At 43.3% G+C, this 66,016-nt stretch overlaps 1 protein-coding gene and 1 pseudogene across 2 annotated transcripts; both read left to right on the top strand.

Moving 5' to 3' along the window:
- Positions 1-5,976: 5,976 nt before the first annotated feature.
- Positions 5,977-33,171, top strand: GCNT4 (glucosaminyl (N-acetyl) transferase 4). Of its 2 annotated transcripts, none has more exons than XM_030845880.3 (2): positions 5,977-6,444; positions 28,782-33,171. In XM_030845880.3, the coding sequence occupies exon 2, from the start codon at positions 28,783-28,785 to the stop codon at positions 30,148-30,150; it is 1,368 nt and encodes a 455-aa protein (XP_030701740.1). In that variant the 5' UTR covers positions 5,977-6,444; position 28,782; the 3' UTR covers positions 30,151-33,171. The 2 variants fall into 2 exon arrangements, with proteins under 2 accessions (XP_030701740.1, XP_060151414.1); XM_060295431.1 differs by lacking the exon at positions 5,977-6,444 and adding an exon at positions 7,298-7,391.
- A 14,976-nt stretch (positions 33,172-48,147) lies between these two features.
- LOC132596999 (large ribosomal subunit protein uL22-like) lies at positions 48,148-48,703 on the top strand (annotated as a pseudogene).
- Positions 48,704-66,016: the final 17,313 nt, after the last annotated feature.

Here is a 66,016-nt window from a genome sequence, read left to right as displayed (position 1 = left end):
AACCAGGGTGAAAAAAGGAGTAAACAGTGAAATTTGGAAGAGCTTAGCTCTGTGCCACGAATGATTATGTGTAGTAATGTAAACCAGAGAGCCCTAAGTCTCTGTAGCCGTGCATCTCCTTTTCCTTTAGAAGCCAAGTAGAATGACTTGAGTCCCTCAGTCAATGTACAGGGCAAAGCCCACCACCTCCCTGACTTTAGGTACCCCTGTTGTTCTACATTTTCCCAAGAATGGGCTCTCCCATTGTAGCTGCTTTCCTTTCTTTCTTTCTTTTTTTTTTTTTTTTTTTTTTAGATTTTTTTGATGTGGACCATTTTTAAAGTCTTTATTGAATTTGTTACAATATTGCTTCTATTTTATGTTTTCGTCTTTTGGCCCCGGAGGCATGTGGGATCTTAGCTCCCCAACCAGGTATCAAACCCTCACCCCGTGCATTGGAAGGGGAAGTCCCAACCACTGGACCGCCGGGGAAGTCCCTGTAGCTGCTTTTCTCTGAAATTCGATCAGCAAGCCGGTCAGCTTGGTACCTGGGCATTGCTCGCAGCCACTAGTGCTGTCCTCACCCCCAAATCTCTCTACCGCATGCTAATCTCACCCCCCTGGTCCTTCCCCCAAAGCCTCACCCACCCCCGCTCTTGTGGGGCAGGCTTCACTGAAGGCTTGGTGGTAAAGGGAAAGGAGTGATAGCACAGCACAGCAAACAACCTAAGGTTGACTGGACATGACCCCTACCACAGGGAATTTCTCCTCAAGGATGTTCTCTTTAGACCCTTCTCTGGCTGAAGCAGTATAGGACGGTGGGTATGAGCGCAGACTCACCTGACATCCTGGCTCCACCACTCACTGGTTATGGAACCTTGTGACCCTCCCTAGGTCTCATTCCATGTCTGAAATGGAGCTACCAAGGTGCCTCCCTCCTGAGATGTTCCTGAGAATTAAATGAGATAATCTGTGCAAAGCGGGCATCCCAGTGGCTGGCACATAGTAGCTTTTGTTTCTGTGAGGAGTAAGTTACCAGGCTCCCCCCTTTCTCTGTAAACCTCTGATTAACAACGCTGCTGCATCACACACACACACACACACACACACACACACACACACACACACACAAACACCCCTATATCCATAACAGCAGAATCTTTGAGAATGTCTGGGCATCAGTAATGACTTAAGCTCCCCAAGTGATTATAATACGCAGCCTGGCTGAGACCTACATCTATAGACTCTTTCTACCTCTTCCCCTTGGCTTTCTTTCCTGAGCCACCTATCACCTTTCTCCAGGCCCATGAGAGAAACTCAGTGTTCTCCTATGCTTTCCTCATTGTATTAGAAGCATAGCATTTGGGCTCTGTGACTCAATTCTGCCCATCTAGGCTCTGCTCAGGGCACCTTGGCTTTCTCACCATAAAAATATTCTTGTAGGTGTTTTCCACTCCAGCCATGAAGTATAAGAGATTACATTCAGTTGTTGCTTTAAATGACATTTTTTTAAAAACAAGAGCAAAAAGCTACTATAGTTCACCACAAATCGAGTTACACATGTCCCTTCCAGACTAGGAGATCAAGGGTTGCAGCTGAGCGATCCAAGAAGCTGGACACCACTGGAGCACAACCTAGCAATATGCTTGGAGTACTGATAAAATCTTTCCACAGACCTTAGGGGGTTTTCAGCCTTGGCTGATCATGAAAATTACCTGAGGAACTTTAAAACTGGCCCAAATCCAGGACCCACTGGCAGAGATTCTAATTTCATCGATCTGGAATCTGTGCATCTCCGCATCAGTACTTTTTAAATCTCCGCCAGATGATTCCAATGAGCAGCCACTGACCTCGGGCACCTGCTCTTATCACTTCAGTTTTCTCTTTCACCCACCATCAATCACTGCATTAACCTTGTGTTTCCAATGCTGCCCCATTAAAAGAGTCAACCTGGGATGCTTCTTTAAACTACAGATTCCTGGGCCCTACTCCAGGCTTACTGAATCAAAACCTTCAGGGAATTTTTCTGACAGCTGCTTAGGTGATTCTTATAAGGCAAATGTGGGAAACACTACATTAATCCAAGTTATCTTAGCCCGTTTTCAGTTGATTAATATGTATTTTATTCATTTATTTAACAAATATTTAATGAGCACCTAATGTGTGTTCAACATGGTTTTAGGTGCTAGGAATACAGCAAAGAACATGACAAATTCCATGTCCTCGTGGTTATTATGTCTTGAGTATGTCTAGAGTAAACAAGCAAACGTTTAATTTAATAATTAAATTCAAAAAAATGTAATTTCAGATAGTGATAAATGTCATAAAGCCATATCAGGATAAAGGGCTAGAAGGTGATATGGAGGTGGGGCAAGCCATTGTTTTTAAAAGGGGAGCCAGGAGGGCCTGGTTTTGAAAAGTTGCATCTGAACGGACAACTGAGTGATGAGAAACTGCTTACAAATCTCATTTGTAGTCTCACTTATACCATGTTTACTCTATATGTCTCATGTCTCCTAAATTAAATGGGATTTTCTTCAAGGTCAGGGACTGTCTTATATTTTTGTATTCTTCCATAGCAACCAGTGCGGCATTTTGCACAAGCAAGAATTCCGTGAATCACACTAGTCGCAAAAGAATTTCATCCTTAAATATACCTTTAAAGACTCAGCCAGAAGAGAATTTGGCAAGTTACCTGCTTGCTAAGTAAAGGAAAATCCAGGGAAACATATTAAGCATCAGACATTCAGCCCAAGGCTAGACTTCCTGCTTGCTTCCAGTTGGTAGCCATAGTTACAAATTCTGATTAGAAAGGCTCCAAAACACGCCAAGATCTGGTCATCTGTGTATGACTCCACGCTGGTGAGCCCAGACCCAGAGCTTCGATTATCAGTTTCTGCTGCCTTACCACCTTGTGATGTAATTTGTCTTTTGTACTCAGCTTCCCCTCAACTTCTTACCAATGTCTCTGCATGCCTTCAAGTTCCATTCAGCCCCTATTTCCTTAAGATAAACAGCTGAGTTCTGCAGAAGGCCACTGGATCATATAATGTTTCTGAAGGCCAAAGAAGACTTTTTACTACATTAGAAATTCCTCAGAAGGTTTCGTGAAACCAATTCAGATGGCTTGGGAGGGTTTTTCACAATTCCAATTTGGGATTTATATGGCTTTTAGGAGCCTTTCTATTTCTTGCAGGATTACTCTGTTCTTCAAATGCTTTCCTTGGGCCAAGAACAACACAATCAGTACTGGAAGGTTGACCCAGGAGGCAACATCATTTCGTGGGGAAATTCCTGAACGAGGACTAGTGAGACCCGTGTGTTTCCTACCAGTTCTACAACTGATTTGCTGATTGACCTGGACAAGTTACTTGACCTTTGAGCCCCAGGATCCTTGGTTATATGATAACACTCAGGATTGTCATTTTGAAGACCAAATAAAATTAATGAACGAGAGGCCACTTCACAACATGCTAATTGCTGCAGCATTACAGCATACTATTATTATAGCCAAAGTAACTCACCATGTTCTTCTACTCCATATGGTAGTTATTTGCATCCTTTCAGCCTCTCATTTCTACAGCAAAACTTCAAAAGTAAGATTCTGCCAGGCACACCTTCCCCCTTGGAGCGGTGCTTTTGATAAGCCCTCCTTACTTATCTTTGCTTTTCCTACTTTTCCTTCAAGGATCTCCTTGGAACTCACCACCACCCGCCCTGCCACTCTGAGTGAAATCTTTTAGTGGTGTCCTCAGTGACTGTGTCCCCTTGGCTGAATTCCTCTGGCATGGCTGCCATTTGGCCCCAGTCAGTTGACTCTAAGCATCCCCTATCTTGTTGGTGATTTATGTTCCGAGTGCAGGGACCACCTCTGTAACTACAGTGTCTTTCTTTGAGGGCAAGGTCTGTGATTTATGCCTCTTTGCATCCTTAGCTCAAGCAATACATTTTCACTGATGATGACTTTTGGGGATTGTACTGGGTTGACTAGTGTCTCCTCAAAGTTCATGTCTTTGCATATGTATTGTAATCAAGTTAAGATGAGGTCATACTGGACTTAAGTGACCCTAAATCCAATGTCTGGTGTCCATAAAGAAGAGAGAAATTTGGACACAGAGGAGACACAGGAAAAGAAGCTCATGTAATGACAGGGCAGAGATTGGAGTGATGCAGCTAAAAGCCAAGGAATGCCAAGGACTGCCAGCAACCACCAGAAGCTAGGAAGAGGCAGAGAAGGATTCTGTCCTAGATCCTTCAGAGGGATCACAGCCTTGCCAATGCCTTGATTTCAGGCTTTTAGCCTCCAAATTGTGAAAGAATAAATTTCTGCTGTTTTAAGTCACCCAGTTTGTGGTAATTTGTTAGGCAGCCCTGGGAAACTAATACCCTGGGGATGCTAAGTACACTGTAGAGTGTAGCAGAGGCCTTAGGGGGCCACCATCCAGCCTAGAGGCATCCTTTCTGAAGACCTAGGATGCTGATCAGGGCAAGGTTTTAAGGGAAGAGAGTAACTAACTGAAGGAGACAGGGAATGAGCTGAATATGGTCTGAGTAGGAAAAAAAAAATTTACAAACTTTATGGTAAAGGTATTTTTTTAAGGTCCCATCATAGAAACAATTTGCTTTATGACAAAAAGGTTGATCTGGGAGTTGGAAACAGGGGAGCAAGTAAGTGAATGGACAACTACTTTATGATATGATATATTCGAACTTTTCAATTGACCAACTTGGGAGGAATTGTGTGTGTATGGATTTCATAGCACTCCTTGCCTAGGTAACTGGAATCTATGGTGTGAGCCAGGCTGATGATGGCTGGTGGATTATTTGGATTCCAGCCCTGGAAGCCTCCATTTCCTCAGCTTTTAATGGCATGAACACTGAGAGAACAGACCCACCCGGGTCTGAGTTCTGGCTCTGTCCCTTACAGGTTCGTTATTACACCTCACTTACCTCTCTCTGGTCCTCCGTAAAATCAGAATAGAAATGGCCTCTCCCTCATAAAGTTGTGGGGATTGAAAGATGAATCTGCATAAACTGCTTAGAACAGTGCTCACAGTGGATAATAGAAGCCTTAGTTGTTTTTATCATCATCATCATCATGAGGGAGACCAGAAGGGTGAATAATGTGACCTCTAATGACCCTTCCAGAAAGAGGAGGTCGCACTAGAGAGAAGGAGATGAATGCAAAGCTGGTCATTTGCTTGAAAATAAGTCTGCAAGGTGGATATTAAAATACTTGCTTTCCCGAACACAAGGGATGTTTTTTAAAGGCAGGGTGGCCTCAGAGTGTCTAGTACTGTGGGCAGACTGCAGATCCTGGGAGTAAAGGATATGGGGTCCCATGCAGCGCTCCCTCTTTGGGATTCCCTGGGTCTCAAGGCCTAACACGTTTTACCTGGTCCTCTCTGGCTCCTCACCAACGCATCTGGCATACAGCAGGCTGTCAGCCAACATGAGTTGACTGAGGACGGAAGGAAGAAACCGGCTGGGATTGACTTCCCTGGCGCATCCCCTGACTGTGAAGTGGGGCCCAGGAGCCTCTGGCCCCCAAGGACTTGGAGCGCCACGGGAGACGTCTGGAAGGTCGGGAATTACAAGCACAGCACAGGGCATCTACTTCACAGAGTTAGTATAGTCCCAAGAGCCCGCTACCAAGGCTGAGGCGTAGATATTGCCCAGTTGGTTAAGGAGGCGTGTGCTTGCTTTCAGGCAATTATTGGGTGAGCAGAATTGGGACCGGATACCGTGCCGGCACGGCCCGCCACCTTCACCCCCGCTTGAGGGTAAAGAGGAAGCTTTAGAATGTCTATTTGAAATGTAGGCACAGACTGAAACACAACTTCGTACTATTGGACATACAGCTCCCCCTTCCCACGCTGCTCCTAGATGATATTTCTCCAGGCTGCGTGGGACACTATCCTGGTCTTACCAATGAGAGCAAGGCGATTCCTGCAGGACCGGAGCCTCGCAGAGGGAAAAGCAAGGAGTCGCAGATGTGTTTGGTTTGTCACCGCCCCCTGAGCATCTCTGGGCAAGTCACTTAGCTCTCCAGACCTCGACTTTCTTGCTGTTTAATGTGGGGAGGGAACCGAACCTGGCTGACGCTCAGGGCAGCGGCAGAGAGCGGAACGCGCCGCCTGGGAACTTTGTCTCGAGCGCGAAGCCTAGACCCCCGAGTGCAGGGGCGGGAGCTCCCTCTGCGGGAGCGCGGCGGAGGCGCTCCTCCTTCCCCTCCACGTCACGGGGGCCGCTCGGCGCTCTCCAGTCCCCGGCCGAGGGAGAGCAACTGTCTAGCAGGGCGAGCCGCCGAGGTGGCGGCGGAGGACCAGGAGGAGGAGGAGGCGGGAGCCAGTCGCCGCCGCCGCCGCCGCGGGACCCGGAGTCCGCAGCGCAGCTCGCGGCCCCGCCGCAGCGGCTCCTGCACCCGCGGGAACCCCGCGCTCGGGGCTCCCCCCGCTCCCTTTCGTAAGTCCACTTGGCCACGCAGTCCAGCAAGGAGCGCGCGGGGCCGGGGTGCGGGGCTCCTGGCCCAGCCGCGGATGGCCGGGACGCCCGGACCCCCTCCTCGCGACTTTCACTTTCCAGCGGGGGAAGACTTGGGCGCCGCGTCCCTTGCGAGGTGGGGGAGGGGGGAGGGAGGGAAGGACGGAGGGAGGCTGCCCGGGGCAGCCGCAGCGGGTTAGCGGGCTGAGCCTTGGCCTGGCTGCACGCCCTTTTTGACTTCGGGGCCCCGCCGGCGGCCGGACGCTGTAAAGTTGTCCGAGGTCCGCGGGCTGCCGGGCGACCAGCGCGTGTCAGCGTGAGGGTGTCCTGGGAGACGGAGTCACGGCGCCCGCATCCCGGGCTCTCGGGGCAGGGCCGGCGGGGAGGCCGGGAGCAGCGGGGCGAGGCCGGGAGCCCCGGGGCGCGTCCGCACCAGGGTTTTCCTGGGACTCTCCCCGAGCGGTGAGAACGCGGCTCCCGGACGCGCCCTTTCCGGGGTCAGGGGTCCCGCTGTCTCGGTCTCCTGGCCACTTGGAGCCGCCCAGGTGAGGGGCGCAGAGGGGCGGGTTCCGCGAGGAACGTGCCGAGCCGGAATCGCGACGCCTGCTTCTCCGCAGCCCTGCACCCGCGGGGCCGGGCCACGCTGCCTGTGGGCGGCGGAGGCGAGTGTGCGGGAGCCGGACGCGTGGCGCGGGAACGGGCTGCTGGCGTGGCTTCTCCTTTAGGGCCAGGTGGGAGTGGGGTGTCTCTTAATAGTTTGGGGATCAGAAGCTGCGGAGCAGTCCCCCCGGCCGCGCCTTCCGCTGGGACGAGCTTCTGCGCTTTTTAAGGTCAAGTTTTCTGCCGCAGAGCTGGCCCGGATCGTCCCCCTGTGAGGTGGCGGCACCTCTTCCATCGAGCTGGGAGCCTCCGAGGATCCGAGCCACGAGGTCTGGGCTCTCGAGTCAGTTTACCATCTTAACTTAGGCTAGAAGTGCTAGTGGGTGGGTATTGTTTTGTAAATTTCAGAGCTTTCCTGCCTGGGGGAGGTTTTCCTCGTTTCAGCCGGGAACCGTGTGTTTCCCTCTCTGGGTAAGGGAGAGTGGCCTTAGCCCTTAGGCACTTGTCTTTTCCTCTTCTCTTCCTTTAAACTGAAAAGCAGCAAACCAGAAGATTAAGGGAGTTGGGGATGATATTAAATTAAGTGTCCATGTGATTTGGTAGACAGGAGTCACCCCTTCTGATCTTCCAGAAGCATGCCCTTATTATTAAACCACCTATCAGTCTAAGACAATCTAGAACCTAGCTGTCCGTTTTGATAGCTTTTGTTGATGGTGTCTTGAGGAAGTAAAATCTTTAAAAGTAAGTGGGTTGTTGCAGAGAGCAGTTCCTCTGCTGCACTTTCTAAGAATCAATTGTCTATGAGAAATGACCGATTAAGATGCTATTGAATCATATCTTATATCTTGTATTTGCAGAGAATCTATAGCCATAGAATCAGGTTGTGTGGCACTGAGTGAAAGGAGCGTTTCTTTGGGGGAGGGGGGTTGGTGAGAAGTGTTCCTTTGAGAAGCAGATTTACTAAATACTGCAATGTCTGCCCAGAGGGTATAGGAGTGAATGGCGGAGTTGGGCAATAAGTCAAGTTGGCACTTGATGGCATCACATTAAGTACCCTTGGGATCGGCAGGCAGTAAATAGTTATCATCCTGACTTTGAATGAGCTCGGTCATGGGAGGGGGGGGCAGGTGGAGACTGTACGTGGCAGTGCCCAGTATCTGCTCCCTTCAGAATGACTGACAGCAGAGCCACCACTGTTGGGAGTATGACTTGGTGACCTGGGCCTTTGTAGGTTTGAATGCAGGAAGAAAGCAATAAGACAGATTGTATGATGTGAGGTTGAAAAGCCAATCCGTCCATCCAAATTTAGTGAGCACTTACTGTGTGCCAGGCCCATACTAGGGTGCAGTGGGAGCACAGAGGTAGCTCACTGGTCTGGGGGGGAGGCAGGAAGCCTTCTTGGGGAGATTTAAGGTGGACCCGAAGGATGAGTAGGAGCTGCATAAACTAAGCAGGCGGAGGCGAAAGGGCAAGTATTCTCACCCCAGGAAAGAGGGCACCCCAAGACCAGAGGAGGGCAGAGCAGGGAGAGTCCAAGGAAAGGAGAGGTCCAGTGTGACCTGAGGGGAGAATGGCGCCAGGCGAGGTCAGCAGGTGCCAGGGCTGCTTGATGCCAAGCCTTGGGGCCATTTTGTGGGCTTGATTCTCAAGACGGTTTCACACCTGAAAGTATCCTGATGAGTTTTAGATTCAAAACAAAACTGCAGGTGCTGTGTGGAGAATGGATTTGAGGAGCCCCTGAAGTAGGCACGGCTAGTTTGGGTGGGACGTATGAGGGGCCTGCAGGTCTCTCTGAGGCAGTGGCAGTGAGGATGACACAAGTGGGTAGATTCAGGATAGACTCTGGAGTGACTTGACTAGTTGACTGTAAGGTATGAGAGGGCAGGGGGACTCCCTCTAAGTTTGGACTTACAGCACTTGGGTAGGTGGGTGCTGCCATTCACAAAGGAATGTGGAGGAGGTGCAGCTTGGGGGAGGAAAGACACTTTTGCTTTTGTTGAGTCTGAGCTGCTTTTGAGGCTCCTGAGTGAACATACTTAATAAGTGGCTGGAGAAAGCAGACCCTCCAAAGAAGCTGGGGGTCATCTGTATTGGGGTGTTATTTTAAGGCTGGGGTAAATTGGGGGGGTGACCTGGAAAAGAGCCCCTATCTTTATGGGGAGAGGTGGGAGGAAAACCAGGGCAGCGGTGCTGAGTCTCAGCCCAAACCGTAGTGGGAGTGAGCACCTCGTGTGATGCCAGTGTGTGTGTGCTGGGGGGCTGAGGACTAACAGCGGCCACCGCACTTAACTCCCTGGAAGCAACTCCTCCAGTGAGAAGTGGGATGGAGGGATGGCTTTTTGAAGATGAGAGAGCCTCGTGCATATTTATATGTGAATGGGATGGAGCAAGTTAGGAGGAGAAGTGGAACACACAGGATATCTCTGGACCCACCCTTCCACTCGTGGAGTAGTAGGTAAAAAACGAGTATGATTGCGCTGCCATTCTGATATCAAACTCATGTAACATAAACCATCACCATCTACTGAAACCATATTTTGAAGCCCAAATGACGGTGAAATTTGAAGTTTTACTTTGTAGATCATGAAAATTTAATGATTAGGAGAAACATAGTTGGAAATCATGAAACAGAGCTGCAGTGTAGCTAAGAGTGGCCCCTGGAGTGTGACTGCCGAGGGCCCCTGGCTCTGGCCCTGCCACTCCCTAGCTTATGACCTTGTGCAAGTTTCCTGTCCTTTTTCTGCCTTGGTTTCCTAGTCTCTGAAATGGCACCACATCTAAGGGGTACATGTTCTATGGTACCTTCCTGTGGGTGGTTGTGAGGATTGCCTGTGTGCACGATGTATGCACAAGGTAGGCATGTGTGCATCGTGTGTGCACAACATGTGTGTGTGCATCATTATGTATAGTGTGTGCCTGTGTGCATTGTACCTGGCACATAATGATGCTCAGTAAGCCTTAGTGCTGGTGGTTTTATGATGATGATGTCATTTCCATCATTTCCAGATGCAGAATCTGAGACTCAGAATTTTGAAAACCTGTCCAAGGCCTTAGAGCCAAATAGTGGCAAAGTTAAGGCCAGGATCCCGTTTGCCTGACTCACAGACAGGGTCACCTCCCACTTAGCATGTCAACAAGTGTCAGGTGCTGGATGCTGCATAACATTAACTGTAGTAAAAGGATCCAGTCACTGCTTGTCAGAGTACAAGAAGCGAAACAGATAATATCAATGTCAAGGCTTACAGCGTTTTCCCAAGCAATTTAGAGATGTATGTTTTATATTAATTTGCATTGCTTTGCATGTCATTTTATATGCATTTCCATATGCTGGTAATTTTCCTAGTGGGATCTAAAGGCTGAAGCTTCACGTATATAAGATCAAATTAAATTAATCAGGAATTGAATGTAGCTGCTTCAAAATCTAATGGGCCCCTGGGCACAGTGTGCTCAGGTGGGCTTTGGGGGAAAGGATTGGGTCGATATTTACTATTTTAGAAGATGTGGGAAATCAGATACCATTTGATAAAAGCAGGTCACATCTTAATATGTAATGAAGCTTGGTTTGCTGAACACAATAGAAAAATACAGGAAAAGTGGAAGAAGACCAGAGGGAAACTACCTATTATATAAAATGCCAGAAACGGAAGCAGAAGCAGAAGTCTGCTTTATGAAGCTGAACTAATAAGAAACACTAAGGGTCAGAAAGTAAAGGTGGAACTTCTGCTAAACAATATGAAATTTTAAAAAGAGCATAATCTTAAATACGAATGTGTGGTGTTTTAGAACCAATAAATTCTCCCTAATTTGGACTTACTGGGAAATAAGCCATTGTATCTTAGTAAAATCTTAGAAATATATGTATATTACAAAACAAAAACAATGATTTTGTTACTTAGAACAGTGATTCTCAAAGTGTGGTCCCTGGACCAGCTGCATGTCACCTGGGAACTTGTTAGAAATGCAAATTCTGCGACCGTCAGACCTGCTGAAACAGAACCTCTGGGGATGGGGCCCAGCAGCCCACGATTTAATATTTGGAGCCAGCTTTCATTCCTGTTGAGTTTTCACTTCTTTCGTCTTAAACTTCCATTTCCATCCTGTGGTCACTCGCTTCTCACTGTGCTGCTTACCTTCTGTGAGACAGTATCCTAGTAGAGGGTTGTACCCAGACACAGACCCATCCGGTCCTCTGTCCCACAGTCTACGCTGATGGAAGATGCTCTCTAAGATCCCTTTAGGCTCTCACGTTCTGCAACTCTGTGGTTCTCACGCTGTCCGGGACCACACTGGTTTGGTTTCTGGTTTGGTTTTTCTGCCTTTTAAAAATCTTTTGGGGCTTCCCTGGTGGTGCAGTGGTTGAGAGTCCGCCTGCCGATTCAGGGAACACGGGTTCGTGCCCCGGTCCGGGAAGATCCCACATGCCGCGGAGTGGCTGGGCCCGTGAGCCATGGCCGCTGGGCCTGTGCGTCCGGAGCCTGTGCTCCGCAACGGGAGAGGCCACAACAGTGAGAGGCCCGCGTACCGCAAAAAAAAAAAAAATCTTTTGGCAGTCTCATACCAAACGAACTGGGACTCCTCCCAAGCAGGGTCAGCCAGAACACTGGACTGTTCTCTCCAGATGCTCCTGTTAAATCACATTTCTCCATCTGGTGTGACGCAGTTAATTTCTTGGACCTAAGTGTTAGCCTTTGTATTTATCTCTGTTAAATTTCGTCTTACTAGATCCACGTCTGTCCAGATCTATTTGAGTCCCATTTCTGTCCTTTTTCACGTAAACCTTTGAGTCCTCTGCCAATTTGTCTGCTGATGTCCTGGCCTGAGGAATTTAATAATATGAGCTTCTTTGTCCGAGGCCTTCGTCACAGTTAATGAGGCTTAAAAGCTTGGCATCTTTTGCAGACCTTGTGGGGCTAAAACCAGAAGAATAATTATCATCAGTCCCATCGTTGTTTGCATTTAAATTACTGCTGTTCTGATGTGCCCCTCGCATGGTTTCCCCGTGTGGCGCCGTGTTCTCTAACTCCATCCTCAGTGCCCCTCACAGAACAACCTCCGTAGCATGTCGGCAGGAGCAGTTGGACTGTGACGATTGCTTCTCTCTGTTAGGTTTAATACCATCAGCTTGGGGTTTTTTTCGTAGGTGACACAGAGGTAAGTTTCATCTTATTTATGGTCAGATTAAGGTGAATTCAGAAATTTCCAAATAATAGGAAGCAAAAATTGTGCCTTGTCGTTCCTCTCTGCCTCACAGCCCTTCCCACCCAGGCTCTAGAACTCAAGAATTTTGTGCTCAAGTCCATATTTCACCAAGAGATTCGGGTTATTTAATGTTTTTTTTAAATGTAAAATGGTGCTCATATGTGATTCTTAAAGGAGTACACTTAGATAATATAATCACACCAAAAAAAAGTTTAAAAAGTCAAAAAGCAAAACAATTTTATGGCAAGAATGCTTTTGAGCCATGATTGCTAGGGCATGAAAAAGTGCCTGGAATCCTGCACTTTTCCATCATTCATGATCCTTATCCAATCCTACCCAAGCCCTCTCCCTCCTCCCTCACCCTGGTTTGAAAGACCAGGGTTAAACCAAACTGCAGAAAATCCCAATAAAATCCAAGCCGGGCTTTCCTGGTGGCGCAGTGGTTGAGAGTCCGCCTGCCAATGCAGGGGGCACGGGTTCGTGCCCCGGTGCGGGAGGATCCCACGTGCCACGGAGCGGCTGGGCCCGTGAGCCATGGCTGCTGGGCCTGCACGTCCGGAGCCTGTGCTCCGCAATGGGAGAGGCCACAACAGTGAGAGGCCTGCGTACCACAAAAAAAAAAAAAAAAATGTCCAAGCCTACTTTTCTCCTCCAGCATGCTACCAAACCGCTTTTGATGTGACATTCTCCCTTACCATGACAAGCAAAAAAAAAAAAGTGCTGGGTGATAAGGGCACTTATTTTTGTAATTTATAAAATTTGTAATTTCTAGTAAATCTCCATGAACACCCTGTACTTCTGACTCTTTGATTGCTTTTCCTTCTCCCCCACCCCCTCTGTTTTTCTAATCTAGTTCAGGGGAGAATAGACGAGGTTGTCCCTTTGAAGGAGGGCTTCCTGGCTATGCTCAGACTCAGACAGTCGGCCTATCTGCTCTTGGATAGGTTGGACTTGTTTCCAAAGGCTCTGCAAAGCTTGGTATTTCTCCTGGTCATCTATCAGACGGCAGCAGAGGGCGAGCATGTGCCCCCAGGATCAGGAAGAACAAGGCCTAGCATAGCTCCTGTGCTTGCCAAGGTTGCTTTTCTCTTCCTTCTTCTCTGCATCACTGTGGCGTAGCTGGACTATTTGCACTGTGGCAGCCTTTCCCCACCTGCCCACATTCCGCCTGGGGGCAACAAGGGGGTCTCTGTCTGCCAGCCATCATCTTTTCCGGGTTCTCCCTTACTTCAGCCTTTATAGCCACCACCCTGCCCTACTCTCAGGCAGGTGGAGACAGAAAGATGTTGTATCAGATGGGTCGGGAGAGAGAAGCGGAGTGACACACAAGGTAGGCACCTTAATTAAGTTGCGAAGGCTAGATCGTGGGACAATACTACTAGGGGGAAATGGAGATTGTGGAGCTGGCGGAACGGATGTGGAGCCAGAGGAGAGATGCTCAGGAAGGAGGAACATGAAAAGAACACGACGGCAAGAGAATCCCTAAAGAATAGAAACTTTTCCAAATGCTAACTAGTGACTTACTGTTTTGGGGAAATTATCTCTAGATGATAAAATTCAAACTGAACTGTGCACTTAAAAATGGTTAAAATTTTAACCATGGATCCATCCATGTCCATCTACCTCTCCATCCATCCAACCACCCATCTTTCCATCTATCCAACCACTCACCCACCCATCATCTCTCTAACATTTGTGGAACGGCTTTTCGAGGATAGGCTAAGGAACAGAGACTTTTTAACACTACTGATTTTGTTTAAATGGTTAAAATGGTAAATTTCATATTATGTATATTTTACCACCATAAACTAATGGAATTATTTTTATGATCATCAACTAATTCCTAAGTATGGAACAACAAAAGAAAAGTTATTTTTATAACAAAGAAGTGAACGGGGTAACACTTTGAAAGTATAGATTATAGAGAGAAGACAGCAATGACATGAGACTTCAAAAGATGTTTAAAACCATGCTACTAAAAATGTGTCGCCTGAATCCTCATATAAGGCAGGGACTTTCAAAGGCTTTTAGTCCTGCCCACTCCCTGTTGCCCCTATGATTCTCTCTTTAAAAGACAACAACTTTATTTTGGAAAAATTTCAAACCTATGGAAAAGTTGTAAGAATATTACAGTGAGCACCTGTCTGATTCCCTCTTGCCCATGAGAATGTGGAAGGTTTTCATGTGGCCTCTGCATCATCCTGCCGGATGGAGACCCCCTGCTGCTGCCTCTGGAGGTGGTCTCTGGATGCAGGCGTGGGGCTGGCACGTGGCAGACAAAGCGCAGTCCATGTTTGCAGAGTAGCCCCTGGTCTGTGTTATCCTGTGCTCCTCCCTGGCTGTTGCCTGTTTAAATGCTCTTGACCCCTTACCATCAATGCACCCCAAGCGCCCGCTGGCTTTTCCTGCCGAAATATACCCAGAGCATGAGCTGAGTTAGTCGTCACCGCATCCATGTAAGTGAGCGCCCCTGGCCCTCTTTCACAGATGAGGCGGCAGAGGGCTAACTAGATTAGTGACAGCTTGTTAGTGTAGTCAGAACTTAATTCAGAAACCTTGGCCTTAAATTCCAAACCATTATGCTGTATACACAGGTAAAGCAGGAGGGTGAGATGGAGGGAGCCGAGGGCGTGGCAGGAAGGAGAGGAGGGAAGAACTACGCCACACAGTTCACCCTGCATGGTAGTGATATCTTTCTCTTGATGTATAACAAGTTTGTAACCAAGCAAGTTCTCAAGAAGGCAGCCAACCTGCAAGGTGACCTTCAGAGATTATATGGGGCTCCTGGCCAAAACCAAGAGGAGGTGTGCCGTAAGCTGAGTGGTGCTTACCTGAGGCCTGGTTAGCAGGCTGCTCTGTTCATGCCAATATCAGAGTTAAATTGGTAACTCTTGGAGTTTGCTTTTCTTCAGAGGTTTATCTAAAGCCACCATCTGCCTGTAAATCCAGACAGATGAGAATTTCAGCATCATGTGAGACACATTTGCACTTGACAATATACAGGATTATACTATTGTTCAAGTAGACACTTTAACCTGGTTTAAGCTTTATTTTGCGTGTATGTGTGTGTGTGTGTGAGAGAGAGAGAGAGAAGCATTGCCATCTTCATATTGTCATCTTTCAAAGTCCATGTTTACAAAATTGCTTACACATATAAAGGCTTCTTCTCACGTAATAAGAATGCAGAGTGGGCATTTGCTGCCGGTGGTTCAGTGCTTTGAGGATTTTGGGGCTGAGGTTGCTAATATTCTCCTGGTCTGTTCTTCATGGTCCCAAGGTGGCTGCTACAATGTGAGCCATCATGTTGGAGTTCCAGGCAGAAAAGTGGATGAAGGGAAGAAAAAATGGCACACTTTCCACCGTGAATCAGGTTTTTTGTTTTTTGTTTTTTTGCAGTACGCGGGCCTCTCACTATGGCGGCCTCTCCCGTTGCGGAGCACAGGCTCTGGACGCACAGGCTCAGCGGCCATGGCTCACAGGCCCAGCCGCTCCGCGGCATGTGGGATCTTCCCAGACCGGGGCACGAACCCGTGTCCCCTGCATCGCCAGGCGGACTCTCAACCACTGCGCCACCAGGGAAGCCCGAATCAGGTTCTTTTGAAGAACTTTCCTAGATACCCCACATTGTATTTCGTTGACTGCTCCTCTACAATGGAGGCTGGGGAGAAAGCCTTTTAGAGGGGTATGTTACTGCCGCCAGCAATATAGAGATTCTCTTAGTAAAGAAGATAGGGAGGATGGATGTTCGGAGGCATTTGCCATCTCTACTAGAGCCATACATACAATCCTTACCTACTAGATCTGTTTCTGAATTTCATCCCACTGAACTCTGTCTATTCTGGCCACACTGTTTCAATGATTGTAACATAATACATTTGGAGATCTGAAGAGTCTTTTACTTTTGTATTCTGTACAGTTGGCATATAAATTTGCTGAGATGTTTAGTTTTTAACTAAATAATTTTTAAAATTTTTTATTATATTAGCCGAAAATAAAACCTACATGTTGAAACCTGTTATCTTAATTAAAACCATTACTAGAGGGACTTCCCTGGTGGCATAGTGGTTGAGAATCCACCTGCCAATGCAGGGGACACAGGTTCGTGCCCTGGGCCGGGAAGATCCCACATGCTGCAGAGCAACTAAGCCCGTGTGCCACAACTACTGAGCCTGCACTCCAGAGCCCCCAAGCCACAACTTCTGAGCCCGTGTGCTGCAACTACTGAAGCCTGCACGCCTAGAGCCCGTGCTCCAAAGCCCGCACACGGGAACGAAGAGTAGCCCCCGCTCACAGCAACTAGAGAAGTGTGCAGCAATGAAGACCCAACACAGCCAAAAATAAAATAAATAAATTTATTTTTTAAAAAGAAAAAACATTACTAGAGAATATAACAAAAAAGAAACAGATTCACAGATATAAAGAACAGACTGTGGGTTACCAGTGGAGAGAGGGAAGGGGGAGAAGCAAGCTATGGGTAGAGGATTAAGAGGTACAAACTACTATGTATAAAATAAATAAGTTAACATGGATATATAGTACAATACAGAGAATATAGCCAATATTTTATAATAACTATAAATGGAGTATAACCTTTAAAAATTGTGAATCACTATGTTGTACACCTGAAACTTATGTTGGAAATCAACAATGCCTCAATAAAAATACGAATAATAATAAAAACCATTACTAGAACGTCTCCTTGTAGGAGATGCCAGCTGGTTTTACACGAAACCTCTGCTTTTGAAATCCCTATTTTGGCAGAACCTTTAACTTAAGTTCCTGGGTCTTAACTTTATTGTGTCTCTGTGCACACAAACTCTTGGGACAATACCTCCATTTTAAACCAAGCAATACAGATCTTGACTCAATGGTAACATCATGACAGGGATGCCAGTCTAGAATTTTTTAGTGGAAGGGCAGAAGCATATTGAAATCTCCGGCTCAGCTCCCCACCACAGTGGCAGAACACAGAAGGTAAACAAAGGAGCCTTTCTGATGATTTAAAACTGAGTGTATCTAATCCATTCATGGAGCGTGTGGCCTGGCTTTAAGCCATTTTTGCTGTTTGTACCCTTGATTCACCTCTGTGGGTCCCTGTGCTCCCTCTGATGTAGTTACAGCATTGGAAATTCTACTTTAAATGCAGGTGTAGAAATCAGTTACTGTGTCTCTTCAGTTGCTGCATAACCTTTGAGGAACTAATTTCAGCAGTGTAAAATAGAGAGTTAGCCATATAATACCAAAGAAGTGCTTCCAGAAATTTCTGGGGTGGGGTGAGATGGGGTGGAAATCGTATCATGTAGACCTTGGGCAGAGGAAGTTCTTTTTTCTTTATAGTGCACTAAACATGTGATTGTTTTTTTAAAGGAGTTAAATGTTTTTCAATGCATTTTTTCATCTTTATAGAAAAAGAAGCCAAAATAAAGCCACACTTTTAAGTTAGAACATAAAACAAACTATATATTGGTTCTGTATTGGGCTAGCTAAGTGTGGAAGGCAGAGAAGAGAACTGGAGAAAGGAATGTCACCTCTCTGTTTATAAAGCTTGGAAGATAACGATTGAATACATCAAGGAGCACCTTTTTTGTAACCTTTTATATCTACAAAGAAGGAAACTGATTTAAGCTGTCGCCATCAGAGCTGAAATTTGAGGGCATAGGTATTTTTGAACCAACCTCACCGCCCCCCCACCAGCATTTTTGTTTTTGTTTTTATGGAAAAACAATGTTTTGCAACATAATGAGGGTCATAAATTGTTACAAAATAAAAAACTTTTCATTCAGTAGGATCATTTCTGGTCCTTTTGACTTCCTACTAAAGACTTCTTAGCCATATAGTTTGCCCAGCATGATACACAAACAGCTTTTGAGGTTTGCCCTGTGGACCAGATGCAACAAAGCCCAGAATCGTTGGCTGTCTCCTAATTGGTGTGAGTATAAAAAGCTGGCTGAATTTGGCACTTTTTTTCTCTACTGCTGCAAGCCCAGATTTGCGATGACCTTGAGGGACCACCGTGGGTAAATACATCCTAATGTGGGTTGCTCGTTTTCCACGTGACTTTAAATGACCCTATAAATCTCCCCCAGACCAGAGAGGCTCCAGCCAAGTTACTATTTGGAAGAATTATAATCTAAAGAGGTGGTTGATACACTGATATTACCGTCCAGGATTTTTATTCAGACCTCTGTTCTCAAATCTTGCAGGTTAGATAGACCTTCGTTTAAGGAAAGCGGTGACCATAGTCTTTGTACTTGTAAACAGAAGCCTGCTGCCTGTAGAGGAAGCTATCAGTTGTGACATGGTCCACAGGGACCTCAACCAGAGCCCCTTTGGAAGAGGGGCATCTTATTTCTCTGAGTGAGACAGTTTTAACTGGACAAACGATCTGAGAAACTGAGCCGTTGGAGGCCCTGTTTGAGGGTATGTTTTGTGTACTCGCATCGCTGCAGATTCCTCACGACCACTTTCTTACATGGTCCCTGGGGATGGCTTTGCCTGACAGGGATGCTAGAACAAGTCATTGCAGTTTTGTACTTTCTAGAGAATTGCTCCCGAAGATAATGAACTCAGGGGAAAAGTTTACAGCTTCTGCAATGCATAAAGTTACAGAAACAGTTTAGCTGGTTGTAAGTGCACAGAACTAGTTCCATTTGCTCTTCTTGGATGTCTTTTTTTTTTTTTAATTTTATTTATTTATTTATTTATTTATGGCTGTGTTGGCTCTTCGTTTCTGTGCGAGGCTTTCTCCAGTTGCGGCAAGTGGGGGCCACTCCTCATCGCGGTGTGCGGGCCTCTCACTATCGCGACCTCTCTTGTTGCGGAGCACAGGCTCCAGATGCGCAGGCTCAGTAATTATGGCTCACGGGGCTAGTTGCTCCACGGTATGTGGGATCTTCCCAGACCAGGGCTCGAACCCGTGTCCCCTGCATTGGCAGGCAGATTCTCAACCACTGCGCCACCAGGGAAGCCCTTGGATGTCTTTTAAAGGAATTCTTTGGCTCTCGATCTTCCAAAAAATATTGAGCAGACTGGGGAAAAAATTCTAAAGTTTAACTAGAGTAACCATCTTCCTACCTTTCAAAATCAAAGATAGGTGTATGTACATCTTCAGGAACAATATACTTCAGGCTTTAACAAAAAAGAATGTTGTCAGGAAGTGAAAAACAATAATTAGAATGTCAGAATGAAGAGAATAATGAATGTACTATTTTAGAAATATAATGAATGCAATATTTAGAAAACTGGGAAAAAGTCAATATGTTGGTTTCCCAAAAAATCATTCATCTTGTAAAGGTCCTAGTACCTGACTTCTGCATACCACAGTTTTCCTTCCATAGCTATTTCACATGCATTGTATCATAAGACTTTCATAACAGCATTGTGGGATAGCAAAACTATTATCCCCTTCAACATTTGGGAAATAAAGACTTACCCAACATTAAATGACTTGCCAGGGACACTTGAGGCATTTTTGGTGGCGGAGCCCACATAGAACTTGGGTCTTCTGATTTTGTTCTGCTGAGCAACCACCCTGTGCCAGGTAGGTATGTACATGGGGCAGGGGGTAGAGCGTAAATGAGGCCCGTCCCAGAGATCGAAATAAACAAGTAAACAAAGTAACTGCTGCTGTGATGAGTGCTGAGAAGAAAACAAAGAGTGTGACAGTGAGGAAAGAGATTCGAGAAGGGTGATCAGAGACGATCAGAGGAAAGGATATTTCTCCTATGACTTGAGGGATATGGAAGGGCCAGTCAGGCCAGGATTCAGGGAAAAATGATCTCAACATGAGAAGAGCAAGTGCAAAGGTCCTGAGGCAGGAAAGAGACTGTGGTGTTCTAGGAACTTGTAGAAAGGCTGGTATTGCTTAGAGCTTAATGAGCAAGAAAAAAGCAGAATAACATGAAGTTGGAGAGATTTCAGTGCAAACTGTGGAAGCAGACCCTCACCCTCTCACCTCAAGCCCCCGGGCTCCAGCACTACTAGGACTGTTATTGCGTTTGAAGCAGAAAGTCGGGGGGGATCCAAAATAAGAGGATACGATAACCTACTTTATTTATGATGCTGGGTATTTTAATTTTTTTGTTTTTAAAGAAAAAAAGCACTTTTTTTTTTTCTCGGCCATGTATGAAGTGTTAGTGTTACTGTCAACCCCCTGAGAAACTAGCCAATAAACATTGTGCAGAACCTCCACGCAAGGATGTCAAAAAAAAAGAGATGAAGTTGGAGAGGAAGGCAGGGGCAGGAACAGGCTGGGCCTCTGTCCGTGGAAAGGATTTCTGATTTTACTGTAAGTGCAATGAAACCCAAGTGAAGGTGGTCTAAGTGTAAGGAGTGGGGTAGGGAGGGGGAGTGATGTGATTGATGGGTTTAAAAGATCCTTTTGGCTACAGTACAGAGAGTGGGTTAGAGCAGCGGTCCCCAACCGTTTTGGCACCAGGGACTGGTTTCGTGGAAGACAATTTTTTCATGGACCAGGGTGGCGGGGTGGGGGAAGGCTCAGGCAGTAATGCGAGCGACGGGGAGCGGCAGATGAAGCTTCAGTCCCTGTCCCGTCGCCCACCTCCTGCTGTGCGGCCCGTGGACTGGGGGGGGGGTTGAGGACCCCTGGGTTAGAGGGAAGCAAGGGAGGCTAGTGAGGAAGTTACTTCATATACAGGCAAGAGTTGATGCTGGCTTGGGTTACAGTGGAAAGGGATGGGTGGATTCCCCCTACATTTTGGATGCAGAACCAACAGGGTTTTTCTACTGCCAAGAGATTGGAATGGCAACCTCGCATTATGGTTAATAGCGTAGGCTCTGAAATCGGGCCACAGTTGAAAATCCTGGCTCCTCCACATACTAGCTACTAATCCTCTGTGACTCAGTTTCCTAATCTGAAAAATGGAGACAGTGATAGTACCTCCCTCACAGGTTTATTGAATGGAATTCATAAGATAATGTAAATGGTACTGGCGCTCAGCGTAGACCATTAGAGAGCAACAGGTCTGTGTCCTCTGACGCTGGCAGCCTGAAGATTTTTGTTGACTTTGGCCAGAACAGCCTCAGCTGAGGGGGCAGTGGAGCCAAGCTGGACTGAGTACCACCTGAGCGGGCCTGGGTAGGGGGAGTAGAGGTCCCCTTCTCTCCACTCCCTTAAGGGGGAGCAGCTGGATATACAAACATGTATGTAATGGGGGAACATGTTCCCGGCATCCCAAGAGTGAAACAGGGTCTAATGATGGGTAGGTCTCTGCTTCCTCATTTAGAGAAGGAGGAATTTGGACTCAATCACCATGGAAGTTCTTGTCAGCTTTAGGATTTTCCTTCTAAGCTTCTTCAAGAATTATGGGATAATTAATTCAGCTTTGGTGGGGAAGGCCCAGAAAAGTCAATTCTATTCTTTCAATTGTTTTTCTCCTATAGAAAATTATGTTGACCTCAGAAATCGTTTACTTTCTAACAGTTCACAGACCCAGTTTAGAAGAGGACTCATTCACAGTATATTGTGAAATGAAAGAAACAGCTAAGACAGTGCCTAAGGAGTGAGCCTTCTTGTTAAAAAGCAAGCCGGGGGTGGGGGAGATAAATTGGGAGACTGGGATTGACATATACACACTACTGTATAAAGTAGATAACTGATAAGAACCTACTGTATAGCACAGGGAACTCTACTCAATACTCAATACTCTATGGGAATAGAATCTAAAAAAGAGTGGATATGTGTATATGTATAACTGATTCACTTTGCCATACACCTGAAACTAACACAATATTGTTAATCAGCTATATTCCAATAAAAATTAATTTAAAAAAGAAACCTAAAAAGACTTTTTTTAATTTAAAAAAAATTTTTTGTTTTTACCGAAGAAAAAAAAAGGAAGGCAAAACAGGCCTGTTTATTTATAACAGTCTGGATGGACATACTGCCACCGAATGCTATGGCCAGGTGGCAGATTCCTGGTGAGCTTTGTTTTCTTTTTTAGACTATTTTGACTTCCTGATTTAAGAAAAGAAAGAAGAAAGTTTACTTTTACAAACAGAGAATGGAAAACCTTTTTTTTTCCTTTTTGAAACTATAACCTCTTATTATTTGAGGACGTTCGTCCTCAATTTATATTGTATGGTATTAATGACCCAGGGACACCATTCTTACTGTTTAGCTGCACACAGTCCGATAATTATTTGCCTTTTGCAATCTTCCCTCTAGAACAATGAAGATGTAAGGTCCTCAGAGCAAGAAACCTGCCTTTCTGCTCCTTTGCTGACTTCAGGTGCTATGGGGGCATTGAGGAAGTGCATCTCAGCTGAGTCATCCTCCCACGAATGGTCTTACTCCAAAACTTGCCTTGGGTTTGGTGATGAGCATGTCACCAAGGGGAGAATCAATGGCTTTATTGAAATCAGAGAGGTGCAGTAGGAGGACCTTGGCTTATTCAACTAGATGAGGATTTTTTTTTTTTTGAGTGAGTGAGCTCATCTCTATATTAGTGTTCTTAAGTGATTCCTCTTTGTAAGACTTCAGAAAGAAACAAAATTCTGACATTTCCAAATCAATAAACTCTTCAAAGCCTGTTTCTTACACTGACATACAATGATACAAACTTTAAGAATTTACAGGTGGCCCATAGAGGAAATATTCACCACGCAGAGAGAGGTTGCACCCAGGCAGTGTTCTAAAGCAATTAGTAATTCTCAGCCCGATCTGTGTCACTGGTCACAACAAGAACAAGTGAATCAGTGAATAGTCAGTGACAGGATACAAGCGTAACTGATGGCAGAATTTCTTAGGAGGAGCTCGCTTTCTTTTCCTTTAGTGGATTCCACTGGCTGGGAGATTGACTGATCTCCTTCACCGGCATGTGGATTGGCGCCAGCCTCTGATTGCAGGAACAGAACGTGTTCATCAGCCAGCATTCCTCCAGGCTGATTCTCTGTCTAGATAAGCCCTTAAACTGGGTGGAAGTTCTGAGGACTTCAAACGTGGTTTGATGTTCACTTCTGTTCCAACTTTAGGACAGCTAGATAAGACACAGTAATGAGAAATTTTAATCAAGGACTAAAACTTGTGGAAAATAAGGAGTATTTTTAGATTTATATTCCAAGAGACAGCATTGCCTAGAGGGTTCATCCTTGGAGAAAGACTCTCTGGGTTCAAGTTCCAACTAAAGCACTTTCTAGTTCTGTATAACCTTGGGCAATTTCTTTATCTCCATGTGCCTCAGTTTCCTGTCTTGTAAAAGAGGGAGGTAGTACCTACCTCATTGGTCTGTGGAGGGAACTGAGTTATTACATACGGAGTACCTAGAACAATGCCCCGAGTAACAACTCTTTATTGAGTGATTCTACATTAAGAATAATGATATTACTAAATTAATAACGAGCATTACATGGACGCATTCAAGCATTGGTTCTAAAGTATTAAAGTCATACCTGCATTAACCAGGCAGTCAGGATCTGGACTGTGGCAACGCACTTTGCATGCATTACCTCACTTAACTTCAAAGGTCCTTTGAGGTCGTTACTATTATTAACGTCTTTTTACTGATGGGGACACAGAGATGGGGAGAGGTTGAGGGGCTTGTCCAGCATCCAGTGCAGGGGCCTCCCGCAAGCTGAAGCCCGGCTGTGCCGCCAGGACCACGTGTGGCTGCCTCTTCTCCAGCTCAGCCCAGAGCAAGGTCTTATTTGCTCCCAGCCGCTTTATCCTTTCTTCTGCCCTTTCCACCTCCTCCTCTGGTCAGAAAAGTGAAGGTCATTTCCTTCACATTGCCTAAAATTGTTTAGTGGATTCTTTTCTTAAAAACAAACAAAACAAAACAAACACCAGCATGTCCTGTGTACTACACTGGAAAAACCCCAAGATTTGGAGTCAGGCAAGCTGGGTGCCGGGAAAGAAAAGACCTGTAATGTGCCCTGAAGACCCCTGCGGGCAACTCCTTTCACCCAGGCTCCAGAGCCCTCACAGCCCCAGTCGGGGCACTTCTAATCCCCAAGTTGAGACCAGAAAACCAGTCTTAGTTTGAAAGGTCTTAAAGCCACTGCTTCTCCAGGGATCCATGTCCGGGTCTGGGGCATCCTGAAGCCCTTACGCTACTTTCTCTTCTCCTCCCGGTGCCCCACCCCGCCACACACACCTGTGTGAGCACCTGGGAAGACGTGCAGGTGTGCAGGGAGGGAGCAGGACGGGCGCGGGGCGGAGGGCAGAGGCCACCTCGTCTGCAACATGCACGGTGAGCCCCGCAGTCTTGGTGCCTAAGCTAAACCACGTGCACAACCCTTCCTCCAGTTCGTCGGTGATTTACCATTCGCCCTCTTGCCCTGGGTTAGGAGTCACGTACCTCAGTGACAGCCGTGGGTTTTCAATCGCTGGCGAATTGCTGACGAACGAGAGTTCGTTGAAAAGCTGCTAATGGCTGTGGCCATTTAGCCCTGAACGCAATTATAGCCACTTAGCTGGGGTGTACCTTGGTGCGCCTGCTGTTTCCTTTAAGACTGTAAACAATGCCAGGGAGGGTAGAGGAAAAGAAGATGGTTTGGGGAAAATGCTGCCTTCCACATCCCTGCTGGGGTTTTATTGAATTATCCAAATAGACCTCGTCTGATGTAGCGATCAACCCTTGCTGCCATTTCCTTCTCGATTCTGCGTCGTCACTAGGCACTCGCGCCCATGTGGGGATAACTCCCTAAGCAGGTCAGCTTCCTCGTCTGCCTGGGTGGGTGGGAGGGAAATACCCCTTCTGCCAGGGGTGGGGCATCATTCGTAATGTAAGACTACCTCGTGGCAGCAAAACGCCTGTCTGCTCTCTGCCCATGAGCTTTTAAGGGGGAAAGAGTGGGTGGGGTGTTTGTAGAAGGTGACCTCACTGCCCTGGTTTCGGCTTTAGAAAAGACGTGGCCGCGTAATTGCCAGTCTTAGCCCAGCCAGCTCCAGTCAGACCTGGGTCACGCCTCTGGAAATCATCCCCATCCCTCCACCCCTGGCCCCTGGTAGAAGAGTACCCCAAGTAACAACTTTTTTTTTTTTTTTAAAGATTTTTTCGATGTGGACCTTTTTTAAAGTCTTTATTGAATTTGTTACAATATTGCTTCTGTTTTATGCTGTGGCTTTTTGGCCGTGAGGAATGTGGGGTCTTAACTTCCCGACCAGGGATCCTAGGGATTGAACCCGCACCCCCTGTATTGGAAGGCGAAGTGTTAACCACTGGACCACCAGGGGAGTTCCAACAACTCTTTATTGAGTGACTCTGCATTAATAATAATGATATTATTAAATTAACAAAGAACATTACATAGAAGCATGCAGGCATTCATTCTACAACATTGTATGTATGTCAACATCGTCTGTGCTGGGAGGGGCTGTGGGTATCATGCAGAGGTTGTGTCCTGAGAAAAGCTAAGGTTGAGAACTGTGATCTCTAACCTCCTGCACCCGCGCTTCCCTGCCCCTCCTGAGAAGGCTTGGAGCACACACTTCCCGACTCCAGCTAGTGCGTCGACAGCCTGAGTTGAGCCAGGAGGCCATGGCTGCCTGCCCAGAGAGGGAGGGTCGCAGGGCACCGGGGAAGGAGAGGCGGCAGGCACGCTGTGAGGAGTCCTGGGGGAGCTAGCTCTGGGCCCTGTGTCTGAGCTTCGCCAGCCAGGGACAAGAATTAATTCTAAAGGAAGAAAGAGGAGGGAATTGGGACAGCCCAGAGGCCTTGCTTTCTGACTTTCTTCCCACGCCAGACATCTTTAAGCTGGAGAGTTCGTCTGTCTCCGGGACAGCCTTTAACATCAGGGGAAACAAGCAGCCCTCCCTATTCTGCCCCGTCCTAAGTCCAAGTAAAGCCCCTTCACCTACTCACCATGCCAGAATTGCCTTTGACTGAAAGCATTCCTTTCCCCAAGTTAGAAGGAACAAGGGGTGGAGGTGCAAGCCTTTTGCTGAGAATGAGCTTTTATCAAATCCTGAAAGGGGCCCAGTCTGGGGAGATGTCATCAGGTTATCTGCAGGCACTGAAACCTTTGCCCTTTTATGTAAGTGTGATGCTGGTCAGCAAAGATGTTGTCTGGACCTGGTAATGGAGAAGGAGAAGAAGGGATGAATTTGAGGCGTATTTGTGAGATGATCCTGTGGGTGTACAGGAAATGGAAGAGTCGGGTGGCTTTCGAGTTTCGAGCTTGGGTCATTGAGTGGATAAACTGAGACAGAAAACACAGGAGAGGTGAAGGTGTCCTGTTTGGCCATGGACTCATTGATGTTGAGTGCCCGTGGGCTATCTAGTGGAGATGTCTATCAAGCAATTGGATGTTCACGTCAGAAGCTTGGGCAAGACGTAGGTCCTGAAGATAAAGGTGTTGGCAATGTATATACATGGAAGGTATACATGGAAATCCCGAAAGCAAGGAAGAGTGTTTGTGAGAAGAGCAGTAAGCTAAGAATAGGACCCCGGAGAAACCCATAGAGGAGAGACTGAGGTGTGGTGGGGAGGACCCAGATTCTACGGAACAGTTCAGCGTTGATAAATAAGGTATGGGTCTTTAAAGGAGGGTAATTCAAGTGAGGGTGAATGAGAGTATGGCATTCCTAGGAGAGCTTTTTCAATCAATCTGTATAAAAGAAAACTACAAAAGTAAATCAGGTTCAAATGCCTTGCTACCTCTTCTAAGGAAATTGAGTACAATGATTATGTCCTCGTTTAAGATTTATTGAGATGTGTAAGGAAATTGTATGTGGGCTCCTCAGACCTCCCCAGTTCTCAGTAACTGAACCTCCTGGAAGCAGGTCTAGGAGCTTGGTCAGCCCTCCTGTCCTTGAGCCTCTGGGTAATACTCCCTGGATTTCCCCATTTCCTGCTGCTCCCCAAATAAGCACATGTAATGCCCTTCTGTTAGGTAGCCCATTTTTATCTGTTAAAGTAATATAATCATTTTCAACATTCTAATAGTCCAAAAGGCTATTCAGTGATAAGTAAATCCCCCTCCTTCCCAGGCTCCAGATCCTTAGTCCTTCTGGAAGTATTGGCCTGTGGGCCAGATCCAGCCAGCTGTCTGTTTTTGTAAATAAAGTTTTATTGGAGCCCAGCCACACCCAGTCATTTGCACACAGTCTATGGCTGCTTTCCCACTACAGCAGCAGAGGTGAGTAGTTGTGACAGAGAAAGAAAAAGTTTGGCAACGTGTGCTCTTTGTGTCTAGGCTTCTGGGTGTATATAGTCTTTTTTGGACACATATGTGAGCTCGCTCTACACTGTTTGTTATTTCCGTTTCACAGTCTACAGTGGGGACTGTTCCACAGGGATATGTGCAGATTCTTCTCAGGCTTTTTCACAGGGTGTGGGTGTAATTAATCAATGCCCCGTAGGGCATTTTAGTGCTTTTCAGTCTTTAGCCTTAACTTCAGGGAAGCTTCTCATTACACACCTTCTTTGCACACACATGAGCTCTTCTGGATGGGTTCGTAAAACTGACAGATTCTGCCAGACTGGCCCCTGGCCCCCACCTTCTCTCAACGCGTCAGGTTCTTTTCATCTTAAGGGCTAACTTTCTAATCCCTGTGAGGAAATGGGGCCTAACAAAATAAATAAGTGAAATGTGCAAGTTTACCAAATTTGTATAATCTAATCTATATAAAATTTTAGTGTCTAATACTTACTATAGCTCCTTTGGGGGTCTGCCCACTGCTCTTATTTCTGAAGGTGGGTGTCTTAGTCCGCGCAGGCAGCGATGATAAAATACCACAGACTGGGAGGCGTATCAACAACAGAAATGTATTTCTCACCGTTCTAGTGGCTGGGAAATCCAAGATCAAGGCTCCAGCAGATTCTGTGCCTGACGAAAGCTTGCTTCCCAGTTCATAGACAACAAGCTTCTCACCGTGTCCTCACATGGTGGAAGGGACAAGGGAGCTTCGTGGGGTCTCTTTTGTAAGGGCACCAATCCTATTTATGCGGACTTCACCCTCATGACCTAAAAATTTCCCCAAAAGCCCCACCTCCGAATACAATCACATTGGCAATTAAGTTTCAACTTAAAATTTGGGGCGGGGGATGCAAACATTCAGTTTACAGCAGTGATTTTCTGGGCTTTCCCCATTTGACATCAGATCTAGATCTAATCAGGATCTGAAGGTAGCATCGAGATGGATATTCCTTTTAGCCTCAGGTGGGTCATTTGCATTTCTAATGACCTCTTGACAACATCCAATTCTCTAGGCCTCTGCCCAAACCAGAGCAATCCCTCCCCAAATATGCTAAGCACAAATACAGTCAATTAAGATACTTAGTACCTATATTTTAGGAGTTAACATTATTTTTCATTCTATTTGGTAACCAACATCTCTCAAAATGAGGTATAGTTAACACAGACTACGACAACATACAACCATTGTACATATTTCCATTTCCTTGTTTCTGGATTCTTTTAAGGACAAGAATCTTGTTTTAATCACCTTTGGGCCCAGCATTCTGCCTGGTGTGTGGTAGGCACCCAGTGGATGTTGGTTGAACTGAACTAATTTTCTCTTCATATTTCAACGGAATTATTCCTTTGTTCTCTTACAGAATGAAGACATTCAAATGTTGTTTTAAATACCACCTAAAGCAGAAAGTTTTCATCCTGTTTCTAACCCTATGGCTGTTCTCCTTGTTGAAGCTTCTAAACGTGAAACGCCTCCTCTTCCCTGAGAGAGGCATTTACTTGGTTGAGTACTCGCTAAGTACCTCGCCTTTTGTAAAGAACAGATATACCCATGTTAAGAATGAAATCGGGTATGAGATTAACTGTTCAGGTGTCTATGAACAGGAGCCTTTGGAAATTGGCAAGAGTCTGGAAATAAGAAGAAGAACCATCATCGACTTGGATGATGATGATGTTGTGGCAATGACCAGTGATTGTGACATTTATCAGGCCCTACGGAGCTACCACGAAAAGCTTGTTTCAAGGGAGGAGAAAAGCTTCCCAATAGCCTATTCTTTGGTTGTTCACAAAGATGCAATTATGGTTGAAAGGCTAATCCATGCTATATACAACCAGCACAATATTTACTGCATCCATTATGACCGTAAATCATCTGATACCTTCAAAGTTGCCATGAACAATTTAGCTAAGTGCTTCTCTAATATTTTCATTGCTTCCAAATTAGAGATTGTGCAATACGCACACATTTCCAGACTCCAGGCTGATTTAAATTGCCTGTCAGACCTTCTGAAGTCTTCAGTTCAGTGGAAATATGTTATCAACCTGTGTGGGCAGGATTTTCCTTTGAAATCAAACTTTGAATTAGTGTCAGAGTTGAAGAAACTCAATGGATCAAATATGTTAGAGACAGTGAAACCCCCTAACACTAAGATGGAAAGATTCACTTATCACCATGAACTCAGACAGGTGCCTTATGAATATGTGAAACTACCAGTGAGGACAAACGTCTCCAAGGAAGCCCCCCCTCATGACATCGAGATATTTGTTGGCAGTGCTTATTTTGTTGTAAGTCGAGCATTTGTTAAATATGTTCTCAACAGCTCCCTCGTTAAAGACTTTTTTGCCTGGTCTAAAGATACATACTCGCCCGATGAGCACTTTTGGGCTACCTTAATTCGGGTACCAGGAATCCCCGGGGAGATTCCTAGGACAGCCCAGGATGTGTCTGACCTACAGAGTAAGACCCGCCTGGTCAAATGGAACTATCTAGAAGGCCTTTTCTATCCCAGTTGTACTGGCTCTCACCTCCGAAGTGTGTGTATCTATGGAGCAGCAGAACTAAGGTGGCTTATGAAAGACGGACATTGGTTTGCTAATAAATTTGATTCTAAGGTGGACCCTGTCTTGATTCAATGCTTGGCGGAAAAGCTTGAAGAACAGCAGAGAGAGTGGATCACTTTATCTTCAGAAAAGTTATTTATGGCTAAAACAGCCACAACCACATTAGGATAAAGTCATGATGGAAATAAGGTTAATATGGAATTGCACGCTATACTATGGCCAGTACCATTTGCGTTTAACCTTCTCATAGTCTGAAAGGTGTCTACCGTTCCACACACAAGGGAAAGTGACCTGGCCTTTAGGGACAATTAGTCTGTGGTTGCTTGGGTGTTTTTATGTATGTTTTTGCTTGTAATCTCACTGAGCTAAATGGGAGATTTTCAACAGTCAGTAATCTGATATCTATTGAGTTCCTGCTATATGCCAGGCACTTTTTTTAGAAACATGTAGGAATTGCATCCAAGTTGTGATGAGTTATACAGTGCCCTCAAGGAGCTGTGGCTTACCCCAATCACACAGCAACCTTAATATCTTAAGTTGTCCACATAACAGGGTCCCACTGAAGAAGCTGTGGAGTGTGCGGTAATTATATAACCATGATAACCACCAGTTTCAGAGCAGTGTTGACGTACAGTGACCAACATTCCACTTGCCTCTTAATTCAGCTCCCTAGACTTTTCTTAACCATTAGAATATTAGAAGGAGAGACTCTACTACCTCAGAAGAACTAAAAGAATTGTCCAATTTCCTGCTTGCCAAAAACATAACTTACCTTATGGTACCTCGCTTATTCAATTCAGGGTTGGGTGACTCTGTTGGGGGGGCATTTCTAGTGTATGGATGTTAGGGAGGGGGTGAAGTTAAGTCGGAGGATTGGGACGGGTGGTGCCTGAGGAGGAACAAAGGGATTTGGGTGACTTTTCCATCATGTTACGCAATGGTGTCATGAATGACCTCCTTTGTAATTCAGCTGTTTCTTTAATACATTTACTGATTAAAGTTAAAAACTGATTAACAGTTCAAAGTGTCACTCTCCAGAACATTGAACCTAAGTCATTCTGTTCATAGATTATCATTATATGTAAGTTTTTTTTACAATGGAATAGTATAATTTTGTTTTGTGGAACTGTCAAGCTAAGAATCACTAAATTTTCTTGAAAAGGTTGTGTGAAATATGACAGCTTACTAAATTAACTATTAGTCATTAACATAATGTACTTACTTCTCTGGCAACTGTCAAGTGGAGTCCAAACGTAAACTTATAAAAGCTCTAAGTTCGTTGCAGTCTTCTCAGCTTCAATCCAAGAGAGAAAAAGCTAATTTTCCTAAGGACATAGCAAGAATAATCACTAATGATATTTTATGAAAACTACACCTTAGAAAACTACCAAAATCAGTCAAAATATACATATATTTTCATGTAACTATTGTGCTGGTGGTGAAATGGGACAGGAGTGGGGTCCTCAGAACAGGCTATAATATTTTTCTGTCTCCTGGGAAATAATGGAACTCATGTAAGAAATTCTCCATGATCTTATGTTTCAATGTCAGCCTCAATAACTACATAAAGATGTAGTAATCAAGACCAGTATGAGACTGTTGGAAGACAAGTATTTAAATGTTTTCAAATGTCTGTGTTCTACATGTGAAATGCCTTTTGCTTGTTTTAAAGTTTATGATACAATCTGCCAAGTGGCACCATTTCTCTGTTCCTTTCTTTTTCTCCTGAACTTGTTTGTTTTCCCTTTTTTCCCCCTACCCCTTTCAAATTACCAGTTTGTCCATGTGTGTGACCGTGACAATCTAATCACTATGATTCCAGGAGCCTCAGTTTTCTTGGTCTGTAAAGTGAACAGTTGGATGTGTCCTTGGCTTCCTCACACATTTCTGGGTGAGAATCAATTGAGATAATATATAAAGTGGTTTGAAAATGAGGACAAACTATTGAAATATCAGCGAGCAGTCTTACTATGAGGCAAACATAGGTCTAACCCCATTGTGACACTTAACCATTTACCTTTTCTAAAAAACCTTCGAAATACAAAAAGAAGCCACAATTGCAGGGGCAACTTTTATAACAGATTCCAGGTACTAAGAAACCCCTGTCACCACATCTGGGGCTCCTTTTAAACGAATAAGATTAGCAAATTGGTCCAGTGGCTTAGATCAGGAGTAGGGGTAGAAATACTTTTCCTACTATCCAGGCTTAAATACACAAAGCCCTGTCGAAATCTTGTTTTCTATGCCTTTGGTCGTCAGAATAAATGAAAATGATGAAACATAAATATCGACCTCCTGGTCTGGTGTCTTGCCTCCTGGTGAGAAATGATTCTATCCCTTGTTTATTGGGAAATTTTCCAGTGGTTAATCACGTTAATGCCATATTCAAATGAAACATGGCACCAGGAAGAGGCGGCAGTGCCTTCTCCACATGGACATATTTCTCAGGATTCAATTCCTGACATTCCAGGGAGCTTGTCAGATCATTCTCTCTTGCCTTGGAAATCCTGCAGATTCCCTGCATGTCTTCAAACCTCCATCAAACCTGATTCTTCCCTAAAGCAATTTGGTATGATTCTCTCTAGTCTGGACAATGTTCTGCAGTCTGTGTTTTATAATTATTCTTTGCATAGTATTTATTGAATCTAGATTATCATTTGGCAATGAGACCAGGACCTTGGAGTTTGTAAATTATATTAGATAATATTAATAGTGAAAGAGCTACCCAAATGTATCTACATTATGTGAATAATCTACTATAATAATATTTAAAGACCAGTGTTGCTGCTATTTTTAATGTTTTGGTTATTTTAAGTGAAATATATGTAATGTTTTAAACTTAGGGAATTAAATTTGAAGATTTTTCTTGCCTTCCAGAATGTGAATATTATACATAAATATATATATATATATAGACATATTGCAGAGAAAACAAAATGACAATCTTTTTTGAGAATGTAAAGTGAATGTACTCCATTTATGCTATAACTGTTGTTGTTGATGATGGAATGAGTTTTGATTTTTGTTAACATTTTTATCAACTGGTCTCTAAATCTCCTAATTTTTTTTTGTTTTTTGTTTGTTTGTTTGAAAGACATATTTCTCATTGTATGAGTTTTAAGTAGATTGGTTTTGCATTTTTGTATTATGCTGCTACTAGATGTTAACTCTCCAGTACTGTCCAATAAAATGTGCTCCCAAAACCAAGGCCTTGGAATCTTTGATGCTTCCTTTTTCAGGTTGTGCTGGTTCCCCACAAAGATTCTTTCAGTTGATGACACTTGCCCAGTATTTGAAGAGCACAGTTAATTTCACATCAGAGTAAAAAAATTCAGTGTGTGCACTATACACAGAACATAGGCACACAAACTTGAATTTAATTTGGCAAAATCTCAAAGAATCTTTCAGAATTTCTCTGTTTTCATTCTCCTTCAAGTTGGTTTCTCCTCTAAGATTAACTATCTAGATAAATATTCTTGTTTCCTTGATTACTTTATGGAAGTTTATTCTCAATAGAGTAGGTTGAGCTCTTTATCTCACATCCGTCAATCCCTGGAAAATCAACTCTTTCTGCACCAGAATGCCTGCCTTAGTTGTAAAGCCCCATGAACATGAGGACCCTGGCTCCGCCAGTATCCTCAGGCTCAGTTGGTGAGTGATTCTGGATGAGTTTCCCTGTGTCCTGAATAACACCATCTTTTCCAGCTCTACTGAGCAGAGGAGCATTTGTCATCGCTGATCCCCGCGCTCCCACCCCTACTCTGAAAATCCCCCTGGTCAGTTAGTTTTCTTCTATCACACTTCTAAAGCTATAACAGTTCCCAGCCTCCCTAGCTGACAAGGAGTATGCATGTCACACTCATAAATCACAATCCATCTCAAGGAGTAGGGCCATTTTAGGAAGCTTCCAGATAAAAAAAAATAACATCTACTTTAATCTAAGGTTAATTCTAGGTCTTGCCAAACTGGACAACTATGTAATCCCATGAAAGAAGTCGGACGGCTTTTGGTAGTGGCAGTGGTAGGATGGGTAGGTATACAGCATCACATTGAAGACCCATAGGCTTGATTCCCAGATTAGCAATTCCATATATTTTTAATTCCCTTCGGTGCCTACAAATCTGCATCTAAACTAGGACAACTGGCTTCTAGTTTCATGAAACCGATTATGAAGAAATCTTGGCAAGGGAAAGTAGATGATTGCAAATTTATTCCTACTACTTGGAGAAAATTTTCTATGATGATGCATAATAAACAGCTTGAGCTGTGCTTCAGAGACAGATGATCAGTGTGTCAACCCACGAAGATGCATAAGAGCCACAGGAAGACTATTCACCTGACCTCAGGTATGGCCTTCACGCAGAGTAGCACTGCCCTTCCTGGGAGCATTGTGGACAAAGTCATGCAGAGGACAAATAGGAAAGAATCTGAGGAAAAATCTTGGTCAATGACCTGGGTACATTTATTTTACTTTTTTGTTGTTGATATTGCTGTTGTTTTCTATAGAACAATAAAGGAAATTTAAACAGAAATCATTCATATTCATAATTCTAACATCCTGACAAAACCACTATAGTTCTCTGAATGCCCTTCTAATCTTATCCGTACCCATATCCATTTTTTGTTTCTTCCCACTACCAGTATATTTTCAATCACTTTCCCATGTTGCTGCATGACCTTTATGGCTATCTAATGGTCATACCATAATTCACTCAGTCCTTCCTTTATTGTAGGACATTTGGATTGTAAACTCCTTTTATCTTTCTGTCATAAATAATGGAGCTGTGAACAGCTTTATACATAAATCTTTTTCTTTCCTTGAATCACTTCCTTATTTCTGAGCGAGGAATGACAATCCTGAAGAGGATGGATTTTTAAAAATTTATTGGTTTTTATATATGTTGCAAATCTCCCTCTCAAGGAATTGTATAGGACAGTCGGTTGGTGTCTATCAACTACAGCCTCAACCTATGTGAAATAAATTGTATTTATTTATTCTGATGAATGGCTAGTCTGATTCTCAAAGGTAAGCAAAGACCTTTGCCTAAAGCAAGGATGCAGCCAGTCCTCTAACAGATCGAAGAAGGTGTCTAATGTATGGTTAGTAAAGAGCTCTTTCAGAACAGTATTATTCTCGAAGTTTAAATTTTGATGACTGCTCCATTCCAGGAAGGATCTAAAGGCTGCTAGTTCCTTCTAGGATCCATTCTCCCTGGCTTCTGTGGTTTAATTCTGAGCAACAATATGACCAACTGTTAATTCCCAGCCTTCCTTTTGTTAACTAAAATTTCAGAAAAGGAGACCTGACTGAAATAAGTAGGCATTTACTGGGGAGTTGTTAAGACTGCAGCCAGGGAGACAGTTTCAAGAAGCACTTGAATTATGTTCCCTGGGACTACAAAATGGGGTAGGCTTAAAAAGGCAAAACCCCACAAGGTTAGATAAATTGTCATGAATTAGGATTGAAGCTGGCGAGAAGTAAGAGTGTTTGTTAAGCAAGGGTTGGTTGAGATCTGAAATGATTACACAGTTGCGAAGAGGGAGAGAACTTGGAAGCTACAAGTCTGCAGCTAGCAGATATTGTTTTAAAAATGGCTGGTGGTGTCCTTGCGTTTGATATAATTCAGAGAAGATTCAAATTCTCAGTGATGTAGGAAAGTGTCTGAAACCACATCCAAAATGACCATCCAGCTCCTTGGATGCCTGAACCATAGTTCCTCTCTTTTGATCTTCAAATGAACTTAAATATGCAGTCACTTTCAACTAATGGTGGCAAATGAGAAAAAGCAGAAGTCATTGTACAGGGCAGCTGAAAACACACTTGAAAGGTGGGTTACCTAGCTTGCCTTTCCCCCACCTCCCTTACTTTTTCATACTCCCTGGAATGTGTTTGTAATAGCTGGAATTTCAGCAGCCATTTTAAAACCATGAGGGTGTAAGTTATAAGGCAAGGATAGAATAAAAATATGCCACTTGAACCACCCAAAACTACCTACCTCCAGTCTTTTTTTATGGGAGAAAAAACTGACATGTACCTTAAGCTACTGTTACCTCACTTCTCTATTACTAACAGCAGAACATGATCCCTAGCTTAAATGATGTTTTTCTAGGACATTGCAATCATTCACCCATTATTTAATTTTGTCTTAATGGCTACTAATTATTTTTTTATTCAGAGTTATTATTAATCCAGTTTTACAGGTAGTTTCACTCACTGTTGTTGAGAAGACCACTTGTGCAGGAAATATGGAAAGAGGTGAAAGGGATCCCTAGGGTGATGGTGAAGGGACATCCTAGGATGAAAGGTGGGTACCAATGGAAATGGCAACCAGTTCAGACCGGAGTAGGTCAGAAAGCTTTAGAGATTTCTTCAGGATGATGAATATAATGAATACCTCGTAAATCTGAGTGTATTTATTTAGAAGCAAATTAGACCATTGAGAATTAAGGACTGAATAAATGTCTGTGGGAAAAAATTATGAACTCAAAGGAGAAACATGAGTGGTACAGCTGTGGCTTAACTGGAGGTACTGTGTTCATAGTCATAATCATATGATGTTAATCATGTACTATTTAAATGTTGATCTAATCAACATGATGCTGATATAATTTATTGGGAACTTGGGGAGATAAAAAGTGTGAACACATGGGGTGGGGAGTGTGGGTGTGTGTGAAAGATATCAAAATCATCTCCCATGGTGGTGATCGATAGGTAATGCCTAAGACTGAAACATCAAGTGTAGGAGTATAAGGATGTCATTCAGAAACGTGCAAGTAAAGCCAAAGAACCAGTTCAGAGAACTGAAACTAGTCTCCTCCGAGGAAGGGAAACGGGGGAAGAGATGGAAACTGCTGATTTTTTTTCAACAAGCCTTGCAACCAGCTCCACAAACCTTAAAATAAAAACTGGGGGTGGGAGAGACAGACACTGGAAAGGAAAAAGACATGATCTGTGATCAAAGGATGATTGTAATCTAAAAACTAGTGCAAATAACCAGAAACCTTAGAAAGGTAGCTACTGTTTCTGTCTGCTCAGCCCTTGTCCCACCACCCATCCCTCCCAAGTCTTCAGAAAACAGCCCTCCTGGCTACAGAGGTGGTCAGGTGACCAAGGGTGGGCCAATTATAGTCCCTCACAGCCACATTGAGTGGTCTGAGTGGGCACATGACCTAAACTAAGCCAATCGGGGCTCCTGGGACTTTTCAAATTACTGCCCAGGGATAAGAACCTCTTGTTCCTCTCTGATCACAAAACCCAAGGATATACCTCAAGGGCAGTTCTCCACCCCACACCTGGCCAAGTTTGTACCAGCCAACGAAGTGAATGTGCCAAAAGCAACAGAGAAGAAATAGAGAAGGACAAAGAGAAGGTATTCAAGGCAGTGAATCCAGTCTTCCCTGAGACCAGCTCTATGCTGCCCTCTGGTCAGTTAAATCCCAGCCCAGTCAAATCCCTTCTTTTGTTTAAGCAAGGTTAAATTGGGTTTCTTTCCATTGTAGTCAAAAATACTAATACACAGTCAAAAACCGTCAAACAAGCAACAACAAAAAAGAAACCATCAAACAAAACTTTAAAATAATTTTATTATGGAAAGTTGCAAACAAACACGAAAGTAGAGAGTCTGGCATAATGAATTCCCACAGTCCATCACCCAGCCTCACAATTATTCACATTTTGACAATCTTGTTTCATCTGTCTATCTCTCCACCGTTTTTTCCTTAGAAATATTTCAAAAGAAAATCCCAGGTGTTATATTATTTCACTTAGCCCCTGTGCTTTATGCACTGGTCCTGGTAAAAAGTAAGGTGTCAGACAAATGCCTGTTTTGTCCATATTTAAGCTATATGGTCAAATATTGGCAACGTGAGATGGCTTGATCTAATACTTCGATATGAACGTAATCTAACTGCTAAGGATCTTTTTTTTTGACATAACCTCCACGCCATTATCATACCTAACAAAATTAAGAATAATTCCTTAATATCTAACACCAAGTCCATTTTCAAAATTTCCCAGTTGTATCAAATATTTGTATCCACCGTTTGCTTAAATCAGGATCCAAACAAGGTCTGCACAGTGATTTGGTTAAAATAACTTTTTGAGTGTTCTCTCATTTAGCACTCTTGAAGGAACCTAGAGAGGTGACATCAAATGGTGGGCAATCCTCAAACAGAAGAAGTCAGAAGAATTAGGTCCCAACTCCTTGTTTATATTATTTAATATACACATATATCACATTAAATAATATACCATATATGTGTGTGTACATGTTCTGTTTGCTTCACATCCATTCTCGTTTATCCTTATAAGGCTGGTTGCCATTATCACCCTTATTTTGTAGATGAGGAAGTACCCCCAAGGAGGTCAGCTGACTTGCCCAATATCATCAGCTAGAAAGTAGCAGAGCTGAGGTTGGAATTCAGGCCATGTGGCTCCAAAGTCTAAGCTCTTAGCCCCTGCACCCTACCTGTACCTTATACTCCAGTCCTTGTGAGCAGTAAAGTGCCAGGCACATGCCTATTATTATTTTATTCCACAAAGTACTGAGATCCTGTAGGGAAGAAGGCGACAAGAGCTTACGAAGTAAACGGTTGAAGGACTACATCCATGTGGCTCAGGTAGAGTCGGGATTTGGGACCGATCTGTTGCATTTCCCCTCTCTAGTCATCCACTCCCAGGCATTCCTGTTTGAGTCCACGAGCCTCACTGCCATGCTCCTCCCCCGCGAAACTGATGACCTCTAGTCTTCCTTCCCTCACCTGGACCCAGTGGTCATTCCTCTTGGCCTCCTGCTTTATTTACTTTTCTGCTCAGTCCCTTTTGCCTGCTTCCAACCCCGGCCTCCAAGCTAACCCCAACTCTTCAACTATAACATATTCAATTAGAACGATTTGACTCTGGTGGACCCAGAAGTTAATGAACCTGGCGTTGGTGTTTCAGACTAAAGGGCCCAAGCCCCTCCTGCTGCTGGGCGATCTAATTCTCTCCGTTTCAAATATATTAGCCTTGGGGAATCACAGCAGGCACACCACCTATACTGGCTGCTTTGGACTTCTCCACTGCTATGATACGATCAGCAGGATGCCTAGTTCACGTAGCACTTCCCAGGGAGCTGGCTGCTTCATGAGGACAGCCAGAAGCGCAGGTGTAGGAGGATCACCTCGTCATTTCTTCTCAAACATGCATACACATCCCACACGGATCTTGTTAAAATGCAACTTCTGATTCGGTAGGTCTAGGGTAGGTCCCAAGATGCTGCCTTTCTAACAAGCTAACAGGTGGTGCCAATGCTGCTGGTCTGTGGACCACCCTTTGAGTAGCAAGAATCTAGATCACTGGTTCTCAAAACCAATTGCACATTACAGCCACCTAAGGTGCTTCTAATTAGGGGAGAGGTAGGTGCAGGCAGTTATAAAAGCTCCCCAGCTGATTCTAATGAACAGTCAGAGTTGAAAAATACTACTTTGGAGGCTGAAGCAGCAGCAGGAATTGGGTGGTCAGTTGCATGAATCCCTGGCCAGATGGAGGAAGTGAGGTGGTCACAGGAAGGTGGGGCTCCTGGCTTGTAAGCATCGTCCTTCCTTGTGCTTCCTGCCTCTCCTTGCTGTCACTTGCGTTTTCTCTCTCTTTTATTTTCCTCCTACCAATCCTTCCACTTCCCAAATCCTCATCTCAAAAAGAAAAAAGCTGAGCAAACTGAAAATCAACAACTCTTCCTACATCCCTCAGAAAACTGAGGTCACAAGGCAACCATCACCCTGAAAATTGGAGAGACAAGAAAAAACAGAGAATCACAACCTACCAGGAGCACAAGTCCACAGCGGGAGCCAATACCAGTGGGAACACTTCAGTGTAAGTGACAAATTGCCGGAGGCTCAGGGTGGACTAGCTTGAGAGTTAAAAATTCCAAGGGTGGGGGTGGGAATGGGGGTACTTCTAGGGGACCTCTACTCTTGTTTATTTCCTGAAGCCGCATCAGATTCTCAGGGTGAAGACTAGAGAAAAGTCCCCTTATACTTCCAGCAAGTAGAGGGGGAAAAGAAGGTGTGGCTTCTAGGAAATAAATCTTTGTGAAAAAGATGTTGGAATTAGTAAACAACCTTAAAATTGAGCAAGTAGGTAACTAACACCCAATCAATGATGGGGTTATTAGATGCTAGATGCTGGGGATTGAGGATAAAACTGGCTCCCTCTCCTCCAGGAGCTCGTGTTCTAGTGGGAAATGCATATGTGCATACAACTGAAATAGCACAACGTGGCCTCTCCCGTTGCGGAGCACAGGCTCCGGACGCGCAGGCTCAGCGGCCATGGCTTACGGGCCCAGCTGCTCCGCGGCATGTAGGATCTTCCCGGACCGGGGCACAAACCCGCGTCCCCCGCATCGGCAGGCGGACTCTCAACCACTGCGCCACGAGGGAAGCCCGAACCCGCGGTCTTTTAATTGATATCACACACCTGGTCTCAGGACTTGATGAAGCTCAGGTTCTTTATGTCTCATCCCAGAAAGAATTCAGTGAGAGATAAAGTAATAGGTAAGAAGTGCATTTATTTAGAGAGATATAAGGGTGGTTAGTTTTTATGGGCTCGGTAATTTCATAGGCTAGTGAGTGGGAGGATTATTCCAACTATTTTGGGTAAAGGATGGGGATTTCCAGAAATTGGGCCACTGCCCAATTTTTGGCCTTTTATGATAAGCCTCAGAGCTGTCATTTAGCATGCTAACATATTAAACAAGTGTATAATGAGGCTTCAGGTCTACTAGAAGTCGAATCTTCCACCATCTTGGACTAGTTTGTTCTAATCAGTCTTCGTCATATCCTCAATGGCTATGTGGTTCTTTTAAAGGTTGTGCCCTGCCCCCTTCCCTTCTGTTTCACAATGATGCCAGAGGTTGACAGTTGCTGCCCCTTACATCTTACCTCTGCTTCTTCCATAGTAATAGAACTCTCCTTTTTAGCTGAGCACATGCTCCCCAGAATAAAGATTATATTTCCCAGCCTCTCTTGCAAGGTAGATGTGGTCTTATGACAGAGTACTGGCCAGTGGGGTGTAGTGTCCTTACTTCAAGCAGGTGTCTAAGCCCTCACCCCCGTAACTGTGAATATGACCTCATTTGGAAAAAAGGGTTTCACAAAGGTAATTAAGGATCTGGCTGTGAGCTCGCCCTGGATATGAGGGGCAGCGGCTCTCCATCTCCCCTTTTCTCTTGCCTACTGGCTGGAAAGCAGATATAATAGCTGGATCAAAGTAGACATCTTAGACAATGAGGTGGAAGCCTCAACCGATAGCCTGGGTTCCTGATGACTGCAGAGTCACCATAGTGTTACCGAGTTAAGTCTTATGGGCCCTGCTCAGGCCCTAGCCCGAGAGCTGAGGCTCTCTGCCTTGGCAGAGAAGAGTTCTTTTTCCTTTCGTGTTCGAGCAGCCAAATAACGACGGAAGCTGAGATCAACACGGCACAAGCTTTATTCGGTGACCAAAGAATGGAGAAACGGGAACTAAGTTCAGATCAACTTCTCACCCCGCTGGTGAGAGGGATTTAATTTTAAAGAGTAAAGGGAGGAGGAGGGAGGCTAATGATGGCGAAGCAGATGAATTAGTTTACCGGGAAAGGCTTCTTCCAAGGGAGTGGGTTGCCACCACCTTTTTACCCTTTTTCGGTCCTTAACGTCCAGTCATGGTCGCTGGTAGGTATGCCATTTAATATGCGAATGTAGTAAAATCAAGGTGTAATGAGACTCAGGGTCTGTTAGAGGTCAGATTCGTGGCCATCTTCGTCCCAGGTGGTTCCACCTGGTTTTTTGTCTGTAGCTTCCTTCTTATCTCTGGGCCCTTTAACTTGAAGATTTATGTTAACTCCTGCCCAAGCTGGGAGTTGGCAGGTTTTGAGCAAGGACACTCCTGCTAAAGGTGAGGGTTGGGGGGTTGTGAGCAAATACCTGGAGCAGCTCCCGTAACAACAGCAGCCGACATTTACGTAAACTAAGAGAAAAATAGATTTCTAATTTGCTGAAGTCTTTGTGACTTTTGGATTTCTGTCTCTTGTAGCAGAACGTTTTACTAACAAATATACCAACTAACCACAATAAATCTGCTTCTTTTTAGGCCTCTCATAAATATTCAAAGTACAAAGCAATATATTGGTCAAGTTCTATTTCACGTAGAATAAAATATAGACTCCTTTATTTATTTATTTGCGGTATGCGGGCCTCTCACTGTTGTGGCCTCTCCCGTTGCGGAGCACAGGCTCCGGACGCGCAGGCTCAGCGGCCGTGGCTCACTGGTCCAGCCGCTCCGCGGCATGTGGGATCTTCCCGGACCGGGGCACGAACCCGCGTCCCCTGCATCGGCAGGCGGACTCTCAACCACTGCGCCACCAGGGAAGCCCTAGACTCCTTTAAATGGTCAGAAAGGCCCCGGTGTGATCTGACCCCTGTCTACTTGTCCAATCTCATACCACTCTTCTCTGGCCTGGCACAGGGTATACTGCAGCGTTATGCCTGTGTTCCTTCATAACATACATACCTTGTGAGGACCTATTATGAGCTACACGTGCAGTGGGCACACAGCATCAGACCTAGCCCTTACAGCCAACTTTTTTTCTATTTTGCTTATAAGCTAATTTATTTTCCAGCTCAGAGCCTTGACCCATGCTCTTCCCTCAGTCTAGGGCAGGGCTGTCCAATAGCACCTCCTGCATGATGGAAATGTTCTTATCTGTGTTGTCCGATATGATAGCCACTAGCCACAAGTACTGAACACTTGAAATGTGGCTGGTATGTCTGAGAATATAAATTGCTAATTTTACTTAATTTTAGATTAATTTATGTTTTAAACAGCTACACGTGACTAGCAGCTGCCAGGATGGACAGTACAGGTCTCGACCCCTCTGCTCCCTGGGACACATAACTTACTCGTTGAGGTGGTTTTAGAACGTGGTCGCTGATTCTTTGACACACCTCTAACTGAGAGATGGGGTCTATATCCCCTCTCTTTGAATTTGGTTGGGCTTGTGACTATATGACAGAAGTGATTTTTTGTTGTTGTTGTTTTTAGATGTTGGGGGTAGGAGTTTAGTAATTTATTTATTTATTTTTGCTGTGTTGGGTCTTCATTTCTGTGCGAGGGCTTTCTCTAGTTGTGGCAAGCGGGGGCCACTCTTCATCGCGGTGCGCGGGCCTCTCACTATCGCGGCCTCTCTTGTTGCGGAGCACAGGCTCCAGACGCGCAGGCTCAGTAGTTGCGGCTCACGGGCCCAGTTGCTCCGCGGCATGTGGGATCTTCTCAGACCAGGGCTCAAACCTGTGTCCCCTGCATCAGCAGGCAGACTCTCAACCACTGTGCCACCAGGGAAGCCTGACAGAAGTCATTTTAATGTGACCTCTGAGGCTAGGTAAGAAGAAACCTTGCAGCTTCTGCCCTGGTCTCTTTAAGGTCATGGTCCTAGGACACTTGCTTTCAGGAAGCTCCATCACAGAACCTACTCACCATCCTATGAGAAGCCAAAGCCACATAAAGAGGCCCACATGTAGCTGCTTCATCCTTTGAGTCATCCCAGCCTAGGTACCATACTAGTTTCCTGTGGCTGCCATAATGAATTACTACCAACCTGGGGGCTTAAAACAACAGAAATCCACTCCCTTGCAGTTCTGAAATCTGCCAGAAATCTGAAATCAAGGTGTCAGCAGGTGTTGCCGTGCTCTGAGTCTCTAAGAGAATCTGTTCCATTCCTCTCTCCTAATTTCTGGTGGTATCTGACAATCCTTGCTGTTCCCTGGCTTGTTGACACATCAGCCCAATCTCTGCCTCCACCTTCACATCACTTTCCCCCATGTTTCTCCTCTTCTCAATTCTCTCCTTTCTCTTAAAGGACAACAGTTATTGGCTTTAGGGCCCACCCTAAACCCAGGATGATAGCATTTCAAGATCCTTAACTGTGATTACATCTTCAAAGACCCTTTTTTCAAATAAGGCCAAATTCACAGGTACTGGGGATTAGGACTTGACATATCTCTTTGGGAACCACTATTCAGCCCAATACAGCCCCAGCCATGTGCATGAGGTGGCCTAGAGATGATTCCAGCCCCCGGTTGTTTGAGTTACTGCCAGACCCTCACATTTTCCTGGCTCAGACCCTACACATTGTAGAGCAGACATAAGCCACAATCACCATGCCTTGTTTGAAATCCTGACCTATAGAACTTCTGAGCATAATAAAATGGGATTCTAAGTCACTGAGTTTGGGATGGTTTATCACACAGTAATAGATAACTGGAAATTCCTGTTCATCTTTTAAGGGCCTGATCAAGTAACATTTCTTCAAAGAGGCCTCCTGAGATACCTCCTCCAAGCCTAAATTACATTCCCCTCTTTACTTTTCCTTTCTGGCACATATCACAATTTATAGTTGTAAATGTCGTTAGGTGTTTTTCCTTTTTTTTGATTTTTGGCTGCATTGGGTCTTCATTGCTGTGTGCAGGCTTTCTCTAGTTGTAGCAAGCAGGGGCTGCTCTTCGTTGCGGTGCACGGGCTCTAGGCGCACGGGCTTCAGTAATTGTGGCACGTGGGCTTAGTAGTTGTGGCTTGCAGGCTCTAGAGCGCAGGCTCAGTAGTTGTGGCACACGGGCTTTGTTGCTCCGCGGCATGTGGGATCTTCTGGGACCAGGGCTTGAACCCGTGTCCCCTGCATTGGCAGGCAGATTCTTAACCACTGCGCCACAAGGGAAGTCCTGTTTTTCCTTTTTAAATGTCTCCCCCACTAGACCTAAGTTCCATGAGGCCAGGGACCATGTTTGTTTCATTCAACACTACGTCCTCTGTGTGTACCAGGCACACAGTAAATGCCCAACCGATACCTGCCAAATGAATCAAATTCTGAGCTTTCTGTGACTGAATCTACAACTGACGCTTCTTTGTCATCTGAACTGAGGCAGCTCTAGGAAGACATTATTTATTTAGCCTTTTTGCTCTCAGCAGATGAAATAAGCCAGCATGCAGCAAGTGGGAAGCAAAGTGTTCATTTTCCAAGGCTCAAACCTCAGTTCTTGCCGTTACGGTTCTTTGCATTTGAATAATTGCTGTGGTTTTTAATTGTGGTGGAAACAAATGAACAAAAGACAAAGCTGGTCAGACAGCCAGGCTTTGAGAGACATCTTTAATTTTTTTAAGAAGCATCTGTAAGTTCACAAATGAACCTTAAATTGTCCTTGTATGTGAGTGTGAATCTCATGATACATTCTTCCATGAAATGAAAGCTTAATGGCAAATCATACAGCATAGGCTCTCCCTGGCATCTTTGCCATCATCCGTCTTGTTCTAGAAAGTGCATGGGTACAAATTCTGCTGTTACTTTTCTTGGAACAGAAAGAAAAATAGGACTTGGAACAGAAAAAAAAAAAAAAAGCCAGAAAGAAAAAGCAAAATGTGCTAAATAATACCAAGAATGGTCAGCTAAAACTTGTAAGCAGCTGTACAAATGAGTGTAGGGATAGAGCCTAAGATAAGTCAGGAGGTAGTAAGCATCTTAAAAACTGAGTATAAGCAGTTGGCGCTCACCTTTGTCACTCTCACACAGGTCACTGGTGATTGGAAGGACTCCTGACTCTCCCAGATGCATCCATCTTCCCCACGGTAGGAATTTTAACATGATCTGCAAGACCCTACATGATAATGTTATGTGTTTTCTCAGATTCTGTATTTGTCTATTTGGCATCCGTTAAGCACAGCACCAAAGCTCAAAGTTGCTTACCCTTCGCTGTGATCTGGAGCCCACGCTCTGAACCACTTCCTTGTCTACCTCTCACACACCAAGCTGATGTTTTCCTTGCCCTAAATCACCTCAGGGCCAGTGCCCACCTCTATAGCCAGAGCCCGCCTACATGACTCAGACTAGCCACGCCTCTGCTGATTCCTCTGCCTTTGCTGTGGAAACCCCATTCAAGGCTGTGGCAGGGAGGCTTTCCCCTCACTCCACTTCTGCCTTGTGACCGAACCCGGTTCCTCCCGGTGTGGCCCTGTGTGGCGTGGCACGCACCATCCCCCCAGGAACTGTAAGCAATACATTTTTCTTTCAATGGCATTAGCATTTCCACGTCATCACTCGGTCACCTACATAAATTGAAATCCATGGTGGGTACAACTGAGACTGATCAGCCCTTGGGGCCTTTTACAGTCGTTGTTTCCTCTGCCCGGGAGCCCTCTTCCCCTGTGTCCACATGGCTCCTCTCTCACTGCATTGAAGTCTCTGCTCAGACATCACGACATCCAAGCAAGGCTTCCCTGAGCACGCATCTAACTAGCATGCCTATCTAGCCTAACTAGCTGTCTATCCTTTTTTTTGTTTTGCTTTGTGTTTTTTGTCTTTTTAATTTATTTATTTATTTATTTTTGACTGTGTAGGGTCTTCATTGCTGCACGCGGGCTATCTCCAGTTGTGGTGAGCGGGGGCTACTCTTTGTTGCGGTGCATGGGCTTCTCATTGCAGTGGCTTCTCTGTGTTGTGGAGCACAGGCTCTAGGGCTTCAGTAGTTGTGGCACACAGGCTCAGCAATTGTGGTGCACGGGCTTAGTTGCTCCGCAGCATGTGGGATCTTCCCGGACCAGGGCTCCAACCTGTGTCCCCTGCATTGGCAGGTGGATTCTTAACCACTGCGCCACCAGGGAAGTCCACCCCCCTCCTTTTTTTAGTTTTTTTTTGTGGTGCACCGGGCCTTCGTTAGGGCGCACGGGCTCTTCACTGCAGGCTTCTCTCTAGTTGTAGTGCATGGTTATGTGGGATCTTAGTTCTCAGATTCTGTATTTGTCTATTTGGCATCCATTAATCCCTTGGACTTGGAACAGAAAAGTTCCAAGATCCCCTGACCAGGGATCAAACCTGTGTCCCCTGCATTGGAAGGTGGATTCTTAACCACTGGACCACCAGGGAAGTCCCTAGATGTCTATCCTTTTGTCCTACTTTATTTTTGTTACTAGCTCTCATCACCACCTGACTCGTTTGTGTGTTCCCTCACTCTGCACCACACAGAACTTAAGTTTTCCTAGAGCGAGGCACAGATTTTTGTTTTGTTAACAGCGAAGTTCCTACCACTTAGAACAGTGCCTGGCACACAGAGGGTGTAAAATATTTCCTAAATGATGAAATTTTATTTTTCCAGAGCAGCTGGCCTGTTAATGAGTACATGAATGGCCGAAATCTCCTTCAACTTTATAACTCTCATTGGGCCCGGAGATCCGTGAGAAGCCAGTGCTCTGGATCAATAAGACATGAATTTCTAAAAGGGAGTAAGTGGTTCAAAAACATATCCTGGGGAATCGCAGGATAAAACCCCAAGCAAGCTGGTTTGTGGAATTAATACTGGGGGTTAGGACAAGTGAGCAATTACCATTCTGGAATTATCAGGCCCTCCGCCATTCCTCTGAAAATGTGCCTGGCATTGGGTTATGGGCTCTGTAACTCCTAGGGATTAAGGAAAATACTTTCCTTTATCATTTAGGAATAGCGTCATGCCCCCCCATGAGGTTGAAGCAGGGTCTAGGAAGCATCTTAGCAAGGGTTGGCCCAGACACCCTTCAGTGTGTGCCGTGTGCTTTCCCTCCAGAAGGAGCCTAAATGACTGTGAACGCAGCTCACCAGTTGTACAACTCAGCTCAACACTGGTTCACACTTGATACTGACAGCCTTTTCTCCCAATGAGCACATTTCAGAGGAAAGCTGCGTATCACACGGTGCTTATAATGATGTATCTCAAAAAGATCTGTATACCATGTAGGTAAAGAAAAGTCTAGCAATGCTGACCAAAACTATAGAGGCTTAAAACAAGGGAGGGGAGGTGGAGGGAAGAGAGGAAGGAAGGAATTTCTGCTCTCTGAAAGACAGGAGAACTTACATTCTCACTGGTATGCCCCATTGCCTCTGTGAAAAACGTCCCCCAAATAACTTTGATGCAAGCTGATGTGGAGGCTGATTCACTACTGACCTTAAGATGTTTCCTTTACCTAACCCAGATGCTATCATTTAGAACTAAAACTAGATCAATTTTTCTCTTAGTCTCAGAGGTTAAAGACGTTATGAGATTATTGAAATGAAGAAAGTTAAAGAAAGGAGAATCAGAGAATAAGAATTTGTAAGTCTCCTTTTTCCGGTAAGCGCCCTGAGGTTACCTCTAAAAATGGTTCGCTATTCACTTGACCCAGAAAACCCCACAAAATCATGCAAGTCAAGAGGTTCAAATCTTCATGTTCACTTTAAGAACACTCGTGAAACTGCCCAGGCCATTAAGGGTATGCATATTTGAAAAGCCACTAAGTATCTGAAGAATGTCACTTTAAAGAGGCAACGTGTGCCATTCCGTTGTTACAATGGTGGGGTTGGTAGGTGTGCCCAGGCCAAACAGTGGGGCTGGACGTACGGGTCAGTGGCCCAAAAAGAGTGCTGAATTTTTACTGCACATGCTCAGAAATGCAGAGAGTAATGCTGAACTTAAGGGCTTAGATGTAGATTCTCTGGTCATTGAGCACATCCAGGTGAATAAAGCCCCCAAGATGTGGCTCAGGACTTCCAGAGCTCGTGGTCGGATTAACCCATACATGAGCTCTCCCTGCCACATTGAGATGATCCTTACTGAAAAAGAGCAGGTTGTTACTAAACCCAAAGAAGAGGTTGCCCAGAAGAAAAAGATATCCCAGAAGAAACTGAAGAAATAAAACCTTATGGCCCGGGAATAAATGTCACAAAAAATAAATGCAAATAAAAGTAAAAAAAAGAAAAAGAATTTGTAAGTCTCTGTCAGGGGACAGAGGTCTAACAGGCAGGGCTAACCAAGCTGTCGTCTGCATGGACCCAGATAAAGTTGGGCCACAGCCACGCTGTTGTTTACTTGCCACCTGTGGCTCCTCTGTAACCGTCGCATTAACTGTTTGCAGCAGAGATGGTCTGCAAAGCTGAAAACATTGAATATCTGGCCCTTTACAGAAAAAGTTCGCTGATCTTCGGTAGCTATTAAAGGAGCAGCGTGACTTACCAGGCTATCGTGATCTTACTGAAATATTTCTGAGGACTGTGTAACGCCCTTCACTTTGAGTCCCTCTTTATCAAGCAACGTTCTGAATGTAATTGGGCTTCTGGAGTATGTTTCTCTATTAAAGAAAGAGGATGTGCAGACTTGCTACACGGATTTCCAAACATCCTGGACAGTTGCATTTCTCACTATAAACTACTAAACTGGGCTTCTGCCACAGTCTCTCACAAATTCACATGGTACGCAAGTTTTCAGGGGGTCTAGCATCCCTTTATATTAGGTCCAGACCTGCAGGGCTGGAAGACTGTGCTCTGGACCTGAGGTGACCCCTCGGAGTCCGAGCCCCACGCTCTGACCTCACACAGCAATCACACTCACATCCCTTAGCGTATCAGGGAAGAATTTGAGCCAGGAGTAGCTTTGGTATTTGTGAACTTCAATTTCTAGGCCTCTTACCTTTTACTTTTTTTTTTTTTTTTTGGCTGTATTGAAGTAATTACATGAATACAATTTTAAAAATCAAATAGAAATACAGGATTAAAACAAAAATAATAGTCACTTCCCCAAGGTCCTCCTGATCTCCAATTCCCACTATCCAGAAGAACAGTTTTCAAATCTTCTCATTGTATTTTTTCATATTTGCCTTCATAATTCTAAATAACACGCTAAATCATGCTCTTTGCAGGACAGTCATATCAAGTCAATAATGGGTCCCCCCACCTTTTTTTAAACAATCCTTTGGAGTTGTCCTACTCTGTGACCTGCGCTGACTGATCTCTCGGCTTCTGTGCAACTGTAACCATGTAGCTTCCGTTCAGCATTGTTTGGGGGTTCCTACAGTCTCCTGTTTGAGTTTCTCATTTTCTAGACCCTGTGTCTTTTCACTCTGAGTTGATGGAGCACATCTTTCTGTTGCTTCATGAGAAAGAATGAATAGAAGATAAAATTTTCATTGCCTTGCCTGTTTGAAAAAGTCTTCATTATACTCTCACATGTGACTGGTAGTTTATCAGGGTATGAAATTCCAGGTGACAGTCCTGTCCTCTCAGAAGCTGTAGGCATTTGCCCATTGTCCTCTAACTTCCTGTCTCTCTGTGCCATTCTAATTCCTGATCTTTTGTATGCTTTTGAGGACTTCTCTTTTGCTCAGGTGTCCTGAAATTTTGTCACAATTTATGTTGGTGTGGATCATTTTTTAATTCATTGAACTGGGCAGTTAGTGGTCCTTTTAAATCTAGAGGTTCATACGCCTCAGTTTGGGAAATTTTCTTTTCCTTTTTCATAATTTCCTGTCCTTTTTTTTTTTTTTTTTGATTCTTTTTCTGGAAGTCCTCTTGATTGACAATTTGGGCTCTCTTGATCAGTCTCGTAACAGTTTTGTCTCTTACATTTTCTATCTCCTTGTCATTTTGTTCAGCTGTCTGAAACATTTCCTCTATTGTATTTTTGATACAATACTTGTCACCTTCTAGTGACATTCTTATTTCTGCTAGCATGTTTTTAATTCTAAAAACCTTATTCTCGGACTTCCCTGGTGGCACAGTGGTTAAGAATCCACCTGCCAATGCAGGGGACATGGGTTTGAGCCCTGGTCTGGGAAGATCCCACATGCAGCAGAGCAACTAAGCCCATGCGCCACAACTACTGAGCCTGCAAGCCACAACTACTAAGCCCATGTGCCACAATTACTGAAGCCCGCACACCTAGAGCCCACGCAACGAAGAGCAGCCCCCGCTTGCCGCAACTAGAGAAAGCGTGCACACAGCATCAAAGACCCAATGCGGCCAAAAATAAAAAAATAAATAAAAGAAATCAACTCCTTTTAAAAATAAAAAAAATAAAAACCTTATTCTCTAAATTAAAACAATTTTTTATGGCATTCTGTGGTTTCAGCAATGGAGTATCTTCTCAGATCCCTTTGAGGGTTTTAATTATAAATTTTTTAACATTTTCTTCTGTTCCCTGCATTATGTGCTTTCTTTGGTTCCTTTTCTCCCTTTATTTTAGTCTCTGTTTCATAGTGGATGTTCCCTCAATCTGGTAATCCATTGCTGGAAACTCAAACTTAAGAGTGAGGCAACTACTTGTTCTTACCTTTTGATAATAAAGGAAGATGATCCAGAAGTACTTTTCCACCAAAACAATTAGAAAATTGGAAAAAAAATAGGAAAAAACTACTTCCAGACATTGGACAACAGGCAGCACAGAACTGTGATCCCTGTGGAAAGGGGAACAAGTGGGGTAAGCCTCACTACCATCTTGGTTTTCTGCCTGGAGACAATGCCCAGACTGTGGGACAGGAAGGAGAAACCTAAACAGAGACTGGAGTCTGGAGAGGTCAAGGTGGCTAAAATTTTCAGGGCAGAGTACTTAAAAGGTAGAAATTACACGGCCATCCAGAAATCTGCATAGGGTCTCTCTTGATAGGCTGAGCCCAATCTGCTTAGGCATATGGTGAAATTCCACTAGACAACAATGGCAAAGAATAATTGAAATAGAGCTATGAGATAAATCTCAGATCTCACAGGGCTGAAATCCTTTCAAGTACCCACCAGAGTGGAGAGGTCTCATTGAATACCTACCTACCCAGAGCATTCCATAGAGATCCCAAAAGGACCTTGACTTAAAAGTGGGGCTAAATTGGCTTTAGGATAATGGTTACTCTAGAACTCCCTTAAAAGAGTGAAAAAACAAATTTCAAAGGGATCAAACTAATCCACAAGTAACTTAAACTGCCTACCATAAAAAGTTCAACATGCTTTGAAAGAAAATAAAACCAGCAGTTGGTGACATAAAATTCACAATGTTGGGCATCCTGTCAAAAATGACCAGCCATATGAAGGAGCAGGAAAATGGGGCCCTTAACTAGAAGAAAAATCAGTTATTAAAAACAGACTAAGAAATGATAGAGGTGATGGAATGAGCAGCAAGTACATTAAAACAGCTGTTATAAAGACGTCCCAGATGCTCAAGGATATAACAGAAAATCTGGATCTGATGGGAAGAGGAATGAAAGATATATAAAGATCAATGGGAGTTTTTTAGAGATGAAAAATATCTGAAATAAAAAATATACTGGTTGGGATTAACTGATTAGATACTGCAGAAGAAAAGATCAGTGACTTGAGGATGTAGCGATAGAAACTACCCAAATTGAAACACAGAGTGGAAAAAAAAGAAAACATTGAACAGAGCCTCAGTGAACTATGGGACAATATCAAGCTAACATACATGCAATGGGGGAAGGGGTTACAAGAGAAATATTTGAGGAAAGAATAGTCAAAAAAGTTTCAGATTTGATTAAAACTATAAACACACTGATCCAAGAATCTCAAAGAAATCTAAGTAAAAGAAACAAAGAAAATCAATCAAATTGCCAAAAATCAATAAAAAAGAATCTTCAAAGCAACCAGAGGAAAAAAGCAAACTGTACACACAGAACGAAGATAAAATTTAAAGCAGACTTCTCATTAGAAACTGCACAAGTCACACTGAAAGAAAGAAAAGTTCAACCTAGAATTTTACATCTATCAGAAATACCTTTTTAAAACTACAAATAGAACTACCATATGACCCAGCAATCCCACTACTGGGCATATACCCTGAGAAAACCATAATTCAAAAAGAGTCATGTACCAAAATGTTCATTGCAGCTCTATTTACAATAGCCCAGAGATGGAAACAACCTAAGTGCCCATCATCGGATGAATGGATAAAGAAGATGTGGCACATATATACAATGGAATATTACTCAGCCATAAAAAGAAACGAAATTGAGCTATTTGTAATGAGGTGGATAGACCTAGAGTCTGTCATACAGAGTGAAGTAAGTCAGAAAGAGAAAGACAAATACAGTATGCTAACACATATATATGGAATTTAAGAAAAAAAATATCATGAAGAACTTAGGGGTAAGACAGGAATAAAGACACAGACCTACTGGAGAACGGACTTGAGGATATGGGGAGGGGGAAGGGTGAGCTGTGACAGGGCAAGAGAGAGGCATGGACATATATACACTAACAAATGTAAGGTAGATAGCTAGTGGGAAGCAGCCGCATAGCACAGGGATATCGGCTCAGTGCTTTGTGACCGCCTGGACGGGTGGGATAGGGAGGGTGGGAGGGAGGGAGACGCAAGAGGGAAGAGATATGGGAACATATGTATATGTATAACTGATTCACTTTGTTATAAAGCAGAAACTAACACACCATTGTAAAGCAATTATACCCCAATAAAGATGTTAAAAAAAAAAAAGAAATACCTTTTTAAAATAAAGGCTTTTCAAACAACCAAAAGTTGAGAGAATTCATTGCCAGCAGACCTGCAATACAAAAGAATGTTAAAAGAAGATCTTCAAGTAGGCGTAAATTGACACCAAATGAAAACTTGGATTTACACAAAAGAATGAAGAATGCTGGAAACTGTAAATACGTAGATAATTATAGAAGACATGGTTTCCTTATTTAAAATTTTTCTTTAAAAGATAATTATTTAAATTTCTAAAAATTGAAACATATCGTGGGGTTTAAAACATCATTAAAGTAGAATCTATGACAGTAGCATAAGAATGGGTGGTTTTCTGGAGAATGGAAGTATTCTGTTTTAAGTTTCTTAAAATATACTTTTATTTGAATGGAGGCTGTGATAGATTAAAGATATAAACTGTAAACCCTAGGGCAAACATTTAAAAATTAAAAACAACAAAGAGGTATATCTATGAAACCAATGGTGGAGATTAAATGGAATCATAGAACATACTAAATTAATTTAAAAGGAGGCAGGAAAAGAGAGAAAAGGGAACAAATAACAATGTAGAAAACAAATGACAAGGGACTTCCCTGGAGGTCCAGTGGTTAAGACTTTGCCTTGCAATGCAGGGGGTGCGGGTTCAATCCCTGGTCAGGAGCTAAGATCCCACATGCCTGGTGGCCAAAAAACAGAAACATTATTGTAACAAATTCAATAAAGACTTTAAAAATGGTCCACATCAAAAAATCTTAAAAAAAAAATGACAAGATAATAGATTTAAACCGAATTATAATAATAATCAAATTACGTGAAAATTAGCTAAACACCCCAATTAAATGTAGACATTATCACACTTGGTTGTGAGGGGAGGAAGAAAAATCCATGTCATATGGCTTTTTTTTTTTTAATGCTGTCTTGACCCAATCTTGAGACCCTGGCTAGAGGCCAGTCAGTTCCCCTTCTTGAGCAGCTGATAAAATCCACACCCCAATCACTTCCTTGTTCGGGGCTTTCACACTCCTGGCCACCATACAACAGCTCTAATTGACCAGCAGCCAGACACCAGACAACTTGGGACAGCCCCTGTGCCCCAGAGCCCTTGAAATTATTTCAAGTAGCCAATCCACCGGGAACCTGAAAACCCTAGCTAACCCCATGCAACTTACCATACGTAAACTGTCTTCTACAGCTCCAGCTTGCCGTTACCCTTGGTGCAGATCCCTGTGTGGCACTGACTGGCAGCCTGCTCTCCTTTGGACCTGTAAGTAACAGAGTTCTGGCTTTCAGCTCTCTGAATGTCACTGTGTTGTGTCATGCCATCAAAAGCATCTTTAAATCTTATAAAACAACCCATCTATATGCTGTCTATAAGAAACCTACTTACAGTATAGAAACAAATAGGTTAAAAGTAAAGTCATGGGAGGGCTTCCCTGGTGGCACAGTGGTTACGAATCCGCCTGCCAGTGCAGGGGACACAGGTTTGAGCCCTGGTCTGGGAAATCCCACGTGCCGCGGAGCAACTAAGCCCATGCACCACAACTACTGAGACTGCACTCTGGAGTCCATAAGCCACAACTACTGAGCCCACGTGCCACAACTACTGAAGCCCGCATGCCTAGAGCCCATGCTCCGCAACAAGAGAAGTCACTGCAATGAGAATCCCGCGCACCGCAACAAAGAGTAGCCCCTGCTCACTGCAACTAGAGAAAAGCCCACGCGCAGCAACGAAGACCCAACACAGCCAAAATTAATTAATTATTTAATTATTTAAAAAAAGTAAAATCATGGGAAAAGGTAGGCCATGCAATTACTAATCATAAGAAAGCTGGGGGGGGCTGTATTGGAGTATATTCAGATAAAATAATATCCTTTGAACAAAGAATATTAGAGACAAAAGATATATTTCATAATGATAAAGGGAACAGTTTGTCAAGAAGACATAACAATTCCAAGCGTGCTGGCACACAATAACATAGCTTCAAAATACATGAAACAAAAACTTTTGGAACTTCAAGGAGAAGTAGACAAAGTTAAAATTTTTGTTGAAGATTTTAATACTTTCTCAATAATGAATAGTTGAAGTTGACAGAAAATGAGTCAGCGTATAAACAATTTTATAATACTCTCAACTGATTTGACCTAATTGATGTTTATGGAATATTCCACCCAACAACAGAGTACACATTCTTTTCAAATGAACATAGAACATTCACCAAAGTAGAACATATGGTGGGCCATAAGACAAGTCTCAATGGATTTAAAAGGATCAAAATGCCACAAAGTATAGTCTCTGCTCAATAGAATTAAATTTAAAGTCAGTAGCAGAAAGGTACCTGGAAAAAAACCCCAAATAGTTGAAAATTAAGCAGCATATGTCTAAATAAGAAGTCAAAGAAGAAATCACAAGAGAAATTGGAAATATTTCGAACAGAATGAAAATGAAAACCCATATATCGACATTTGTGGGACACAGCTATATAGCAATGCTTTAAGGGAAATTTATAGCATTAAATGCTTCTTTGAGGAAAAAAGAAAGATCTAAAATCAGTGCTCTACATTTCCACTTAAGAAACTAGAAAAAGAAGGGCAAGTTAAACCCAACATAAGCAGAAGAAGGGAAATGAGATGACAAATCAATGAAATAAGTAGGAAATGGGCAAAGAATAGAGAAAATCAAACCTAAAACTTGGTTTGTGAAAAGATCAGAAATGAAGCACTTCGAAGAAGCTATTGACCCATAGGTTTCATTGGTGTTTCTGTCTTGGTTGAGCATTAAAGTCCCCTGGGGGAACGTAAAAAAGCTCCGATCCTGGGCTGTCCTTCTGACCCATTACATTAGATCTCTGGAAGTGGAACCTAGGTATCTGTATATATTAAAGGTTCCAAGTGATTCGGGTGTGCAGCCAAGTTTGAGAGCCACGGCTGAGAGATCAAGCAAAGCCCTACCCTATCATACACTTGTCAGTATCCATCTTGGGCTGGTCAGTCTCTGGATTAGAAACCTCTCATCTCTTGCTTGGATTGTATGTGTCTGGCTGCTGGTGTTCTAAGAGTGAAGCAGGAGAAGGAGGCTGGGATCTCTCCCATTTCATCTGCAGACCTTCACCCCGTTTCAACATGGTGTCTCAGCCCTACTTGGGTCCCCTAAGCCAGGTCCTCTCTGATTCAGTTTCAGGAGTCAATCTTGAGTTTCCTGCCAAGCTGCAGAGAGGCCGTCATCTGGCTGTGCTGGGTGAGGAAGGGAATCTAGGAGGCTCACTGGGCCTGTGTATTCAATCCATCTTCCAGTTTCAGCCCTATTCTTCACCCCTGCTTTCAGATTCCTACGGCTTTCCAGGGTTCTGAGCAAATGAACTGCTTTCTTGCTGGCTTCCCCCACTGCAGGCTTTGGTTTCTGTTTTCTTTGGTCTGATAAGTCAGTTAACATACTCCAGCTCCCCCAAACTTTTTTCTTTTGATTTATCGTGTCTCAGTTACCTCCATTTCCATTCTCTTGAATGGCAATCAAGAGGTTTATGGCTCTCATTTATGGCTTTTTTTCCTCCTTTACTATTATTTTAGTGGGATTTCAGAAGACAGTGGAGATAAAACCAAGTGTGGAATCTGCAAAGTTTAACCGGAAATTTTCCAGAGTCTTTTTTAAAAATCAGAGTACATAATTATGGTAATCACTTCCAATCAATTACCTTCACAGGAGTGTAGAATGTGAGCTGTATGGCCCCTGGGATTTAGGAGTACTAGCACGGAGTATGATAACGGCTCTCCTGCTCAGAGTTCACAATGTATAATTTATCCTAAGCCTCTACATAACGTGAAATTGCACCACAGAACTCAGATTTGACTGGTGACAGTGCGCTGGTAAATGTTAACACTGGCACTCCAAAAAAAAGACCTGATCTGTAGCCTTTGCTCAAATACTCCCACCATGACAGTCAAGCTATCCCTGTCATCAAGGAAAAGTTGGGAGAAGATGAACAATAGCAGACCATGACATTCTATTTCCATGTAGAGAATTTCCTCAAGAGCATATAGATAATAGTAAATGTAAAAAGAAATTAGTTCCAAGTGTAATGAGTTCCAAGTGTTTATTACATTTGTTTTTAACATAATTTATTTAATTGTGTTTACATAATTCCATTTCTAATCATGGCTGTTTAACAACCAGCTTGCAAAACTCCACCTCTCACAGGCTGGAACAAGTTTGGGGCCAAGGGGTTAAGGAAGGCTTTCCTGAGGAGGTGACATTGAACCTGAAGGATGACTTGGAATTATTAAAATTAGCTATACAGAAGGGATGAGGATACCCGCTCCAGGCAGGAACATTAGCACATAAGCAAGTCCTGGGACTAAAGAGGGTCTGTCATACTTGAGAAACAGAAGGCAAAGAAAGTGAGGAAAAATGTGGGAAAATGAGATTAAAGAGAAAGACAGGGACCCAATGATGCAGAACCTTGTAGCCCATGGAGAGGATTTGGGACTTTATCCTAAGTGCAATGGGAAATTATTGAAGGTTTAAGCAGGGGAGTGAAAATCAGATTTAAGTGTTTAAAATATTATTCTTGGCATGGGTTAAAGGACTCAAGAGTGGATGAAAGACATGAAAAGCACAAGGAACAAAAGAAAAACATAGATCAATTGGTCTTCATCAAAATTAACAACTCTTGTCCATCAAAGGATGCTACCAAGAGAGTGAAGAGACAACCCACAGAATGGAGAAAATATTCAAAGTCATATATCTGATAAGGGCCCAGTATCCAGAATATATAAAGGACTCTCACAGCTCATCAACAAGAAACCAAACAAGCCAATGAAAAAACGGGCAAATGGCTTGAATAGACATTTCCGCAAGAAGGTATACAAATGGCCAACAAGCACTTGAAAAGATGCTCAACGTCATTAGTCACTAGGGAAATATAAGTCAAAATTAAGTGAGATACTACTTCACAACCATTAAGATGGCTATAATTAAAACAAAACAGAAAATAACATGTGTGGTGAGGATGGAGAAATTGGAACCCTCCAGTTTCTGGTGGGGATGTAAAATTGTACAGCCACTATTAGAAAATTTTGGCAGTTCCTCAGTAAGTTAAACATAGATTACCACATGAGCCAGCAATTCCACTCTTAGGAATATATACCGCCCAAGATTGAAAACAGGTGTTATAACACTTGTACATAAGTGTTCATAGCAGCACTATTTACAGTAGCCAAAGGTAGAAACAATCCAGATGTCCCTCAACTGATGAATGGTCCAACAAAATGTGGTATATGGACACACTTGAATTTATTTGGCCGTGAAAAGGAATACAGTACCGATACATGCTGCAACATGGATGGACCTTGAAAACATCAAGCTGAGTGAAAGAAGCCAGATACAAAAAGCCATGTATTGTATGATTTCATTTATATGAAATATTCAGAATAGACACATTCATAGAGACCATAGGTAAGTGGTCGCCAGGAGCCAAGGGTAGGGGAGAATAAGAATGTTGCCTGATGAGCCTGGGGTTTCTTTGGGGATGGGGGTGATGAAAACTTTCTAGACCTAGATAATGATGATGCTTGCACGACTCTGTGAGTGTGCTAAATGTCACTGAACTTACACTTTAAAATGGTTAAAATGGTAAATTTTATGTGTACTTTGTCACAATGAGAAAAACAATTGAAAGCAAGGACCCTGTTGGAAAAATGTCTGGTTGGGGGAATTCCCTGGCCGGCCAGTGGTTAGGAATTGGCTCTTTCACTGCCAGGGGGCCCAGGTTCAATCTTTGGTGGGGGAACTAGGATCCCGCAAAAACAAAAAGAAAATGTTTGGTTGGTAGAATTATGGGGACTTGGGCTTGAGGGGAGTGAGTCAAGGATAACGTCCAGGGTTTTGACAATCGTAACAGCAGGAGTGGTGATGCCATTTACCAAAATAGGAAATCCTAAAGGTCAAAATGGAAAGATCCCGAGTTCCCCTTTGGGCACGTTGAGATTGAGATGCCTGAGAAACAGCAGAATTTCAGGAAGGCAGTTGGCTACCTGTTATGTCTTCCTTCTGCTGGTTACCTGTATCTCCAGGTAGCTGCTGTGCCTCCAGCCTTCCTGTCCATGTGTCATAAAAGCAGGTGTGGAGGATAGGGAAAATAGCTTTCCCAGAAATTCCCAGCTCAGTTCTCGTTAGTCAGATGAGGGTCACATGGGTACCCTTTGCTGCAAGGGAATGTGAAGGGTAATTTTGCTGGGCACATTGCCACACCTTAACAAAAGGCGATTCTGTTTATGAGGAAGAAACTGGAATGGATGTCGAGTGGGCAAATATCAGTGTCTACCATATGGTGTAATTAATGTCATGAGCAATTCCAGCAGGAGCTGGACAGGAAGGCTGGGAGATAATACCAGGTGGAGATTCAATATCCTCTGAACTTGTCATGGAGGCTGAGTAATTGCAATTCCTTTCATCTTTCCTCAGAGTTCATTTATGATTTTCAAAATTTAATCATTCTAATAACTTTTCCCCAAGTCACTATGCCTCTCTAATATCTCCTGTGAGCCCAGATTTGAAGTCACTTTTCTGGTAAAGGAAGAATAGTGAGTAGAAATCATCCTCCCTCCACTGGGAAGTTCTATGCAATATATGCATTGGTGCTATGCTCTAGAGAAATAAAGTTAACCACACAGATAGTTAGGCTAAGGTTCCTAACTTTTGTTTGAGACATAGGATGTTGATAGCACGTGGAGCCAGGAAGGTTCTCAGTCACCCATGATTTGGTGAAATACTCATGTTCCTCCTCTACCTCAGTTAGAATTTTCATTGTTTGGCCTTTGCTCAAAGATGGGAACATCTAAGGAACAAAATAAACTTTCCACTCTTCATGAGTAAGCCTAATCTAAAACAAATTTAGTTTTAAGTTACAAAAAAAAAAAAGCCATGCCATTTTAAAAATGTCAACTAACACAAAATGACTGAATTTTTACACTTCACTTTTAACATGTGAGTACCCTTGGAAACCTCAGGACTGAAATGTCGGATGCTATTCCAGCCAGGCGAGCTCAGAGGGGCAGTTAGGCAGACGCTGACTCCTGGGAGTGAGTCTGCACTTGAGAATTACTGTTGGGGCAGGTGATGTCATTTTCCTTTACTTGCTTCAAGAGACCAGTGTTTAATTAATGTTTACTCTGTGACTGTAGGAGAAAATATCACCTTTCTTTCCTGTTCCACAAGGCTCTGTTGCCTCATTTATAAAACATACAACTGTTCCTTTAGGTAATTTCACTTGTAAGCATTAAATTCCACTCTGGTTTTTTTTTTCCTCTTTGTGGTTTTAAGGAAACAAAATCTAGAAAGTAAAAAATTGAAACGGCAGACCACAGTATGGCATCCTGGAAAGAGCCCCAATTGGGGACTCAGAATACTGTGGTTCTTGTCATGGATCTCCTAACAGATCTGAACAAGTCCCTTCGTGTTTCTGGGTTTCTAACTCCTTTAGCTGAAAAAAAAAAGGGGGGCTGGTTGTTGGGAAGACTTTAATGGCTAATCCCCAAAGTCCTTTAAGCTTTAATATGCTGTAATTTTTATTATGTAAGCCAAGGTGTTGGGTAGATATAGTAGTAAATTTTGCTTCCAGCTTCAAATACAGGAAAAATTACTTATTTGGGGTTATTTAGATGTTTTTCATAATCAATGATTTGGAGAAAAGCGGCCATTGACTAAATGGCTTAACAACATCAGGGATAGCATCTTTTTTCCCCCCCAGCTTTCTAGAGGTATAATTGACATAGAGTCCACATAATTTAAATGTACAATATGATGAATTTTGACATTTGTATATATCCATGAAACCATCACAACTCTCAAGATAGTGAACATGTCCATCACCCTCAAAAGTTTCCTCCTTCCCCTGTATAATCTTTCCTTCCTGTCTCTCCCCACACTCCTCAGGCAACCATTAATCTGCTTTCTGTCCGTATAGATTAGTTTGTATTTTCTAGAATTTTATATAGATAGAATCAACAGTATGTACTCTTTTCATCTGACTTCTTTCACTCAGCGTAATTATTTTGAGGTCCATCCATGTTGTAACGTTATATCAATAGTTCATTCCTTTTATTTCTGAGTAGTGTTCCATTGTATGGATACATCACAGATTGTTTATCCATTTACTTCCTGAAGGGCATTGGGTATGGTGCCAGTTTTTGACTATTACAAATAAAGTTGCTATGAATCTTTGTGTAAAAATCTCTGTGTGGACATATATTTCTTTTTCTCTTGGGTAAATACCTAGAAATAGAATGGCTGGATCATATGGTAAGTAAATGTTAAATTTTTTTTTTTTTTAAGGAAGTTGCCAAGCTGTTTCCAACATGGCTCCACCAGTTTACCTTCTCACCAGCACAGTATGAGAGTTGCAGCTCTTCATCCTTTAGCCAACACTTGGTATGGTCATTTTTTTTTTTTTTTAATCTTAGCCTTCCTAATAGCTGTATAGTGGTATCACACTGTGGTTTTAATTTGCATTTCCCTAACAGTGTTCTCTTTATGTGTTTATTTCCGTGTATTTTCTTGGTGAAGTGTCTGTCCAAATGTTGCCCATTTCTTTATTGGATTTTTGTTTTCTTTTTATCAAGTTTTGAAAGTTCTTTCTCTACTCTGGAAACAAGTTTTTTATCAGATATGTGATTTGCAAATATCTTCTCCCAGTATGTGGCTTACCTATTCATTCTCTTTACTGTGTTGTTCAAAAAGCAGACATTTTTTATTTTGATAAGTTTCAATTTATAAATTATTTCTTTTATGAATTATGCTTTTAGTGTCGTATCTAGAAATCTTTGTGTAACCCAGAGTCACAAAGATTTTCTACACTTTCTTCTAGAAGTTATTTTTTTTAATGTAGCTTTAGATTTTACATTTAGATCTATGATCTATTTTGATTTTTGAGTTAATTTTGTATATAGTATGAGGTATGGCTCAGACTCCACTTTTTTTTCTTTTTGTATATGGATATTCAATTATTCCAGCATAATTTGTTTGTTCGTTTAATGTTTTTTATTGTGGTAAAAGTCACATAATATAAAACATACTATTTTAACCGTATTTAACTGTGCAGTTCAGTGGCACTAAGAACATTCACATTGTTATGCAACTCTCACCATCATCCATCTCCTGAATTTTTCACCTTCCTAAACTGAAACTCTGCCCCCGTTAAACACTAACTCCCCATTCCCCCTCCTCACCTCCTTCCACCACTGGGCCCCCGGCATCTACCAATGTACTTTCTGACTCTATGAATTTGACTGTTCTATGTACCTCATGTAAGTGGAATCAAACAGTATTTGTCTGTACCTACTGTATATTGGAATGCATTTTTTTGGAATGCATTTTTAAGGTTAACTTAATACATGTCCTACAACCAGATTGTACCTTCTTTTTTTTTTTGCCCTGTGCTATACAGTAGGTTCTCATTAGTTATCTATTTTATACATAGTAATGTCTATATGTCAATCCCAATCTCCCAATTTATCCCACCCCCCGTTTCCCCGCCTTGGTGTCCATATGTTTGTTCTACATCTGTGTCTCTATTTCCGCTTTGCAAATAGGTTCATCTGTACTATTTTTCTAGATTCCACATATATGTGTTAATATACAATATTTGTTTTGCTCTTTCTGACTTGCTTCACTCTGTATGACAGTCTCTAGGTCCATCCACATCTCTGCAAATGGCACAATTTTGTTCCTTTTTATGGCTGAGTAATATTCCATTGTATATATGTACCACATCGTTTTATCCATTCCTCTGTTGATAGACATTTAGGTTTCTTCCATGTCCTGGTTATTGTAAATAGTGCTGCAATGAACATTGGGGTGCATGTATCTTTTGGAATTATGGTTTTCTCCAGGTATATGCCTAGGAGTCTGCATTATTTGTTGAAAAGATTATCCTTCTATAGTGAACTGCTTTTGTAATTTTGTGAAAAATAAGTTATCAGTATATGTGTGGACTTATTTCTGGTATCTCTATCCAATTTTATTCATCTCTTTATCTGTGTCAGTATCATCCTGTCTTTTTATAATTTATTGATTTTTTGGCCACACTGCACAGCATGTGGGATCTTAGTTCCCCGATCAGGGATCGAACCCACGCCCCCTGCAGTGGAAGCACAGAGTGTTAACCACTGGACCACCAGGGAAGTCCAGTATCACCCTGTCTTGATTATTGTAGCTTTGTAATGTCTTGAAATCAGGTAATTTAATTCCAACAATTTTTTTCAAAGACAGTTGGCTAGTTTTGGTCCTTTGCAGTACAATATGAATTTTAGAATCAGTTTGTCAATTTCTACAAAACAGCTTCCTGGGATTTTGGTTGAGATTCATGAAATCTACAGATTGGGGAGGAATGGCATTGTAACAGACCCATAAACACAGTTGGTCCATCCATTTATTTGTGTCTTAAATTTTCTTTCAATAACGTTTGCAGTGTACAGATGTTGAACATTTTTGTTAGATTAATCTTTAAGTATTCTGTAAATTTTGTGCTATTGTAATTGGTATTATTTTAAAAATTTTCAATATCTGGTTGTCCATTGCTAGTATATAGAAATACAGTCGACTTTTATAGGTTGTGCATGTATCTTGCAACCTTGCCAAACTCACTTACTCATTTTAGAAGCTTTTTTGTAGATTACACTGGGTTTTCTACAGATCATGTCATATGTAAATAGTTTTATTTATTTCTTTCCAATCGGTATGCTTTTTATTTCTTTTCTGTTTGATTTGTTTGTTTTTGCCTGATTGCACTGCCCTCAAGGGCAATGTTGAATAGAAGTGTTGAGAGTCATCTTCTTTGCCCTGTTCCTGATCTTAGGAAGAAAGCATTCAGTCTTTCATCAAGTATGATGTTAGCTGTACATTTTTGTAAATGTCTTTTATCAGGTTAAGGAAAATTCCTTCTATTCCTAGTTTGCTGAGAGTTTATATCAGGAATGGATGCTGAATTTTGTTAAATGTTTTCTTCATTTATTGAGATGATCATATAAAGTTGTTTGGTTTTTTGTTTGTTTATATGGTGAATTACATTGACAGATTTTTCAAATGTTAAATCAATCTTGCATTTCTAATGTCTGTTTAGAATTTTTGCATCTATATTCAGGGGGGATATTAGACTTTAGTTTTCTTTTCTTGTAATGTCTTTATCTGGTTTTAGTCTCAGGGTAATATGGCCTCATAAACGGAGTTGGGAAGTATTTTCCTCATCATCAATTTTGGGGGGAGAGTTTCTGTAGGATTAGTTTTCTTAGAGTTATAGTAACATTATCTAGGATTAATATTCCTTAAATGTTTGGTAGAATTTATGAGCAACGCCACGTGGACCATGTTTAAATTCAATTTCTTGATATAGAGCTATTCAGGTTATCTATTTCTTTTTTTTTTTGCGATACGCGGCCCTCTCACTGTTGTGGCCTCTCCCGTTGTGGAGCACAGGCTCCGGACGCGCAGGCTCAGCGGCCGTGGCTCACGGCCGCAGCCGCTCCGCGGCATGTGGGATCTTCCCAAACCGGGGCACGAACCCGTGTCCCCTGCATCGGCAGGCAGACTCTCAACCACTGTGCCACCAGGGAAGCCCTATTTCTTTTTTTTAAAAAATAAATTTATTTACTTATTTTTGGCTGAGTTGGGTCTTTGCTGCTGCGTGCGGGCTTTCTCTAGTTGCGGCGAGCAGGGGCTACTCTTTGTTGTGGCGCACGGGCTTCTCATTGCGGTGGCTTCTCTTGTTACGGAGCATGAGCTTTATGCATACAGGCTTCAGTAGTTGTGGCTTGTGGGCTCTAGAGCACAGGCTCAGTAGTTGTGGCGCACGGGCTTAGTTGCTCCACGGCATGTGTGATCTTCCCGGACCAGGGCTCGAGCCCGTGTCCCCTGCATTGGCAGGCAGATTCTTAACCACTGCACCACTAGGGAAGCCTCTCTGTTTCTTTTTGAGTGAGCTTTTCTGTGGGTCTTTCAAAGAATTTTTCCATTTCATCTAAGATATCAAGCTTACTCCATAAAATTATTCATAATATTCCACTATTATCCTTTTAATATCTGTAGAATCTGTGGTGATATTACTTTTATTATTCCTGACATTGGTAACTTTTGTCTTCTTTCTTTTTTTCCTATTAACATTTATCAGTTACATATATTGATCTGCCCCGAGGACTGGCTTTTGGTTTCATTGATCTCTTTTTTCTGTGTTCTATTTCATTGATTTCTGCTCTTATGTTTATTATTTCCTTTCTGCTGCTTATTTTGGGTCTCACTGGCTCTTTTTCTAGGTGTTTTTTTTTTTTTTTTTTGAGATGGAAGCTTAGACCACTGATTTGAGATCATTTATTTTAAAATCTTTCTTCTTTGCTAATATAGATACTTAGTGATATGACTTTCCCCCTAAGTCCTGTTTTAGTGGCATCCCATAAAATTTGATGTGTTGTTTTCTTTTTTCTTCAATTCAAACTACTTTCTAATTTTCCTTTTGAGTTCTTTGATAATAGTTATTTAGAGACGTGTCTAATTTCCAAATACTTAGGGATTTTCCACAGATCTTTCTGATATTAATTTCTAATTTACTTCCATGTGGTCAGGCAACATACCGTAATCCATTTGGTTTTTCTGCCCAGCCTCAGGTAATTTTCTTACATGCACGTGTTGATCAGTATTTGGCTGAAACTCAAGGAGAACCCTCTGCAGATCTCTGGATTTCTCTCTTTGTATAGCCCTCTCTTCTCTGGTACCCTGTCCTGCAAACCTAGC

Source organism: Globicephala melas, chromosome 3 (genome assembly GCF_963455315.2).
Source record: "Globicephala melas chromosome 3, mGloMel1.2, whole genome shotgun sequence".
Classification (NCBI taxonomy): domain Eukaryota; kingdom Metazoa; phylum Chordata; class Mammalia; order Artiodactyla; family Delphinidae; genus Globicephala; species Globicephala melas.
The sequence above is the reverse complement of the archived record's forward strand: the minus strand, read 5'-3'. Positions and strand labels throughout refer to the sequence as shown.

Coding starts and splice junctions, on each gene's coding strand:
- GCNT4 (XM_030845880.3), top strand. CDS start 28,783: ATGAAGACATTCAAATGTTGTTTTAAATACCACCTAAAGCAGAAAGTT.